Genomic DNA, 60,948 nt, shown 5'->3' on the forward strand with positions numbered 1-60,948 from the left:
AGACAACTAATTCAAGTTACAGACATATCTAAAGAAAAAAACATAAAATTATATGCAACTCGTTAAATCAAACAAAACATATCACATGAATTAAAGGCCAGATGAATCATTGGCTACCCTTAATCACAAACAAGAACAAGACTCATTACTAAATCAATCATTGTTATACTAAAATCACTGAAACTTATAGAATGCATTATGGCTTGCAAGTAATTTAAATCCTATAAACATGTCACTACAAAGACAAAAAACAAAAAAAAAACAAAAACAGATAGATTAGCACAACGGTTGAAGCTTCTCTACAACAAACCACAAGCAATTAGGATTCAGAAGTGGGAGTAAGAGAAACAAAATACCTAACACCAGCATCCCCAACAATGCCAATAGCCATGCCAGCAGAGAGACCAGCAAGGCCACAAGCCAAACCAGAAGAAAGGTGAGCGTAGCCATCAAAGAGATAGTAAGATTTGGCCTTAGGGTTAATCCCAGTACTGATGATAACCGCAATGATCAAACCATAGATACCCAACACACCAGCCATGACAACTGGCACAATTGATTTCATCACAAGCTCGGGTCTCATCACACCCATCGATGCAACCCCAACCCCACTTTTTGCAGTGCCATAAGCCGCACCCATACCTGCATATAATTGAACCTAAATCAAACAATTGAATCACACCACACCCCACACATCAAAATCACAACTTGGATCCATTTTTTTTGCCTGTTGGGCAATTGGGGCAAAGGGATCTATCTATGCAATGAAGAAAAATGAAAGGAAAGAGGGGCTTACAGGAAAAAACTAGGGCAGCGGCAGCGCCGAGGAATCCGAAGAAAGGAGCAGTTTCATCGCCGCTGAAACCAGCCATGTTTTGTTGATTAAAGTTGGGATCCGGCGATTGTGAGAAGAAAGAATGGATCAAGGAGAGGGAGGAGGAGAAGAAGGAGATCTATTAAGTGTGTGTTGAGATGCTGCGATTTTAGTTTTTGTTTGATTGAGTGGAAGTTTCTCGGTGGCCCCCTCTCTACGTTTATTGTTCCTCCCCCGCAAGTATCAAGCCATAAAAATATGGGCCTATTTATCTTGAATCAAGCCCAATAATATTTGTTTAGGTTAATTACCAATTCAATACCGAAAAGATTTTGTTGCTCACAAAAAGTCTTTTAAAAGATGTTATCGAAAAATTACTTCTTAATGATTTAAAAATACGATAAAAAAATTAATAAATATTATATTTTTTATAAGTAACAAAATATTTCATATTTAACAAATGGGTTGTCATTATATCTAAATTTATCGTAACATTTAAATAAATATTTAGAAAGTGCACAAAAAATACGTAACAAAATTGGATCATGAGATTTTTTTATTTTAAAAAAATGTTGTCATTCACAATAAAATTAAAAAAAAAATTAACAAAAAATTATCAAATTTTAAGAATAAAAAAATCTTATTTTTATAATTATGATTGCAAAAATTTGTATCAAAATTTGATCTTTAAAATTATCTTTTAGAATGTATATTTAATTTTTAATTTTTTTTATCGTCTTTTTAAAATTTTCAGAGACTTATTTGTCATTAACATCTTTTAGAGTTCATTTTGTCAACAATGCAAACTTTTCGGGTACCATTTTGAGAGATTACTCTATTTATTTTCGGGTCCTTAAAATTTTCAGCTCGCATCAATTAAATTTTTTACTTTTTAAAAGACCAAATGTACCCCTCACTCTTAGAAGCATGAGTTACCGTTAGTCCGAAAACCACCAACCATGTTAACATTACTGATGTGTGCAGTTGAGTGCCAACTTGACAGTTTGCCAAACGACGTCGTTGAGTGGTTAGGTTTCAATTACAGCAAAACGATGTCGTTGCACGTTATAATATGTCTTCTTCAAATAAAAAAAAAACTCTCAAAGAGATCCCCATTAACAAACATTTGTTTCTCCAAAAAGCCAAAGATGATCTTCTCGTGTTCATTGTCTCTTTGTCTCCATCAAGTCTCAATCGTTGTGGCTAGCCAATGCTCCTCTACAGCATCTGCTTATTTGGTTAATGAAACTCGTTATCTCTGTCAACATAATCGTACTTAAACATTAGCAAAAGTGCAAGATAAAGTTTAGGTTTATTGCCTATTACTTGTTTAAATTTTGTTGTTAGTTAGTTAGGTAATAATTATGGGAGGTTGTGGTCCTCATGCTTGCATTGTCCATTTTTTTTACATTTTCTGTCGTATTTTTTTTTGTCATTGTGTTCTAGAGTTGAAGGTTTCTATTTTAATCATTTTAATAATTTTTTGTAGTAAAATTCTATTTTGCAAAGATAAATGCATGTGTTAGTATAGTTAATGTTTTATTATTATGCTATGTATGCATTTTTTTTATTAAGTAATTGTTTAACATTTTCTGAAAATTCTTATTTCTATGATGATGAATTTTGATTTATTTTGTTGTATTTTTTTAGATGAGTGATCGACTAAAACTCATTTTTCATCATGGAAGAATATTTGAGACCCAAACTTCTGATGGTAGTATTGTGTATTACATCCAATCTCACTGATGAATGACTTAGAGTTAATGAAGATTATTTGGATGCTTTTGCTATTGTTGATTACTACAAGGAGTTAGACTATGATAAAGCTGATGCCTGCTAATATCGGGACCCTAAAAAAAGATTGAAATATGGTTTTAGGAGGTTGAAGAAGGATCAGAATTTAAGGGATATGATTAGCCTCTGCCACCAAAATGCCAATGTCATCCATTTCTATTTTGAGCATGTTCCTTTGTTCCTGAATTTATAAATAATGGAGTTTTCTGATGATGATGATGAAATTGTTAGTAGAAGAGGTGACAAGGATGGCAATGTGTCAGGCTTAGAGTAGGTTAAAAAAACCAACACAATTCTAATCCAATTGTGTGACCCCAATGAGTAAAAGACCCCAATACTTAGTGATCCAAATATCCAACCCAAGACTAAGACATGTGGACCTCAGTCCACCTCCCAACCTGACATGCCCACATCGAAGCCCACACCAAAATCCACAATAAAGTTCACTGTTAGCATGCCCTTATCACTAGGAGTATTTGTGGTGCAGTTTGGTTCATTTTTTTTTATCAAGATCATCCAAACCAAAACTAATCAATTAAAATCGATTTTGTTTGGTTTGATTTTTTCAATCAATTCACACAAAAATCCGCCGGACTATTTTACAAAGTCATAACATTAAAATCATAGAACACAAATATACAATAACTAACAAAATCTTGATCTAATAAAATTCAATGACCAAAGAAATTAAAATACGACAATTAAAGTCATTAAAAGTTAAATAGTCAATTCAACAAAAAATAAAGTAAATTTTCAGCAAAAGATAGCTACATTTTGGTGTTCTCTCTAACAAAATAGCAAAACTCTTTAAGCAAACCAACTTAAAATTAAAAGACAGTTATATAATAATAATAATAATAATAATAATATAGCACCAGTAAAAAAATTCTAATAAAACATTCTAATCTAATTATACATTCTAATATTAAAGAACATGATTCATACCATGACAAGATATACTCAATCAGACTTAATACCAGAATTTTCTTCATTAGGATCAGGAGTGCGTGCAACTTCTACAAAACATATAAAACAAGGAACAATCATAACAAATAATATATATATATATAAATAAAACTAGATTAAAAATTATTTAAAGGTAATAAAGAAATTTATCAATCGAAACTTGACCATACCTAATTCCAACTTCTCCAAATCCTCTCAGTACGACATGGTGATGCACGCACATGCCTAACAATATTTCTAATCTTTAAAATTGAATCATGTGTTTTTCTCAATCCATCATTCACAACAAGATTTAAAATATGAACACAATATCTAACATGCAAAAACTCTCCCTTCAATGGATGTGAGTTCCAATCCTCCATTCTACTTTTCAAGTAAGAAATATCAATATCATTTGAACTAGCATTATCAGCAGTTATAGAAAAATCCACAATATTTTCCATCCCAACAAACATATCTCAATCTTCCTACCAATTATTTTCTCCTTGTGATTCTTGATAGCACAAATATTTAGGATTCCTTTTTGCAGTTTCAATTAGCATCAATGTAATGAACAGTAAACAAAAATAGTTCAAGTTTTACACAGATGGCCAACAATCAGTTGTCAAACAAATATTTTGATTTGGTTGATTAAAAACAGACTTCAACTTAATTTTTTTCATTCAAATAAAGCTTCCAACAATCCCTAGAAACTGTAACCTTTCTAGGAAGTAGAAATGTGAGTTGCAAACAACTCATATAATAACGAAAATCCTCCCTTTCAATATGCGAAAAAGGCAATTCATCCATAATAATCATTCTAGCAATGGCTTGTCTATAAAGATCAATATCAAAAGAGGCAGCAGAAAGTGAACTACTTATCCCTTTCCCATCATCTTTTATCACATCTTGAAAATAAAGAATCTTTTGAGTAGGATTTAATGTCTCCTTAAGAAATTTTTTGCATTGTGACAGCAAGTGATTTTTCATATTACTGGTACTATTTTTATGTGTATTACAAGCATAACTAGCCCAACACAAATTGTATTTAGCTCTAGGGTACTGTAAATTACTAATTTCATCTTTAGTAAAGTGATCCCATGTCCAAAATCTAGGTCTACAAGGCTTTCCCTTACCTTTGTCAGTCTCAATTTCAGTGGTGTCATCAATAGGAGCTTCTTCAACAGCCCGCCTCTTCCCTCGGCCTCTATTAGCAAGCTACCTAGTGTTTTTACGAGGAGCTGATGCAACACACAATACAGTCAGAGATCTTATGCTTACAGACTCATTTGGAAGAGAAACACCAACTCCTATTGCTCCTCCAGTGTCGCCCATATTCTCACTTGAACTGATATCAAACTACATAAATAAATACATTAAACAACAAAATAAGATTACTAGAAATTTCAAAAAATCAACAACAAATACATTGACCAAATATAGTGAACAAATAATTAAAAAATCAGAGGCAGAAACACAACAAAATAAAATTACTAGCAATTTCAAAAATTAACAACAAATACATTGAACAATAAACAACAATCAGCAATAAATACATTGAACAATACACTGAACAAATAATTAGAAAAATAGAAGCAGAAATACAACAAAATAAAATTACTACCAATTTCAAAAAATCAACAACAAGTACAATGAACAACAATCAGCAACATATATTGAACAAATACACTGAATAAATAAATTGAACAGAAATTGAATACCTGACTCGGAGGCTCCATTTTTAACTTCACAGCTACTGTGCGTGAAGACAACGGTAGTTCCTGCCACCTGGTACGTCAAGAGAGATGGCATGGAGGAGACGATGAGGGAAGCGTGATGATCAAGGAGGAAGAGAAGGAGAGAGGACCACGCCGAGAAGAGGGAAGCGCGATGAGAAAATCGATGTTGTGGGTGCTGTCTAGCAACGGTGCTGTGGAGGATAACGGTGTTGGGAGAAACGGGTTCGGTGCTGGGACTTGAGGACTTGAGGTTTCTTCGTTAGAGAGTGAGTGGCGCTAAGTTTAGCTTATCTGTTTGGGGGTTGGTTTTGTTAGGAAATTTTATGTGAACGGTTTGGTTTTGTTAGGGTTTTCAGTATCAAAATTGAAAACCAAACTGAACTGCAGGAAAAATAGCAAAATGTTATTTTTTTGTTTTTGGTTTTTTCAGTTCGGTTAGTCGGTTTTATTCGGTCTGGATCGGTTTTGAACAACTCTACTTATCACAGTCCAATCTCATTGCTCCTAAACAAAAAATCCCACTACTACCAAACCATTGTCTCAACCAAACTTGATTACATCCACTCTTCCAACTCAGGAAAAAGCTACACAAAAATTTCACAAACTATTTAGAGGAATTACACAAAAAAAGCAACAAAAACATCTGGTGACTTCAAGTTTAACACTTCAACAAAGTTATCTAAAAATTTTTTGACAAAATCTCATGGCAAGAAGGCACCTTCTAGGCCAATCATTGGGGTTGATGATGACTCATCCGATTCATGTGAATCTATAAAAGATAGTTTGTATAAGCCATACCCGTAACCTGGGTTTTTAGAATCTAATAGTGAATTTGAGGCAGGGATATCTATGAAAAGAAAGAAGCAAGTTGTCAACACTTCAGACAAGAAAAAAAATTGGACATGAAGAAGACTTAAATCCTCTAACTAATGACTCAAATTTTGAGAAGGATAGAAGATATGAATCTGATGAACTGAATCTTGGTAAGTGGTTGATTTAGGATAATCTATTTTGTTTAATAGGTTATTTTATACTTATACACCATATAGTCTAACTTATACTTATGCATGCAAGAGTCTAGTTTGTACCTATTCATGTTCATGTTTACTTTTTGGTGACTCTTGAAAGTTAGATGAACTTAGGACTCCACCAAATTCTAATGATGCAGATGACCTGGTTGTAAATCTAATCTTTAATGATGTTGCCAAATTTGGTCATGTCAGATTAGAGTTGGGGATAAAATTTACAATTAGAAAAGTTTTCAAGAGGCCTATGATAAACTATACTCTAAAAGAAGGGAGAAAAGTTAGGTATTCAAAGAATGACACTACTAGAACTAGAGTTGTGTGTAAAGATAGAGAGTGTCTATAGCAGGTATATTGTTCTTATAACAAAATATATGCATGTTGAAAGATTAAGACATTTAATGATCACTACAATTGTGAGGGACAAATTAGGAATATGTGTGCAACTAGAAAGTGAGTTATTGAAATTCTCATAAAAAAAAAAGTTAGAAAACAACCTACTTTTAGGCATTGTGAGATTAAATATTTAAAAAAAAATTGGAGTACAATTATCTAGGACAAATATCACAAGATGATTGGAGATGTTAGAAAGATTTTGAAATATGATAAAGCAGGCCAAGATGCTAAGCTTAGAGAGTATGTAGAAGAGTTGCTGAAGGCAAATTTGAAATTAACTATTAAATTAAGTGTTACTCCACAATCTGCTGGAGATTCTATTTTTGAAAACTTCTATGCGTGTCTTGATGGTTATAGGAAAGGGTTTGTTAGAGGGTGTAGACCCTTAATTAGTTTGGATGGAGCATTTTTAAAGACTTTCTATGGAAGATGGTTGTTGTGTACCATAGGACAAGATCCAAACAACCATATTTACCCCATAACATGGGTTGTTGCTGTTGTTAAAAAGAAAGCAACTTGAAAGTAGTTTCCGAAACTATTGCAAGAAGATATTAGAGATTATTGAGAGCATTGTTGAAATTTCATGAGTGATAGCAAAAGGTATGTATGACATACTTTTTAGAAGCATAATATATGAATTGCTGCATTCTTTTAAATTAATGAATATTAAATACTTGAGGGACTATTTAGATTTTATTATTATTTGTGTTAACTGAATATTAGTGATCATGTTGTTTTCTTATAGGGCCTCATACCAGTGTTGCAGCAAAAACTTATACTTGGTGTACATCACAGGTTTTGTGTCTAGCATTCATGACATAACTTCCAAAAGCATTGGAAGGACAATCACATCAAACCCTTATTGTGGGTGTGTATCAGGGTATAGATAGTTTCAGAATTTAATAAAAATGTGCAGAATCTTAAAACACTCAATGTGAAGGCATGTGAGTATTTGGACAAAATTTTTAAAGAATTCTAGATCCGAGCCTAATACAAGGATACACTAAAGTACGACAACATATACAACAACATGTGTGAGGTCTTCAACTCTATAACAAAGTCTTTCAAATTGAAGCCAAGACTTACACTATTGGGGGAGGTTAGGAGGTGGGCTATGACAAGCATGTCCAAAAACAAACTAAAACTGGCCAGTATTAGAATAAATAATTTTATAATCCAGAAAAAGTGATAGAAGAGTTGTCTCAGTCTTTCTCAACCAAAACTTTCTGTATCTCTAGTAGGGTTAAATTGCAACCTCTCTGATGAAAAAAGAGTTACGGAGGCGGCTTTGGTATATTGGAGATCAAAATCCTGAAGCTACTATTTATATTTGAGTGTGACTCCCATTAAACCTTTAAACCCAAATAAAATAGTATATTTGGTTTTGTTCTCATTTAATTCCAAAGTAAAAATAATTATGACTTATTCAATTCAACATTTATGACAATAAATAAGATCACAAGGCGAAACAAATTTTTAATTGTCAAGCTATCTGTTATTACTGCAAGTTCACCAAAACCAAATGTTGTTGGTGTTAATGTAGTTTCTAAGAAGATAATTAAAGGAACAAGTGGAGACACTTCTAAAAAGATAGGTGTCTTGATGAAGTTTGTTTCAACACCTGGATTTAAAGCTCCAAGAAAAAAAAAATTTAATAATGTCATGAAGAATTTAGTAGTTAGTTTATGCTAGTAGGAACAATTTGGTGATGTTGATTTTGCTTTGTTTTGTGATGGATTAAGGCTAAACTTGTATTTTGTAAGTGCTTTTGAATGTTAGTATGGCCTAACTATGAACTTATGGCTTAACTTATATTTTTCATTTTGCATTATGTTGTTGCATAATAAACACTATTATGTGCTTTTGCACAAACAATACCATTGTAATGGTTATTATAATATTAATTAGAAGTTGTTCTATTTATAAGTCTATATTTGTTATTATAATACTTTATTTTTTTACTAGATTATCCTTTGACCAAGTTATTGAGATAGAAAGTTGACAGATAATTAACCAAACCTTATTTCATTATAATCATTATATAAGGATCATCATTCATCAACACACCCACTCTACCTATTTTTTAACTAAAATCCCAAACAAGCAAGACACATAAACCAAACTCAATAGTATTACAACATACAATAGCACCATCATCATCATTTTCAATATAACATTACTCTCTAAAATTTTCAGTCTCTAATTGAACTTATTCATAACTTGAAAATTTTGAACCACACCTTGTTATTCTTCATTCCATCAGCCTGCAAAAGAAATTATAGTGGACTCCAAACTGCAATAACACAAAAAAAACATTAAATCAACAATCACTAAATCATCCCATAAAATAAAAATTTTTACCTCATAATTAGAACACCCATAAAATGGTCTTCTAAAATTCTTTAACATGGCTAAATACTTAATCATAGTACGTGTTTCGGACCTGATCTCTGGGTCCTTCCTCGCAACGTCACAAAATCCAACAATCCCAAGATTTGGCCGTCCTCACGTCCCAAAGACAAATCAATAACTTCCAATATCCTGACCCAATATTCGAATTCAAATACCTCCTTTATCTTAGCCAGATAAGATAAGATGATGATGGCCCAAACCGACCCTACACTCTCTAACCAACATTCGAAACCAAATACCTCCCTTATCTTAGCCAGATAAGATAAGATGAGATAAGTATCACCAGCTATATAAAGGGGAGCTAAAGACCCCCTCAGCTACGTCATTCATTCTACACACCTTATACCTCTCAGATCCATTCTGACTTGAGCGTCGATGTGTGTTTGCATGTACCATCTCCCATTGCTCTAGTCAGATAATCTGACGACCGCCTCGACTCGCAAGTCCTTCATCCATCTCACAACCCATACTAGAGACTTCTAGTACATTGGCACTGTCTGTGGGGACTGTCAAATTATGGCGGTATAACAGAGAATTTTGAAGAGCAATGCTCAAGCCATCACCACGACTTAGACCCACAAATCCCAACATCTAAACTCTAGGATAGCATTCATCTCACCCACGGGAGGATAATAAGCACCGTGCACCACCAACCGACCCCGGTCCGACAGCAACCAAAGGAAGACAACCGGACGCCCAATGAAGCCCGAGTGCCCGACAGCCTAGGAGAAAAAGCAATCCAAATCTTCCAAGAGCTCTGCCTTAGAATGCAAAACCTCGAGGGTCGAGTTACTTCCAAGGAGCGATACCATCTCGAATACGCAAGCCAAGCAACCTCCAAGACCCGATCGTATTGCGAAACTAGGAATAACAGGTCACCTGAACAACGACACGATAAACAACACGATCACAACATTTCTAGAGATCCGTAGTGCCGATACAATGAGGACAACCGAAGTCACTGTCGGGAGGCCAAGAGAGCATGTGATAATGGGAGTTACCTTATTCATTGAGAAAATTCTGAAAGCCAAGCTTCCAAAAGGTTTTGACAAACTCACCGTCATGAAGTATGACGACACCAATGATCTCCAGGAACACCTAACGGCCTTCGAGACCAGTATGAACCTGGAAGGAGCCGTTGATGTGGTCCGATGCAGGGTCTTTTTGGTAACCTTGGTCAGCCCTGCGATCAAATGATTCAATACCCTTCCAAACGGCTCCACAGCCAGTTTTGACGACATCTTCAAGAAGTTTATGACCCAGTTCACCACCAATATCACCAAAGCTAAGCACCCGATCAGCCTACTCAGAATCACCCAAAGATAAGACGAATCCATGACAAAATACCTCGACAGGTTCAACGATGAGTGTCTGACGGTCGACGGATTCACGGACTTGGTTGCCAGTCTTTGTCTGACCAATGGCCTCATGCATGAAGACTTTCGAAAATGCCTCACGACTAAGCCAATTTGAACCATGCACGAAATTCAAAACATCACAAGGAATTACATAAATGACGAAGAGGTAAGCTAAGTCGTGGCTGCCAATAAACGACATCATGGCAACACGACACCTCGTAGTAACCCACCACCGAAAGATACCCCGAAAGAACACCTCAGATCCACTGCCCCCAACCGACCACCAAGGGTAGAAAAGTTCACAAACTACACCCTTTACCCGCTCCCATCACAGAAATCTACCACCAAATATCGGATTGAGGCATCCTTCTGAAGGCGTGACAACTGAAGGAATGGACAGGCGGCAACAAGAGCCTATACTGCGATTACTACCGAGGTTATGGACAAAAAACCAAGATTGCTTCGACCTAAAAGATGCCCTCAAACAAACCATCCGAGATGGAAAACTCCCCGAGTTCGCCAAAATCATCTGAGAACCTAGGAAACTGAAAGAGAAAGATCTCTAGAACACAAAGGAAACAACTCGAGGATGATACGACATACGCCCCAAAAAAGTTTAGAAACCGACCCCACCATAATCGTAAACGTCATCACCCAAAAGAGTGCGCCAAAAAAGTCAAAATCAGCACTAAAAAATGATCTCAAAGTCCTAGCTGTAAGAAACCAAGCACCAATCTCCTCGATTCCGGCAGAGATCACATTTTTTCTCGATCACTGCTAACACGGCACCTCGGCGGAAGACGCCCCATTCGTCATCTAGGCAAAATTCAGAATCGAACTTATGAAAAGAATATTGGTCGACACCGGAGATGATTCCAACATCCTTTTTAGAGGAGCCTTCGACAAGCTGAATCTCAGAAACAAAAATCTGTAAACCCACCACAACAAGGTGACCGGACTAGGAGACAACTTCCTCAAACCAAACGGCTCCATAGTGTTATCACTAACCATTGGAACTGAAAGCCAGAGGAAGACCATCCTCTCCGAGTTTGTGGCCCTCAAGGACTCCACTACCTACAACATCATCCTCAGAAGAAAGACGATCAACGACCTATCCGCTGTCATCTTCACCAAGTTCTGAATCATGAAGTTTTAGGCCGATAATGACACCATCAGGATGATATACGGGAACCGAAAAGTCGTAGTAGAGTGTGACAATACTAGCTTGGACCTCCGTAAGAGATCCCGAGATGCGGCATGTGTCTTCCTCAACAACCTTCTCGATGCACGCCAAGACCCTAGCCCACGCAGAACTGTGGAAAAAATGGCGAAGAAGTAGAACGAGACCTCGCAAATGAGGTCAGGAGCATAGCACACCTACAAAAGCTAGCCCTAAAATAGAGAATAAGTCTAAGGTACAATCGTAGCACGGTACGAAGAGACATCGGACCAAGAGACCTCGTCTTACAACGAAATAACATCGGTCCTCCCAGTCCCAGAGAAGGGAAACTCACGCCCAACTGGGAAGGTCCCTACCAAATCAAAGACGGTAATTGGAAAAGAAGCCGACAAGCTCGAAAGACTAGACGGGACCAAGCTCCCGAGATCCTAGAATGCCACTAACTTAGGCGCTATAATACGCAGAAACATCCTTCCAAAGCAACAAGATCGAGGTTGTTTAAGACAATCTCTTTGCCCTTTATTTTTTGCTTTTTTCACTGTCATTTATTGCTTAAGTTGTTTAATCGTATATTTTCTTACCAGGCACTCTTTCTTACCCACATCGGGAGGTTTTAACGAGGCCCAAATCTCAAATGAAATTCATTTTTTCAAAATCATTGCCCTGTCTGACGGCACGAACTAAATGCGGTTACCCCCGGGGATTGATCACCCCAAGGCCAAAAAAAGAATATCCAAATAACAAAACAGATATCTAAATAAATAAACGGCTATCCAGGAATCGATCACCCTGAGGCCAACAAAACAAATATCTAAATAACAAAACGAATATCCAAATAAGTAAACGGTTACCTGAAAATCTATCACCCCGAGACCAACAAAACAAATATCTAAATAACAAAAAGGATATCCAAATAAGTAAATGGCTACGCAGGGATCGATCACCCCAAGGCCAATAAAACGAAAATCAAAGGGCTACCCAAGGATTGATCACCCCGAGGCCAACAAAATGGATATCCAAATAACAAAACGGATACTCAACTAAGTAAACAGCTACCCAAGAATCGACTACCTCGAGGCTAACAAAACAAATATCCAAATAACAAAATGGATATCCAAATAAGTAAACGGATACCTGGGAATCAATCACCACGAGGCCAATAAAACGGATATCCAAATAACAAAATGGATATGCAAATAAGTAAATGGCTACCCAGGGATCGATCACCCTAAGGCCAACAAAACGAATATCCAAATAAGTAAACAACTACCCAGGAGTCGATCACCCCGAGACTAACAAAACGGATATCCAAATAATAAAAAATGGTGACCCGGAGATCGATCATCTCGAGGCCAATAAAGTAGATATCCAAATAACAAACGGATATTCAAATAACAAAAAACGTGTCCGGGGATCGATCACATTGAGGCTAACAGAACGAATATCCAAATAACAAAACGGATATCCAAATAACAAAAATAATGACCCAGGAATCGATCAACTGCGAAGCCAACAAAGCGGATATCCAAATAAGTTAAACAGCTACCCCCAGAAATTGATCACCTCCGAGACCAACAAAATGAATATCCAAATAATCTAAATAAGAAAAGTATTAAAATTGGCCTACCAAGAGTCCTAAAATAAGTTCACAAAAACGGCCCAAAAAGGCCACACAAAACAAGCATGAGCTGACAGTCTTCCAACTCGCGGAAAGCCTAACTCACCAACATCCCATCAATCGGTGCAGGATGACGTCACGCCCTTTCCAAGCCCCTCATGGCATCCCGATAATAGAAAACCAAACTCGTCAACAAAAGTAGCGATAAGGTCTAAGTTAATGACTTTCCAACTCGCAGAAAGCGAAACTCACCAACATCCCGCCAATTGGCGCAGGATAACATCACGTCCTTTCCAGGCCCCTCACAGTCTTCCGAACTACAGCGGGCCCTCCAATAACTCAGCATTAAGACCAAGCAAACATGCTCTCATGCGTCGGGACAACTGTTTCGAACCTGATTTCTGGGTCCTTCCTCAAAACGGTCACGGAACCCGACAATCCAAAGATTGAGCCGTCCTCACGACTCAAAGACAGATCAATAACTTATAATAGCCTGACCTAACATTCGAATTCAAATATCTCCTTTATCTTAACCAGATAAGATAAGATGATGACGGTCCAAACCGGTCCTACAATCTCTAACCAACATTCGAATTCAAATACATCTCTTATCTTAGCCAGATAAGATAAGATTAGATAACTACCACCAGCTATATAAAGGGAAGATAAAGGCCCCCTAAGGTACGTCAATTATTATACACACTTTATACCTCTTAGATCCATTCTGACTTGAGTGTCAGAGTGTCTTTGCAAGTACCACCCCCCATTGCTCCAGCCAGATAATCTGGCGACTGCTTCGACTCGCAAGCCCCTGATCCATCTCACAACTCGTACCAGATACTTCTAGTACAATATGCAACCCACAACTACATAATACAACGTTCTTACCCATGGTTCAAATGTCCTTGTTACTATAATTTTTTCCACTAGAATTATTTTTACTTGAGCTTCCTTAACTTCTATCACTACTGTCCATCATGACTCATACAAAAGAATAAATATTTAGAGCTTAAGAAAGGATACGAAAGACAATAGTAAATAGGAGAGAAGACAAAGAATATACGCCCGCCCCCAACTTCTCCCTCTTCTTCCGTAAGCCTTATAGATTCTTCATCTTCTTTCTTGTATTCAAATTTTAAAATTTGATAATTTTAAAATTCTTCATCTTCTTTCTTGTATTCTTCCTTCCTCTGTTTTCTTCACCATTATTTACTTTCCCTTCCTCTATACATGGAATACATGAATGAACTCCAATACGAAGTCCGGTCCGGTTTCATAACACTCTACGGGATAGCAGCACAAGTGCACAATCTTTCGCAAAACTTAATCTTCTTTTATTCAAATTTCAAAATTTGATATATCCCCCCGCCCCCAACTTCTCCCTCTTCTTCCGCAAATCTTATACATTCTTCATCTTCTTTCTTGTATTCTAATTTTAAAATTTGATGTATCTCCAATTTCTCCCTCTTCTTTCTTCCTCTGTTCTCTTCACCATTGTTTACTTTTCCTTCCTCTATGCGTGGAATACATGAATGAACTCCAATATAAAATTCGGTCCGGTTTCATAACACTCTACAGGACAGCAGCACAATGACAAACCCCAATTCGACGGTTTATCTTGTATTGAATTTAGGGGATTTTATCACCTTTTACCCACATTTATTCAATGAAATAGCATGGTTTTGTATATTTTCCTTTAATTGTGCTTAAGAGTGAAAACATGCTTTTTAGGACTTAAAATAGCTAAATTTAATTCTCCTTGATTCCATTAGATGCCTTGATATGTTTGCTAAGTGATTTCAGATTTAGAAGGCAAAGATTGGATCAAGGGAATGAAGAAAGAAGCATGAAAAGTTGGAGAACTCATGAAGAAATGAAAGAACCGGAAAGCTGTCAAGCCGACCTCTTCGCACTTAAACGACCATAACTTGAGCTACAGAGGTCCAAATGATGCGGTTCCAGTTGGGTTAGAAAGCTAACATCCGGGGCTTCGAAACGATATAAGATTTGCCATAGTTGCTACACGTATGGTGGCGCGCACGCGCAAAGTACGCGCACGCGCCGTTGCTGCCACCTAGTTCACTTAAAGCAACATGTGGCCAGCGATTTTAGAAGCCTTGTGGGCCCAATCCAACTCATTTCTGATGCTATTTAAGCCAAGGATTGAAGGGGAATCAACATACTTTTCATACTTTCCATACTTTAGAAGTTAGTTACCATTAGTTTAGTTTAGCTTTGTAGTTAGTTTCTAGAGAGAGAAGCTCTCACTTCTCTCTAGAATTAGGATTAGGATTAGGTTTAATTCTTAGATCTAGGTTTTAATCTTTGCTTTCTTCTACTTCTACCTTTCAATTCTTTGTTGTTAGATTCATCTTCTTCTACTCTTTTATTGTAATTTCCTTTATATTGTTCTTGTACTTTGTTGTAGATCTAGTATTGTTCCCTCTACATTCTTTCAATTCAATAAGAGGTAATTCATAATAATTGTTCTTCTTTGCTTTTCCATTGTTAATCTCTTGCCTTTGTAGTTAGATCTCTCTTTAATTCTTGCAATTTATGTTGTTTACTTTTATTGCACTCTATGTGTTTGTTAAAATGTCTCTTTTAGTTTTAGTGTAGATTTTGTTCCTCTTGGCCTAGGTAGAGTAATTAGTGACACTTGAGTTATCTAATTCCTTTGTTGATTGATAATTGGAGAGATTGCTAATTGGTTTGGAGTGCACTAAAGCTAGTCTTTCCTTGGGAGTTGGCTAGGACTTGTGGCTCAAGTCAATTCATCCACTTGACTTTCCTTTCTTTAGTAAGGGTTAACTAAGTGGTAGCAATGAACAATTCTCATCACAATTGAGAAGGATAACTAGGATAGGACTTCTAGTTCTCATATCTTGCCAAGAGCTTTGTTAGTTGTTAGTTTATTTTCTTTGCCATTTACATTTCTTGTCCAAAAGCTTAAAAACCCCAAATATAATTCACAACCAATAACAAGACACTTCATTACAATTCCTAGGGAGAACGACCCGAGGTTCAATACTTCGGTTTATAAATTTAGGGGTTTGTTACTTGTGACAAACAATCTTTTGTATGAAAGGATTATTGTTGGTTTAGAAACTATACTTGCAACGAGACTTCATTTGTGAAATTTTAAACCATCAAAAATCCAATCGTCACACAAGTGCACCAACTTCCGTAAACCTTAATCTTCTTTGATTCAAATTTCAAAATTTGATATATCCCCTCGCCCCCCAACTTCTCCCTCTTCTTCCGCAAACTTTATACATTCTTCATCTTCTTTCTTGTATTTAAATTTTAAAATTTGATATATCTCCAACTTCTCCCTCTTCTTCCTTCCTCTGTTCTCTTCACCATTGTTTACTTTCCCTTCCTCTATATATGGAATACATGAATAAACTCCAATACGAAGTCCGGTCCGGTTTCATAATACTCTACGGGACAGTAGCACAAGTGCACAACCTTCTGCAAACTTTAATCTTCTTTTATTCAAATTTCAAAATTTGATATATCCCTCCGCCCCCAACTTCTCCCTCTTCTTCCGCAAACCTTATACATTCTTCATCTTCATTTTTGTATTTAAAATTTAAAATTTGATATATCTCCAACTTCTCCCTCTTCTTCCTTCCTCTGTTCTCTTCAACATTGTTTATTTTCTCTTCCTCTATACATGGAATACGTGAATGAACTCTAATACGAAGTCTGGTCCGGTTTCATAACACTCTACGGGACAGCAGCACAAGAGTACATCCTTCCGCAAACCTTAATCTTCTTTTATTCAAATTTCAAAATTTGATATATCCCCCCGCCCCCAACTTCTCCCTCTTCTTTCGCAAACCTTATACATTCTTCATCTTCTTTCTTGTATTCAAATTTTAAAATTTGATATATCTCCAATTTTTTCCTCTTCTTTCTTACTCTGTTCTCTTCACCATTGTTTACTTTCCCTTCCTCTATACATGGAATACATGAATGAACTCCAATACGAAGTTCGGTCCGGTTTCATAACACTCTACGGGACAGCAGCACAAGTGCACAACCTTCCACAAACCTTAATCTTCTTTTATTCAAATTTCAAAATTTGATATATCTCCCCGCCCCCAACTTCTCCCTCTTCTTTCGCAAACCTTATACATTCTTCATCTTCTTTCTTGTATTCAATTTCATTTTGAGTTGAGTTTATTGTGTGTTCACATCACCATGTAGTTAAGTGCTAAAAAGTACCAAGTTGGTATTTAACTGCACATGTCAACAACGTTAATATGACTGGTGACTTTTGGACTAACAGTGACTCACATTTTTTAGACTAAGAGATATATTTGGTCATTTTAAAAAATAAAAGCCTTAACTCATGCAAGCTTAAAATTTCAGGGACCATATTGGACATCACCTCTATCTACTAATATTTCTTTTTTTCATGTCATAGTCATATTGCGTAGTACATAATTTAGGAAGAGTAAGAGTGTAATTATTAAGGTTAAAAATATCATGTAAGAAAGAAAAACTAGGTGAAAAATAGAAAAAATAATGAGCATATTAAGTGTACATCAAAATCAACAATTAAAATTAGTTATTAGTATAAAATATATTTATGGACAAATTACATAAATAAAACAAGTAGATCTTAAAATTACATGAATATAATCATTGAAAATTCATTACATACGTGTGCAATTATGTATCTAAGTAAATTATTACACCCCTACCGCTATTTTCTCGTTTTCACGTAATCTACCATATTTTGTCACGGTTTACGTTCAAGTTCTCTCAAAGCATAAACTACTACACTCCTATCACAGTTTACACTCAACAAAATCCAACCTCTTGAATCCGCTTATGGCTGCGATTTATAAACAGATAAAGCTAATATGTATGTTAGTTGAACGTGATTGTCAAGTAAAGTGATAAATTCACAATGTCAAACCAAAAAATTAAATATAATGATAAAAATTTTTTATAATTATTTTTTTTTTACTTTTTGGTGATATTGTACAATTTTTATTATTTTTATTCTTGTATATCATGTTTATTATTCTTATAATATGAATTATTAATTCTATTAGATGGAGTAAATTAAACAAAAAAAACTAACCATAAATAATAATAATAGTGAAAAATTATTGCGTACTAACAAAGAATGCTAAAAGAAATACTTTATTGTTATTGAACTAATAGTTTAACATATTGCATAAATAAATATTAAATTAAATTATAAAATTTTAATAAAGTATATAAATGCTATACAAAATCAATACATAAAGACACCATTATTATTATTGAAAAAAATATAAATTTTAGTTAGGTTTAGTTACTCTTTTGGTTTCTATAATTTTGTAAAATTTTTAATTAGGTTCCTATACTTTTTTTTCTTTTTAATTGGGTATCTGTACCAATTTTTTTTTTAATTAAGTCCCTCTTAACAGTAATTGGCTTAATTTTTTAGAGACATAACTAAAAAAAAATTGGTACAAGGACCCAAATAAAAGGAACAAAAAGTGTAGGGACCCAATTAAAAAAAATTAGTGCAAGGACTCAATTAAAAAGAAAAAAAATATAGGAACCTAATTAAAAATTTCGCGAAACTATAAGGACCAACAGAGTAATTAAACCTTTTAGTTATATACATAAAAATATTTCATCAAACATGTTATCTTTTTAAGTATATTTAATTTTTTTTTAATTTTTTCTATTATTCCTTTTATATAGTATTTTTTCTAGTATTCTTTTTTAGTATGTCATAAATTTTTACTATTATTATTACTTATGGTTAGTTTCTTTTGTTTAATTTATTCTGCCTAATGAAATTAATAATTTATATTATAAAAAAATAACAACAAATAAATACGATATATAAGAACAACAAAATTGTATAATATCAACAAAAAATTATTAAAAAATAAAAAATAATCATAAAAATTTTTTATCTTCATATTTATTTATTTATTTTTTGTTATTTTTTTTTAGTTTGTCATTGTGAATTTACCACTCTACTTTACAATTACGTTCAATTAATATACATATTAACTCTTCATAAATCGCAGCAATCAGCAACGGATTTAAGAGACTAAATTTTGTTAAATGTAAATCGCGGTAAGAGTAATAATTTATGCTTTGAAAGAGTTTAAAAATAATAGGATATAATATATTACGTAAAAACGAGTAAATTAATAAATTTTCAATTATTGTATTTATGTAAGTTTGATATATACTTGTTTTATTTATATAAATTATCCTATATTTATATATAAATATATAATTGTTTATTTTAGTATATAAATAATATTTTTAAAAAATTAAATATATGATTATAGACTCATAGTTCATAAACAATAAAAACAATTGTTTCTAAAGGGACAAAGAATGGGTTATATTATAATAAATTAAATGTATTATCAAATTACCTAAAATAAGAGAGTTAGTAAAATAATAAATAAAAAATTAATTACTCTTAAATTATAATCATAAAATACATATATAATAAAAATTATAAATTTAATAATAATTAATCCTTCACTTCATCAATCTTTTTAAGTTAAAAGATCTAAATTCCAATATGAATACTCATGAATTTCTGAATTTTAAATTTTATTAACGTCTTTTTTTTCTTTTGAAATGTAATAAAAAGAACGGAAAGAATATTTGCCCCCAAAACCCCTGGGGAAAAGGGGTATTGGGTTTCATCCTCTGCTAGAATAGGACCCACGAATACATTTATCCTTTCAGTGCATCAATATTTTGGGCTTCAGATTATTTGCTGCTACACTGATGGGCTCTCATGAGTAAGGGAGTGGGAAAACACACACAAAAAAGGTCTCATTCAAGGTTATACATTTAATTAACCAACAAATAATTAGCTGAAACGATAAATAGTTAAATACTCATTCAAGGTTATAATTGGAATTATGGGTAAAGTCCTCAATATTCAAATAAAATTTCCTTTAAAAATAAAATCCAGGTATTTCCAAAAAAAAAAAAGTATTCCTATATTTATTATTTAATATGCACAAACCATATTGATTTCATATTTAAGATATCCTTTTAAAATATAAGTCCAACTAAATATCTTTTAAAAATTATTTTGTATTCAATTTTTTAATATTAATTAAAAAAAACTAAAAAAATACATCTAAACAGATTTATTATCTTTTTTTTAATTTAAAAACAAATATAAAAAAATAGAATAACTAAATTAAAATTCAAAATTTTAAATTTAAATTTTCTTAACACTAACACATCCTAAATAAAATCCTAAATATTTCTTTAGACACATATTTTAATTAGTTACCTCTCCTCTAGAATAACCAAAAAAAAATCTTTCCTCCAGAAAAATTAAAAACTAAAAACCCAGATCTGCAATGCCTTTCCTCCTTGCTGTGTTCGTCTTCTCCCACGCGCCCACAACCGGTACCATAAAAATAGGTATTTAAATTAATTAAATAATAATAAATTTTTAAAAATAAAAAAATAATTAATTAAAAAATTAAAATAATATATTATTAAATTTAAAGGTCGAGTAAAAACTGAATTTCATAACTTCTTATATAATCCTTTGCTTTTCCACACCTTACTTTCACATATTTCAAAGAAAAAAAAAGCTAAGAATTTTAAATAAAAGGAATATTATATAATTATTAAAATTTATTATTTTTTACTATCAGTTAGTCATTAATATTTAAAAATAAAAAATAAAATATATTGTTAGATTATTAAATTAAATAAATTATATTTAAAATTATTGAGTTTTTTTGTGACTATTTAAAAATATTGAATTAATTACTAAGTAATGACAAAAAATAATAAATTCTAATGTCTCTAATATTTTTCTTTAAATAAAGGAAAAAGATAAGAGAGCCTACCCTTTAATTATTTGGAGTTTAGAAAAAAGTAGCATACGGCTTAACAATTATTAACAACGAACCAAATGGACTGAGACAACAAGTGTACATTCGAATGCTTTACACAGATGTTGCCTAATCTAATCTTTGTTTCATACAAACTTGTTATAAAGAGATGTCACGTTTAAATTTTGCTTTAATCATTGAATTTATCCAAGCTTGTAGTGGACCAATTAGTCGCTTACACACCTTAGGCTAAAATAAAATCAATCATATATATTTTTCTTACTAAGATCAAAATTGGTATCATTCCCTTTAGGTCTAAATAATACCCAATGGAATTGTTACTGACATCACTTATTTAATTACCACGTAGTATTTAATTGGAACCTTCACATACACTGAAGAACAAGTACTGGCCACACGTTTATTTCAGATATGATAATGGGCCCCGAAATTTTGAAGGATAAAAGTCCAATCAAAACATCACCGAAATAATTATAAGAGCATTGAAAGTGAAACTATTCTCCAAGCTTTCGTATAACTTTTCTTATAGTTCTCCAATTTCCATATCAAACTGCAAATCTTCAATTGGAATCCATACTAATGCATCATCATTTATAATCCTTTTGGAGCATGAATTTCTGCTCATGAAGTTTATTAATAGAACTTTTAATTTATGATGTGCGCACGGTTTGTTTTGACATAATACCATGCATTATTGGTTGATGTGCCATTGCTAAATGGATATTTTAAAGTAAACTACAAAAGCTTTGGTCCATTTGGCTCAATGAACATTTTCATGTATGTTAAAATAGTGAGGCCATGAACCTTAGGTTGTGCGCTGCTAGGGTTTGCTTTCTCTTCCACTTAGGGGATAGGAGCATCAGTTTTCTACCAGAAGAGTGGCAATTTCAGCTAGAAGGAATGAGATCGAAAGCGTTGATCTGGCTAATGGGTAGGGTGACAACATGTACCCTACCCGCGGCTATCTAACCCGACTCCACCCAATCGGGTAAAGTTATCAACCCGATTCGCAACAGGTAGGGTAGGGTGTGGGTTGAGCATCAACTCTACTTGACCAACCCACACCCTATATATGTATATATTATATATTTATATAAAAATATGTTTCAAGTGGATGTTGAACCAAAAATCTCTGCTAAATATAAAAGATCCTTAGCCACTAAAAGAAGATCATTAATTGATAATTTAATTTTTTTTACATAAAAGTCAGTTCTATTTTAAATTATCATAAAATTATATAATAATTTTGCATCTTTTTTGTAACCCACACGTAGGGTCGGGTACCCGTAGATTGAGAACGGATAGGGTTAGGGTTGAGATATTCTCAACTCGCAAATAGGGTTAGGGTTAGTTTCAAACCCTACCATATCCTATCCATTGTCATCCCTACTAATGGGTTGCTGTATGTACAAGACAGAATTCAAACCCCCACACTTACTTGCTTAAGCAGCAGACGAATAAACTGACTACTCGACCAACCCAAATTAGTTATAAGACATTTCTCAAATGAGCTAGTTTTTTAGAATTGAACTTAATTAATCTCAATTTCCATATGATATCAAAAATTATCCGATCCAATATTGTTGAACCATTTATCTACAAATGTTCACATTCCAAATAGTTTATAAGCATGAGACATTACTCATTCTATGAGCTAGGGCTGCACACGAATCGGATCGGATTGGATATAGCCAAAAATTCTATCCGATCTGTACTGCATTCATCGGATCAGATCAGATATAATATCCGCATTTTTTTTAAGTCAGATCTGATCCATCGGATCGAATCGGATATCAGGTATATCCGCATAATTAAAAAAAATTAATTTAAGATTTTGTTTGATTGTTTTTACAAAAAAATTATCGAAAAAATTTATTTTCTATCTGTTTAAGCTTATTTACTCCTAAAATATTATCAATAATAGTTCTTTTGAATAACAAAAACAAAATAATAACACAAGATTTAAGTTTAATTATTCTAAGTTGAAGTACAACATAAAAAATTAAAAATAAAATATCATAAAATTCATAAAATAACACACTAAAATTTATATCACATTAGGGTTTACTGTCTTAAACTATACTATTTATATGTGATGTGCGGATATGCGGATTTGCGGATCGGATCCGCAGATATCACTGCCGAATCCACAATCCGATCCGACCATAGTGCGAATCAGATAATATCCAGAAAATTCAAATCAGATGCGAATAATTACTGCGGATATACAAATATTATCTTATCCATGTGCAGTCCTACCATGAGCTAGCTTTGCGTAATCAAAAGCTAGGGAAAAAAAAGTGAGGTACGGCAAAGTAATTAAATTGCTGCGAGTTAAGGATGGACGAGTGTGTTTTGTACGTATGAGAAAGATCGTAAGAAATGAAATCGTTAAATAAAAAATGAAAGTGGATCTCAGTGCATGCTTGTGTTGTAAGAGAGTAAAAGGTTAAGATGAACATAAAGAAGAGGTCGTCATCATTAGTATTCCATGTTTCATATATTCCTGATTTAACATGGGAATGTCCAATATCAACAATTTAAAGGAAACTTTAATTTGGATAAAAATTAAACAAAAAAAATGACCACCCCTTTGAGTGCATTGGATGTGAACTTTCTGAATTAACAACTAGGATTTAACTCTAAAGGTTGTAATTAATTAAGAACATTTCATATGTTTTGTTTAGAGAAAAATTAGCTTAGCTAGTACAATATTAATTAGAAGTTTGTATTGATTAAAAACATTTCAGTTTGGATTGATTTTAAAATAAAAAAATATTTATTTTTTTTTTTTTGAAAAGATCTTTTTTAATAGATAAAAATTATTTTATATTTGAATAAATTTTTTAAAAAAAATTTTAATTATTAAAAACGTTTTTTACTTCTATAAAATAAAATATTGATAGTTTTTTAAAAAAATAAATAATTTATTTTTTAATAAAAATAATTTTTAAAAAATATATTTAAATAAATTTAAAATTGAAAAAAAGTACTTTTATAGTCTACATTGGAATTAGACTAGCTAGAGAAAAAAGATTTATTTTTTTGGAGGTGAAATGTGACTCCCTCTGTGTAGTTAATTTACTTGAAAATCGATTTCTGAAACATCATATTATAATTCGAATAAAAAACGATCTTTTTGAACATTATAAGTCAATAATTATAAAATCATTAACTCATTACGAATATTTATTTTAAAGTTAATTATCAACCAACTCACATAATAGTGATTCATCACTTATAAAAGAAAATCTCAATTTTGGAGATACATTTATATTTATTTGAGTGTCGAATTACTTCTTGTAAATATCTTCATGTTGTCAATTATTTATCAAATATGAAACAAATTTAATTTCATCCAAACAATAATTGAGAAGCAAAATCACACAAGAACAATATATGTATATAAATATTGAGAAAGCGAAATAGCTAGACATAGAAGATTTAATATTTAAATTGGATTTGAATCCTAATTATTCTATAATTTATATTAATTTTTTAAATAATTTTTATTAATATTATGCTAACAAAAACGCCACGTGTTAGAATAACATTCGATTATATAAAATAAAAAAAATAATATATTTGTTAATGACACGTGATATATTAATATGGATAATAATATCATATTTTATAATATAATTTGTCCACGTATCACAATATGATTCAAAAATAATTTGAATCACTTAAAATAATAATATAGCAGGATACATGGACAAATTATATGATAATACGTAACACATAAATAAATTATATTATAACACGTTGATAAATTATGCTATGAGATGTGACACTGTTATCTATATTAATATGTCAAGTATTACTAGTTTACATCAACATATTATGTCAACATAGTGTTAACAAAAATTATTTAAAAAATTAATATAAATTATAAAGTAAAAATTTAGAATATAAATTGAAATAATTAAAATTTTAAAAATTAATTTAAGATTCAAAAATAGATTATAGATATTAGTAATAACTGCACTACGAGGCAGTTAGTGAGTGATTGAGAATTTAACGAGGATTATAATTATAATTTGTAGTATATGCATATGGTAGCTAGATATGTAGCACCATTGTATTAAGGCCAATAATGTATGTGTTATGCAAAGGAAACATACACATCTATTGTCGGCTTAAGATGTAAACCTCAGGAAGTAGTAGCGAATAATATTATCTTTCGTTAATTAGGAGTGCCATGTCTCAGTCACATTAAGGAATTTCATTGACTACAACTACTTGCAATATGCGATCCAAGCAGAATCATAGCTTTTTGACAAAACTACCACTAAATTAAAGTAAATTCCTTATCAATCACAATTTTTGTGAGCGTGTTATAATTATATCCTCCTAATCATACATACTATTATATCAATCCCAAACTCTCAATTTTCCATACTTATACTTAATTATATATTATTTATTATAATTTGCATAACTAATTAATTATTTAACATCTTTATGTGAATAAAAGTTCCTTCTGATACTCATTACGATTCAAATTAAGTTATAAGATTTCAAACATAGCAACTTAAAGTCTAAAAAAATATATAAGAATTAATAATTTTTACTTAAGACAAGCAAGTAGTCAATTCGGTAAACGCGGTTGTGATTGATTTGAATTGGACCCTCCACTTATAAACATTAGAAAACTCTACTCAACACGAGGCAGTGCAGGAGCCTCACCATTGAAATTAAATTAGGATCCTTCAATTCAGCTCCATCTATTTTTCTTTCCTTATTCTTTATTTCTCTGTCAGACGCCCATCATATATGTTCCATCCCTCAATAAGAGTTTGTATTCAAATGTGTTACTTACTTATATATCTAACCATCACTTTCAATTCTTATATTATATCATATTTCCCCGAGATTCATTTTGTTGTACATATATATTACTTGATAATAAATAAAAATATGATATAGTATATTCTCACTAGAACATAGCTTGAGAATAGAATACGATATAATACTGAAAATAAGATATAAAAAATAAAAATATAAAAATTAATATTTTTATATTTTATTTAATAATAAATTAAATATAAAAAGAATAAATTATTAAAGTTTAATTTATTTTTATTTTTTTATACAAAACATAAAAAAATTATAAAAATTAATAAAAATAATAAAAAATTATGTCTTTTATTACTATTTTTGTATTTTTTTGTTTAAAAAATACAAAAAAAAAATATTAATTTAATATTTTTTAATATAATATTTATATTTATATTTTGTCTGTTAAATATAATTTTATATTTTTATATTTTCGTCTTAGTATCGTGTCACATGTACATATACATTTTTTATGTTTCCTAGTTCCTAGTTGAATTTAATTTCTAGCAAATGGTTTATTAATTGTGTCACTAAGAATGAATAGTCACTACTGTTCTCGCCGTGACACATTCAATTTCCTAAGACAATCATGAAAGTGTATATTATCGCATCATATTTTTTTTTATACCAAAGATAAAAGTGATATTTGAATTTGTGATTTTTAAGTGAATATAAAAAAACTATGTTATTTGAATTATAACTCGGTTGATATATTATCGCATCATATTGAGTCATACGATATATATTCATCGATAAAACTGGGTGCAAAAGCTAATTAATAAGTTCACATCCTCCCCTTTTACTTTGATTCTATTTCGTCCTATATATAATCATTCTAATTATCCAGAATAACCCTCCCTAGCTAGCTTAATTGGCACAGTACTATGCCGTTTGATTGATACAAATTCAATTCAATCAATTCATATACTTTTTCTAAGGCCTTCTATTCACAGAAATAATTAATAAGCACAGTCATGTCCACTCTAGATAAGCATAATAATCAATCATCAACTCATAGAATGAAAAAAAAAAATACAAGTTGATTATAGTGCTTATAATTTCACTACCTAAGTATCGGAGAGAGATAATAATAATAATAATAATAATAAGTTACCAATATAAAACAATTTTACTAGTACATCTAATTAAGCAATATTAATTGAAAAAAATAATTTTTTTATATTAATTATATAAATAATTATTAAAAAAATAAATACGATTAAATAATTGTGTAAAATATTTTACATTTTGAATGTATATCAAAATTAAAATCTAATAATAATCATAATGATAGTGTATTGAGTGAGATGCTGGTAGGGTTGTGAGCTCTAGCTAGAAAGTGATGAACACACATACTCTTTGAATGAAATGTAAGAATTAGCACCTATGAGGAGTGCAATGATAATTGTTGTCCCCTTTGAAAGAAGCTTCACATTCACACCTAGATATACAAATTGTGAGTGAAGTACAAGACTTTGGCAAACCCCATTTGATTCCTTTTATATTTAATTTAATTCAAATACATAATCCTCTTTTTCATCTGAAGAAGGGGTTGAATAATTTGATTTAACTCCACCAACCACCGTCAACCATAAATTAAGTTCGCATAACTAACATTAAAAATGATATATTAGAAGGGTAAGGTGTAATTGAGAGAGAGGGAAAGGGGGTTTGGAGCAAAGTCCATGTCAAAAAAGGGCTAAGATCCTTATAGGACCCCGCAAGGATCTCCACCTTTAGCTGGTTACGCTAACCCTCACTGTTTTTTCTCCAACTTTTTCCTATCTTGTGCATAACAAACTTAGATTATACTATATACGCCTGGATATTTATTTTTACTAGGTCTAATAATGTTTTATACACCATAAATTTTATCAATTTATTTTATTGAATTATAAGATACCGTAGTTTGATAAGTTTATTAAAATTAAGAAAATTCAAGTATTGATAAATACGAAATAATTAAAAATTAATATTTAACTTATTTCTTAAAAAATTATACATGAGTTATTTTAATTACTAAAAGATTTAACACTTTAATTTAGTCTTTTAAAAACACAAATATTTGGGAATCAAATTTGTTATTCTGTTGATGTGTTACTATTAAGTAGAATTGGAAGTTAGTCGAGTCGAGTCGAGTCAGATCAAGTTTAAGTTTGGTTTTAAAAAATTAAACTTGGCTCATAGCTCGATTCATTAACAAACGAACCTATATTTTAAGTTTAAGTTCGATTCAACAAAAACTCATGGATTGACTTGAATTTACGAGCTGACTCAAATAATACGAACATAATTTATTAATTTATATGTGAAAAATTATTAATTTTATATATTGTCTATTTATCAATAAGTATAATTTTATGTCTTCTATCAAAATTATATTTAAAAAATGACTATTATTATTATATTAAAGGTATATATATATATATATATATATATATATATATATATATATATATATATATATATATATTCGAACTAATGGTTGAGTTTATTTTAAATTTAAGCTTAGCTAGTTTAATGTATAAACCCAAATGTATAAATATTTGTTTACCATCAGTTCAAATAATTAATATTCACTTGTATTTTAAATATGATGAGTGTAAAAAAACCTATTTGAGTATTTGTAGATATGGAAAACAGTGTGGTAATGATTAATAATAAATAGATATAGTAGATAGGAAGAATGGGTGTGTAAAGATAAAAGAGAGAGAGTGAAAGATAGGGATAGTTCATTCCTATTGTTGCTCACCGCCACAGGCTCTGAGAGAGAAAGGTGGAAAGATAGGGAAGGTTGTTGGTGGGGTCCACCCAAGAAACCTCTTTATTTATCAGTTTTAATTATGCACTCCGCCGCATGATTGAAGACCCACGGCCGACCACCACCACCGTCCTACGTGGATATTCTTCATCACAATTGACATGGATGTAGAATGTATTTCAAATTCAATTACCCGTTTTAAAATTTGGTTAACAAACTACACAACATATTTAGTTGAGAATGTTTTTTAAAAGATTTCGAGATTTTTAACCCAAAAAAATATATTTTTTTATCTTTGTTATTTAATTTTATAGGATTTATTAGTTTTTTATCAATAAATTTTTTTTAAATTATACTTATGTGATATATTAATTAATAATATATCTTTTTAATTTAAAAATAATTTAAAAATTATTAATTTTTCTTAATTTTACACTATAAATTTAGCTAATGTAGTTTAAAAAAATAACAAAAAATATAAAAAAAACCCTAAATAGCCTTGATAATTATTTTTAAAAGATAATGAGACTTCTAATAAAAAAAATTTGTCAATCTTTTAATAAATGAATCAACCGTTTAACATACAATATAGACTTATTCTATTAACATAGAGAGAAAATATTGATAAAAAGACTAATTATTTTTGTAGAAGTAAAGATTAGAAACAAAAACAAAAAATTTATATGTTGAAGACCTTGTTGTCTTTTAAGAGAATTGTCATTTGTCACAAACAGTTTAGGAGTTTTTCTCTTTATTTTATTATTAAATTCGACCAATTCATGAAAAATTGACCGATTATATTTATCCAGTTTAATAAAAGAATATAATTTTAATGCACTATCAGTGTAAGATAGTTTTGCACACATATTTAATTACGTAACGCCATATTCGTAAAAATAATTATCTTTTATAGACTGAATAAATAATCATAAAAAAAAATCAAACGTAATTAAATAACTATGTAAAATACTTTACACTATTATTACATTAAAATTAAATTCTTAATAAAAAACTGACAATAATTTGAATAACTATATTAAGTGTAACTAAAATTAATCATTAAAATTTATAATCAATATAAAATATATATTAAAATATAAAATATATAATAAAAATAAATTAAATTATACATATATTTATATATAAATACATGATAGCTAATTTTAGTGATTAATTTTAAATAAAAATTTATATGCAGTTATTTTTATATAAAATTAATTATTAAAAATTATTAAATAATAATTTTATCAAATATATTATATTATTTAATAATTTTTAATTATTAATTTTACATAAAAAATAATTATAGGACGTAAATATTTACCTCTAAATTATAAATATCTAATTAGCGGTCTAGTTCGAGTTTAATAATTGTGCAACAAAGAAAAAGAATTCAGGTCTAGAGAATGGACATTGTCAATCATGTTTTGATAATGTATTTGTTTCATAAATTTATATAAATATGCAATACAAAAAAAATGATGTATGAAATGACAAAATCATCCTTCAGAATATACTATACGTAAGTAGTAAAGTTAAAAAAAGAAAAGAAAAGAAAATTGGGAGGATTGCGCAGGATGAATGATTACAAAATCAGCAGCAATGACTAATGACTGAAGAATGAAGATTTAGCGTGAAAGAGAATAAGGCATTAAGCATATCTCCTTTTAAAACAAACGATACATTGCTAAACGCGTCACTCCTTTCACTTTCCCTCACTCATTCACGCCTAAGCTTAACCAATATATGCTGCTGCTATTCTTTCATCTCCTCACCAATATAATTGGACCACCTCACACTATATTCTAATAACACCCCTGCGATACTCTCAACTTTTTTTTTTTTTGTTAATTTTTACATGGTTTTAAAGAACATATATGATAAATTTCTCTTAATGTCTTCTGTTTTAGAAATTATTCAAACCTCAACTTTACTTAATTACTTGTATAGGCCATACTTTTCTTTAGCTCTCATCAATTGTTGATTTTAATTCAACTAGTATGTTATCCACCGTTTCAAAATAAGTGTCATTTTTACTTTTTAGATTTATTGAAAAATTTATATATCTAAACAATATAAAAAAAAGATATAGTATAGAAAAAATTCACATACACCTTTATATTTGTATCAATTTTCTTAACATTGAAAATAATAAATTTTTTATATTTTTTATTTAATAAATTTTTTAATCCATATCCTTATAATTTTTTAGGAGTTTGTTTTAATGTTGGAATTTGAAAAAGTGACATTTGAAGTCTTATTTTAAAAAAAAAATTAAAAAGTTATTTATAAGATTTTAAACTGCCACAAAAATAACCAAAATCTGTCACATAAAATTCTTTTACAAGAGACATAAAATACCACCTCTAAATAATGTCGTGGCGATTTTATAAAACCGAGTTCATGGCCTCAAATTTTGGAAATTTACAAAATTATCACAAATTTTGTTTAGAAGTTTTAAATTTGCTACAATTTAAAAAATACAATAGCAAGAATTTTGTAGGATATTATAAGTTAATTTTTTAAGAATAAATTTTTTAAATAATTTATAAATATAAAATATTATTTTTTATCTTATAAGTTGCTTTTTGAAATTGAGTAAGATTTATTCAATTTTAATTTTAATATAATATTATTAAAATTTATATATCTGACTTAATGTTCATGGATTATTCACTTATAAATATTGGGAGCCACTTAGATAAAGATGTTAAAAATGTCTTTTTTTTTAAGATTAAAATTGACATATATAATCAATTAAACTGTGCTATTTTTATTAAAATTAAACTGGATAAATCAATTTAGTAAAAAAATTAATAAATTAAATTTTGAACTGGTTTAAATATTTTTTTATAAAAAATAACTATAATATTCATATTATAAAAAATAACTAAAATATCCCTATTATATATATATATATATATATATATATATATATATATATATATATATATTGAAAATTATAAATCCTAACTCTATGATGATGGAGAAGAAAAAGGTTGGAATTTAGCATTCTCAAAATTAATATATATAATAAGAGTATTTTAGTCATTTTCTATAATAAGAATATAGTAGTCATTTTTTATAAAAAATAATATTAATTTAAACTAAATCAAAATTTGATTCATTATTTTTTAGTTAAATTAATTTGTCTGATCTAATTTTAACAAGAATAATACGATTTAATTAATTATATATATTAAATTTTAATTATTAAAAAATATTTTAAAAAAAAGACATTTTAGATTTTTTTTTTTATTGGAGTAGCTCCCATAAATATTTACGTTAAAGATGATAATATGCATTATTAAACTTGTTTAAAGTTCGTTTACCAGTCTAAACACGGCGACTAGTGAATTAAACAGTTTATGTAATTAAGGTAACCAATAACGGAGTAGTATAGTATACAAAAAGTATGAAGTAGCACATAAATTTCTCATCATCATCATCACCGAGTTTGAAGGTAGCTAGCTAGCTCAGCTGAAATTAAACCAAACTGATAATGATTAGTCGATTACTGATTACTGCACTCTACTGTGTGCAGATCGAAGATTGTGTGGTTTGAAATTCCATACCACAATAACATGCAATGCATGTGCATATGTCATCAATTCATCAACTGTTCAGATTCACTCTAGTTTCTCTAAGCGTGCGTGCGCCTCCGTCGTCTCTCATCTCTCTTCAATTTGAATCGATAATAATTCAGTACGCATTTCTATTCTTCAAAACTTTCCTTTTTTTATTGAATATTAACTTCATTTTAATATATTACTTTACACTCTACTTTCTTTATTTCTTACTGATCATTGTTCCACTAAAATTATGATAGAAATGTTTAGAAAGCACACTTTTTTAAAAGGATTTATTTTCTTTATATAGATCACTTGTCAAAATGACTATCACATTATATTGAATTCATTTTCTTATAGAATACAATATCGTTTTCTAATAAGCTGTATGTATCAACTGTTTTTTGCTTAATTAACCCACACCAATTAATTAGTAATGCAATTATTTGAGTAGTAATTTGCTTAAACTATGTAGTGATTAATTACATTAATTTGGGATTATTGTCGCCAAACGCAATTAATAATGATTAGAAGATGTTGGATCTTGTTGAAGATTATGGCATGGTGGACACCACTTTGAATAAACATGCCTCACTGGTCACTACTAGTTCAATATCAACGTCTAGCATGTCACTTTCTGTTAATTCCTCTCTAGAAGGCCTCATTGGCGTTATGCATATGCAAATGAAAAGACCAATAATAATTATTATTGCAACTTAATTACATTTGAAGCTATCAACACCTCTCAACTACACACCCGTCTCTGTTCTGGAGGTTCAACTGAACAAGCCTATGATAAAAAAGATCTTCCTCTTCTTGCATTCGCCCAAATGGTCCATTCATCTTTGCCTCTCACCAAAACGTATATAGAATATCATCATCATAATAATATCAATAATTATGCATTTATATATAAACCAATACAATAGTAGTGTATATATATTACCAAAAAGTGCCACTACTGCTTCTATAGTATGACGTTGCCGACAATACATCTATTTTCTTTCTTTAATTATTCCTCGTTCTTATTCTTAGGGGTATATGTGTTATTAGTTAGTTTAATTCCTTGAGTTGTTTAAGTAGCAAGAGGTGCCAATTGATCATGGTGCAACCACTAATTTCCATGCATATCAAATGCTCTCTGGCTAGTTAATTAGTCTCTCAAGCACTAATTAACACGTTCCTATGTTGTGACTGATAAATTAATCACAAATAATATTAATATATTTTAAGAGCGGAAAAGAATTATGATTTGAAGTAGAATTCCGTTGGAGGACCAAAGAAAGTGGGGTAATGAATGGCATGGCCTAAGTAGGAAAACAATGTTTACATATAAGTTATGTATGTTTTTGTCTTTTTCTTTGTTTATCTTCTACGTAAAGTTGAGAGACAAATGCACCAACTCGTGACTTACACGTTGATTGATCGCACTGTTGTTGCTCAACTTACGTTTTCTCTACCTCCTTTTCTCATAGTTCCTTCCCCAAAATACTTGTCTACGAATCATTCCCACACCGTAGTTTATACTTTCATATAGGGTATTAAGCATAATCTCATTTTGTTATCCTACCATTAAGCCCATAATTAACATAAAGTGTTAGCTATGAGCCTATGTTTGAGAAATTTAATTAACAAATTACATAACTATGTTATCCTAATTAACATGCCACGGACACCTTAGCTTACTGGACAACCTTAATTAGCTGCTTCCACATAAGAAGAAAATGTATTTGTGATGAAACATTAAAAAAAAAAAAAAGAAAGAAAGAAAACTAACCCTAACCTATTTCTCACGTGGAAAATTATTTTTTCTGACAAATGACAATAATATTGTTTCTTCAATTCATTGTGAAGTTATGAAGCTGCTTATTATTAAGATAAAGCATCGTCACTCGAACTCCAAATACCAGATGTTGAAATATCTTTGAGTATTTTTACAGTATATTTAAATTGACATTAATTAATATGAAATATACCAAGTTGGATTAATCAAATTTTTAATAATATTCGTTTACATATTTGTTCAACTATATAATTGTGTAATTATTCTTTATTGTTTGTGAATCCCTCATTATTTCTTAGATATTTGAGATGTTTAAAACTTATAATCAATTCGATTCTTGAATCTTTAAATTCTCACTATTATTATGTATGCTGAAATTTTCATTATTAGTAAAGAACTAATTTTTATCTGTACTAGCCAGGATTAGTAAAAAATAGATTAAAATATTTCATTGTTAATAAAGAATTTTTATTATTTTTGGTTAATATTTGATGAATCTTAAATTTTAAGACCTAAATTATAATAATATAAAAATAAAATATTGATAAAAAAATATTGACTAACATTAATAAAAATATTAAATTTTTAATATTTTTCTTATAAATATAACAATAAGTACAAAATATTGTGATTGTTTTCGTCTAACAAATGCACCATTTTTAATAAATGGTATAAATAATTTGTGCAGCAAATTTGATTATTGTAGAAAATATTTAAATAATAAGTAATGCTATATATTAAAGTCATTTTATGAATTAAGTTTAATTAAATTAAATAATAAAATTTAAAATAATATTATTAGTCATAATTAATTTTTATTATATTAGATCAATTTGATTGGATTTAGTTAACAAAAATATTTGAATAATGTGTAGTATTATTACTTAAAAAATATATTTAAAAAACTAGATATAAAATTTGAATGATAGAAAATTATTTTTTCATTTTGTAACTTTTAGTCATCATTCACCTAAATTGAAAGTAACGGAAAAAATTAATTTAACATAAAATTACTAAATTCAAAAATAAAAAAGTCTCATTCTTCAAAACATCTCGTAAAACAAAATTGTACCCAAATCTGATTATTTCTAACCTTTTTTTTTTAATATTTCTTTAGATATTTGGTATACTTTATGAAGCAAAAATAATGTTTCAGAAAATTGATGAAAAATGGGATTTATTTTATGAAAGATTGATTGTTGTGGGAGGATAAAAGACACAAGGTTGGGAAATAGAGAAAGGAGAGAGGAAAAAGGTAGAAAGAAGGGAAGGGAAAGGGAAGGAGAAAAGAAACAAAAAGAAAAGAAAAAGGAATGTTAAGTGGGTGGTATAGGCAATGACGTCACCTACTGGGGGGACAACCATCAACCCATGCGCATTTCAGCGGTCCTTCTTTCTTCTTTCTTTTATTTATATTCTCCATTCTCTCACTCCTAACTGAATCTCTCTCTCTTCCTCTTCCATTTCCATCTCCTTCTTCTTCAACCCTACTTACATACATTCAGGTGAGCTTATATTCTTACTATTATTCTTCTATCTGCATCTATCTCTAATTAACTATTCATATGTAGCTTACAATGGCGCCATCTTATCTTAGCTTCCATGCATAGATACATGTTCCCACGCAACACCATGAATGTAGTATATATCATTCGTCATAATACAATTGCAGCTCCAAAACTACCACTAGTACGCAGTTTTCATCGTACGATCATGAATGGATCCGATTATCTTTCTTTCCAGAAACTTCCTTCTTCGCTCCAATTTCACCTAATAACTAATCACGAGGGTTTTGTAATAGAAATAGAAGTACTGGAAATTAGAAAGTAGAAGAAAGAGTGAAGGTGCAAAACATAGGGCACAGGCACATACATACATTCCCCTTAAAGTTGTGTATTTTTGGGGTGAGCACCACACCACATTCTCAAAGTCAGATATGTGCCATGAAAATTCTCGACAAGCAGACAATAAAGTCAGAGTCCCCAGTTTCCCCATTCAGAACACTCTCTACTCTTCATTCTTTAATTTCTCTCCTTCAAACGTCTTTTTCTTCTTTATATTATCTCCTCCTACAAACTACGGCAGGCAGGCAGGCCTTGATCCAATACAACGGTAAACGCCCGCGCGTGCCCCCATTCCTCATAACGTCACTCATATACTATACTCTTTTCTTTAATTTAACTATACCTAGCTACTATATACTAATCACTAGTAATCAGATGCCTCTACAGCTCTATTACTATTTGTTTTTCCCTTGCTTAAGCTTCAAATTAGAACTCTTATTATATTGTTTCCTAAAAAAGTTGGTTTTGTTTGCTTATGGTTTAGTTTGGTTTGGTTTACCCATATTATTAGTTATTTTAATAAGGTGAAGTGATTATAAGTGAAAATAGATACATAATTATTAATAGTAATGTGGGAATGGGGAACCCCGTTCTTGAAGAATGATTCCCTCCATTCACTAACACAAGACAACATCATTAGCACAAGCCTCTACCTGTCCGTTTCTCACCCTCTCTTGCATAACACATACACTAGTAGTGCCTAAGCCCTCAACTCCTTCTTCTCATGGTTTTTATCAAAATACATTTATACCAAACCCTCATCATTTGCTTCTCTCTCAACCGGGGCCAGCAGCGAACAAAAATCATTATTGTTTTCTGAATTTATGGACTATTGTTAAATAACACGCGCTTATATTTTATTTATCCCTTTTGGTATGACTAGTGTTGCTCACCACCAAATGACCCTATCATTATCTCTCATAACACTTGTCACCTTCTTCTATTAATTACCTCATTCCTTATTATTTTTTTAACTTTTTAGTCTCACTTCATCACTATTCATTCGTCTTTGGTTATTATTTATACATGATGATGAACAAGTTATGTGGTGTGTGGTGAATTTGATGCAGAAGTAGTACAAGTAGATGGAATCATCGTGTGTCCCACCTGGGTTTCGGTTCCACCCAACGGATGAAGAGCTTGTTGGTTATTATCTGAGGAAGAAAGTGGCATCTCAGAAGATAGACCTTGACGTTATCAGAGAGATCGATCTCTATCGTATTGAACCCTGGGATCTCCAAGGTACACATACATATACATGCATATGATATGACAGTGAAAATTGATGACATGATTAACTAGATCTGAACGTGTAAGTGCAGAGAGATGTAGGATCGGGTATGAAGAGCAGAACGAGTGGTACTTCTTCAGCCACAAAGACAAGAAGTATCCGACGGGGACTCGAACGAACAGGGCCACCATGGCGGGGTTCTGGAAGGCCACGGGAAGAGACAAGGCGGTGTACGACAAGGCGAAGCTGATCGGGATGAGGAAGACTCTGGTCTTCTACAAAGGGAGAGCCCCTAACGGCCAGAAAACAGACTGGATCATGCACGAGTACAGACTTGAATCCGATGAAAACGGACCCCCTCAGGCAAGCCTTCTAGATTGTTCTATTAGATCTAATTAATAACTAGTTTGTTGTTATGTTACTCATTAATTTTGCTTTTTTGAGTAGATTTGTATTATGTGTATGTATGTTGAGGAAGCTAAGGGACGTACAAGCTTTCTTGGCACACTACTTTCTCATCTCCCAACAACAAGTCAAAAGTCTCACTTCTTTCAACACCGATATAATTGAACGTTTTCTCTTTTCCTTTTCTGCTACACCCTTTTTCTTACCATTTTTCATTGTCAAACGTTAACAAATTAAAGCTAAAGGAGAACCACTACCAACATTCATAACATCATCATCATCTTTAACTTGGTCAACTCAAAGTCTCCAACATAACAACAAAAAGGAAAAACAAAGTCCACAATTCTTTTATATATTAATAACTTTGGAGCTTTGAATTGAAATCTCAAATTTGTTGTTGCATGCATGCATATATATGCAGGAGGAAGGGTGGGTTGTTTGTAGAGCATTCAAGAAAAGGACGACAAACGGGCAAACGAAGACTATGGAAGGATGGGATTCAAGCTACTTGTACGAGGAAACAAGCGGCGGCGGTGGCGGCACGGTTGTTGAGTCAATTGAGCAGCTGCTCTCAAGGCAGAGTCATCATCATCATCATCATCAAAGCAGCTTCATGTGCAAGCAAGAAATAGAGAACATGCATGCAAATATAGCAGCAGAGCAATTTGTACAGCTTCCACAGCTTGAGAGCCCAAGTTTGCCGCTAGTTAAGAGGCCAACAACAACAACAAGCACAATGGCACTAGTCTCAGAAAGCAACGAAGAGCATAACATGTTATCTTCCAATAGCACGAAAAAAGTAGTGACTGATTGGAGGGATCTTGATAAGTTTGTGGCATCTCAACTGAGTCATGGAGGAGACAATAGTAGGCACGAAACTGAAACCGATGATGCAGCAGTGCTGCCAAGCTTTATGGATAATAACAACCATGACAACAATGGTAGCATCTCGGACATGTCATTGCTGCAGCTTCTGCAGAGTAGTAGTAGTAGTAATAGTAGGGTCAACAATGAAGGGAACAGGTTGATGATGAGCATGAGCCCCTTTCTAAACACAAGCTCTGACTGTGATATTGGGATATGCGTCTTCGAAAATTAAATTATTAATCATGTCTTGCTTTGCGTGCATGGAGAACAATATATATATAGCTAGCTCTTAGTTTCTTACAATTTCAATTCCATCACTGCTGATGGATGCTTACACATACTACATGCTACTCCTATATTTTTGCATAAATATCTCAATGTGTGGAAGCTAAGAATGAAGAACAATGCGTGTGCGTGTATGTGTTTGTGTGCAAATAGAGATGCATGCGTCAACCTGGCTCTACAATCTAGATAATGGGCCTTTAATTTTAATTTCCCTTTTTAATATATATATTACTTATTATTATTATTATGATAAGAGATCAGACAGAGAGAGATGTATGTGTGGCACACTCTACAATCTCTTCTACCAAAATTTGAATGCATGTATTCTTTAATTTCTGCCTCAAAACAAACCTTACTTGTTATATGCTCCTCTCTCTTTTATATCTCTGTAAAATTATTTTCTACATACATAACATTTTCAATTTCTTTGACTAGGTCTTTGCCCGGCCCGCAGTAGTGAATTAATAACACAGACTGGTTACTGTTAATTACTTACTAATTGAACTATTAATATAAATAGGTTATTAGGTTATAATTAAGAACTGTGTTGTTTAAATAAGTATACATAGAGTTGAGTATAAAAAGCAGAAGAGCTTTCTTTAAAAGCTTTTTATTCAATGAAATGTGGGATAGGTTACATCATATAATATTTTTTCGGTTTTTATTCAATGTATTTTGCTTCTTCTACTTAATTATTCTAATAAAAAGAACTAAAAAAAAGTATTTCTAAATTGACATTTACCTAACTACTTGATTAGAGGAAGGAAAAACTAGACAAGATTATCCTATAAAATTTGAAATTGGTCAAATATTTCTCCACCTCTGATGATGATCACATCAGTCTAACTCCTTAATGCATGAAACTGAACGTGATCATGAAAAATTACTTCAAATAAATTAGTAAATTAAACCATCATTTTGTCCCAAGAAGTTTACTTGTCAAACAAAATGTTTTTTTTTTTTGGAAAGAAATAAATGATAATGTGGTCCTTTAAGATAAAGATTAACTTCTTTTTGACAAAATAAACATTTTTTTGTTTTTGTAATTGACAACTAATTTGTGTATATATTTAATTTAATTCTACAAAAACAAAATTATATTTACAAAATATCGTATAAAAATTTTATCCCTAGAATTTACAAAATATTTGTACTTTGTATATCTAAAATTCTTCATTTCATATACGTGTATTTCTTATTAGCTCTAGCTTTAATATTTATATCTCCTTAATTTTATATTGTTTTTATATAGTAAAAAGTTAACATGCAGATATTTTTATGATTAGTTAAAAATTATTAATTAAATGATAATTTAATTAAATATTAAATTATTTAATAATTTTTAACGATTAATTTTAGATGAAAATAAATATATGTGAATCTCTACTTTTTGGCACAGTATTAACTTAAAATTTTTTATATAAAGCATGTCTACCTTATGTAAGAACTTGTTAAGTTGGTATCTATAACTAAAAAAAAAAATATTTGCACAGGCTAAACTAAGGCAAGTAATAATCAACATTCATCATATTTCATACTTTTTTTTTTATTCCGTTCCGTAAGGAGAGCAGACACTCATAAAGTGTTTTACCTAAGAGAGCCGATTAATCGATATGTATGTTTGGCATGCAATGAAATTATGTAGGCATTTAAAACCCTTCCATTTGTGTGTAAAATTCTTATGAAATAAATTACTTCATACTTTAGTTGATGATAGAATAACACATGCATGTAGTTATACTTTTACTTGAAGGGTTGCTGTGCCCATATATACTAGAGTAATTATTTCATGAGCAAAGCCAACGACAACAACAAACCATAGGCTGAGGATGGATGCGTGCGTTGTTATTATTTATTTATTGGGAGGCATTTTGATAAAGATGTTTAAAACATCTTTTTTTAAATATATTTTTTAATAATTAAAATTTAACACATATAATTAATTAAATTGTATTATTTTTGTTAAAATTAAATTAAATAAATTAATTTGATCGAAAAAATGGTGAATCAAATATTGAATTTGTCTAAATTAATATTATTTTTATAAAAAATAACTATAATATTCCTATTATAAAAAATAATTAAAATACTCTTATTATATATTAATTTTAAAAATTTTAAATTATAGCATTTTTCTTCTCTGCCATTATATAGTTAGGATTTAGAATTTTTAAAAAGAATATATATATATATATATATATATATATATATATATATAATAGAGGTATTTTAGTTATTTTTTATAATAAAAATATTATACTTATTTTTTATAAAAAATATTAATTTAAATTAATTTAAAATTTAATTTATTAATTTTTTAGTTAAATTAATTTATTCAATTTAATTTTAATAAAAAATAATATAATTTAATCGATTATATATGTTAAATTTTAATTGTTAAAAAATATTTTTAAAAAAAATATTTTTGACATTTTTAACTAACTAGCTCTCTTATTTATTTATTTGAACAGGATGTTTTTCTATTTCAATTCTTAGTGATGTCAATTCAAGTATTATTTTAGCAATGTGTTGCTAATGGTTAGCGGCTCAAAATCATATTTATACAGAAATTACTTACCAACATAAATATAATTAAAATCATTTTATTTAAAGATAATAATAAAAAATTATTACATAAGTTAACATATTTAATTAAATTGCATGATATAACAATTATTTATATATATTAATCATTATTTGTTATAAAAGTTGTTTTAATAATTTTTATCTAAATAGCCACCTATTTATATTGTTACCACTATATATTATTTCTATACTATATATGAGTAGCACTAAAAACCACGCTGTTGTTGGCCTACAGCCATTATTATTCCTCATTATTAACTACATTTTTGGGAGGTGTGCACTTCTTTTATTTTTATTTCATATATTTATCGTGCATTTTCTTTCCATTCGTATTTTAATTTTTTATTTTAATCTTGACTCATTAGAACATTACATTGTTTGGCATAATTATTGGAAGGCTCGAAGCTAAAGCCTATGCTCCTGCCGCCGTTAGCGGTGATGACCTTGTGTTAGTATAGGCTATTATTCTTTTGAATTTATCATGGTTTCATATATTGATCATCACCATAGGTACGTATAGGATGAATTTAGAGAAAAGATTTCTAAACAATTAAACTCTTGTAATGTGCATGACGAGTTAATACTTAGTTTTGTTCATGAATTTACACGTAAGTTTCAATTTAATTTTTGAAATTTTAATTATTTTTATTTAATTTTTAAACTTTATAAATATATTTTATATTAGTTTTTGAATGATTTTTAATATAAAAATATTAATAAAATATTAATATTGTCACATTAAAACTTAAAAAATAATAAAGTTTTGGTTTTGACATTTAAATAATTTAAAAATGATATCATATCACTTATTTTATTAGGTAAAATTTTAATAAACACTACTTATAATATTATTTTTAGATTATTTGATTGTTAAAATTAAAATGATATCATTTTATAAAATTTAATGTGGCATCCAACTGTTCACGATATTGTTTCGTTAAGGTTTGTACGTTAAAAATTATTTCAAAAACTAACATGAGTTATGTTCGTAAAATTTGAGAACTAAATAAAAGTAATTAAAATTTTAAAGACTAAATTAAAATTCGTATACAAATTTAGAAACCAAATTGAATATTATATGATGTATGACACCTATAAACACTTTTAAGTATTTAAACATCATATATATCTCGTTGACGTAGAGTTAGACATTATTAGACGAAAGATTTGGAACCATTCTGTCCTCCAACTAATATTGAGAGTTATTTTATTAGTGGTTAATACTTTCATAAAAATGTTTTTATTTAAAAATGATAATTTAGACATTGATCCGTATTACAGATAATAATTTCTAACTATTATTTTTAAATGAAAATATTTCATGTTAATAATCATCTTATTCGTTACCCACAGATAAAGGAAAAATAAACTAAAAGTTGTTTCTCCCATTAAATAACTGAAAAGGCATCTATATCGCACTTTTGTTAATCAGATGGGAGTTTAAAAAAAAAAAAAAACTTAATTAGGTTGAGAAATAATAAGAATTGGTAGGTTAGTGTCTATTAGAGAGTAATTCTGTCTTTGTCTGAAAGCATCTATGTTGATTATATTCAAGATCAGGTTGGATTGGTTATTAAAAAATGTATTTAAAAAAAAAAGATATTCTTTAATAAATAAAAATTATTTTATATTTAAATAAGTTTTTTAAAAAAAATTTCAAATATTAAAAATGTCTTTTATTTTTATCTTTTTAAAAGTAAAGTATTATTAGTTTTTAAAAAATTAAATAATTTACCTTTTTAATACAAATATTTTTTAAAAAAACATTTAAATAAATTTTAAATTGAATAAAAATATTTTATTTTTTTAAATATTTTTTTAACTCAAAAATCAATCCAAACTAGTACTAAATTTGCTAGGATTGCTTATTTGTCTACCAAGATTGCTTAAAATGATGCTACGACGTGACAAGCTGTTTGCTTAATTTGATTTTAATGTGTATTTATTTTGCATTACAAATTAAGAGAGTTACTAATGACATGAATATCTCTCTCTCAATATAATAGGTTTAATATGTCTCTCTCTCTCTCCGTATGAATATAACAAGTAAAAATTATTTAATAATTTAATATGTTTAATTAAATTATTATTTAATTTTTTTATTACTTTTATACAAAAATAATTTTATATGAATAGTCACTTATATATTATAACATTTTAACTTATTTTTCTCAAAAGTCAAGAGTTACTGCTTATTTATCCAAAAAAAGGGGAGAAAATTGGTGGCAAGAAAATCAATTATTAATAAATTATGATAATATTTTATGCTACAAGAATGCTACAAAATTACAAAATCTAAGTATTGGGTGTTATTATCCACATTTCATTGCATTTAAATAATTTTTGAGCTATATATCTATTCCATCCTCTCCCAAAAACAACTTTTATGCTACTTTTATTTTAATTTTGATGTGACTTAATTATGAAAATTGAATTACGCTTGTATTACAATGGTAACTAAATGGAGAAACAAAAAAGGAAAGAGTAATGTGAGTTGCATATAGGCATGGTATTGTTGGCTAGAGAGAATGGAGAGGCTGTGATTGTGAATGGCTTTACCCGACAGCTCTCCCTAAAGTCCCACTTTGGCCAACTACCACTTTGCCAACGGAAAAGGACTCATTATAATCCCCCACATTTATCAACCATCACTTCTACAATGAAATCAACATATACATTTTTATTTAACAAGTCTCATGTCTTCAACACATTATTAATAAATTAATTAGGCAGTTTAATTAGCCTTTATGGGTCTTCTTATAATCATCATCATCAATATAAATTAAAAAAAAAAAAAAAGAGAAGAATGGACCATCTACTACTACTCCAAGTTCTCGTAGAACAACACATATAGTTGATAACCAAAAGAGAAACCTAAAGGGAGGGAGGAAAAAGCACCCAAATGAATGTGGGGGAAAAAAAAGTTAAAATTCAAGTCAAGAAGTAGAGGTGAAAAGTAGGACCAATGACACAATAGCAACTAAAAAGCATAAACATAACATAACATAAGATAACATAAGGAATTGAAGGTTCATGAATTAGAAATTGACGGTGGTCATTGGTCAGCATGGAGAGTTTTGGTGGGTCCTTATGTTGTCTAGCATGCGTTATCCGCCATTGCTTCTCTTCAGCATGCTTTGTCTTACCATGCACAAACCTTCTAGTCCCATGCAATTTATATTTCCTTTTTTTTCTCCCTCTATCTTTTTACCTTTCTAGATACCTATACTTCCAAAAGTCTCACTTCTTTATTGTTAAAACCTTCTAATATTTGGATTAAGAAATATGAGAAACCAACATTAATTCAGTCAATTAATTTCAAAATTAACTAATAATTAAAAAAATCCGAAAGCAAAATAGACTAAAACCTACCTTTAATTAGGCAATTTAGTTAAATTGATTTATTATAAAATTGTTTTTTTAAATTGTGGGATTAAGAGGAAGATGGAGAAAGAAGTAAAAAGAATAAAAAAAAATCGATCCTTTGTTAGCTCCTTAATGGAGTTGCAAAATAATAATTGATGTGCAAATAAATTTATAATAGAATCTCTTAGTTTCTTATGTAATAAATAAGCTTGTGGGCAAAATGATTCTTTGATTGTAAAAGACAGATTGTTATTTTGTTTTTGTGCTAACGATATACATCATCTCTGATTTGGAACAGAGATTCATGATCTTTATTCATAAGATTATGATATGATAACAAATATATAGGAGTAGCGGCTACTAGGCTACAACTACAAGGTGGACCAAATGGTCCAATGACCCCATCCATCACTCAGTTTATTCCAACATTTTGCATTTTTCTCTCAACTCTCAATTAAGCTAGTAAGCTACCATCCAGAAAATGAAATAAAAATAAATCGGTATTTGTGTAGTGTGTCGTATTTATCTACCCCACCCTCTTATTAGAGCGGGCACAAATGACAAACCAATTGTCACTTGTCTCTTGTTATCAATTTATTCCCAACCAAAAGATTCATTGTTTCTTTTCTCATTGTCATTATAATATTTATCGTGCATTATTATTGTATATTGTTGATTTTTTTATAATAATTCGTATTTTAAGAATAAGTGAAAACTCAGGTGAAGTGAACCTCACGTGAAGTTGATATTTGAGAATCATTAAATAAAAATTTAGTCAAATTAGTCAAATCATCTAACGGCTCTCAAGTATCAACTTCACGTGAAGTCGACTGCACCTGATCAGTTTCCTGTTAGGAAATTATTTTAATTCCTAACTTGTTTGTGTGCAATACATATATTAATTATAATCACAAATTACGCTATTTCAAATTAAATGACTTATAATAGTGATCTCATTTATTATTATAAATGCTAAATTGAATAAGTCGTTATTACTTTTGGTTTGGAATTAAATGAGAATAAAACCAGATATTATCTTTTGTTCCTTAGATAATTATCTTTTGGATTTTAGATATATTATCTTTTGGACTTTATATATTATTTTATTTGGGCTTAAGGATTTAATGGGTTTCATACTCAAATATAAATAGGCCTTCAGGGTTTTGGTCCCCAATATACCAAAGCCGCCTTTGTTGTTCTTTCCCCATCAAAAGAGTTGCAGTTCAGTCACCTAAGAATACAGAAAGCTTTGGTTGAGGAAGATCGAAAAAACCACAAGATCTAAACTCTTCCGATCATGATTCATGTTTTATGAATTCAGTACGCTTCCGCATCCAGTATTTCCTTTCTTAATAATTTAACATGAATAATCTTTGGGCTAAAGAATTATGAAAAAATTCCAACATTTCCACCTTAAAAATATTATATATATATAAAAAAAATAGTTACTAAATTAATTATTATATATTCACAAATATCATATGTATTATTATTTCAAAAAAATATATATTTCGTATATTTTATACAAATAATTAATTTTTTGTTTGCATCTAGATCAGTTGATATATATATAAAACTAAAGCAGTAGTGTATGTAGAAGCTAACATATAAATATACTAGGTTGGACCAAATGGTCCAATTGAATTAGTATTATGAAATTAACAAAGGACCACTCCCAGAATCAGTTCATTCTACTAGTCGCATTATGGTTGTGATCTTATGTATGTCTTCAGCCACGCACTAATGTATATAAGCCTTGCATATGCAGCATTATATACTTAAAGTTGTTATCTTCTTATTAGCTTGTCTTTGCTGCTGGCTCTATTTGTGTCAGAAATAATTTCAGTGTAAAATAATATACATTTTCATTTCTATATATTCGTTTTTTAAAAGTTAACTTGGAATATTGCTTTATAATTTGGTTCACCTTTTTCTACAAGTAAACAACTAAAATATGATTCATTCTCATAAGTAGATATATTAACATTCATTTTTAATTTAACTTGAGTTTTAATAATTTAATCAATTAAATAATAATTTTTTAAAATGATAGAATTATTAGAAAACTCATCTTTTATAATTTTTATTTATTTTCAAATCACCTATTTAATGATCAGTTCGAACACAGAAAAAAAAAATCTCATGCTGCAGAAATTTTACTTTAAAAAAAATCTTTTTTTTTTATTGAAACAAAACTGCAATAGTTGTGCGACTAGTCTGCCTATTTTTATCAGAACATTTTAAATGATAAATATTCTGGATTAACCTAAGACAAAATGAAAGAACATATATGTTTAGTAGTTACGTACAGATCAAATATTTGTGTCATATACAAATTATAAAATTTTACTACAAGAAATTTAAAAACTGAAAAAGGAATCAGTTAATTTGGCTATAGTAAACTTACTTAAAATACTGTTCGAAAGTATAACATAATGTTATATACCATTGTGGTTTTTCTTCAATGAAAAAACAAAATTTTTTTGAAAATTTTTTTGCATCAATTTAGTTTCAATGGAAGAATTACTGTTGTCTTTTTTTTTTATACCTCTTAGCATTTGATTTTTTCTTTTTTTTTTGGAATTGATTAATAAATCGATGGTTTGGAAAAAAAATAAAAAATTATAAAATAGGAATGTTTTAGAACTCTTGTAATTTAAAAAAAATATTATAGTTAATTAGTTAAATGATCAAAATTTAAGTCAAATTAAGAATTAGTATGTACATTAACTATGATTATACAATTCATTTTATCCAATAGGTCATAGAGAGTAACTAACTCTTTATTTGAGAGAGAATTAGATAAAATTTACCTATATAAAATTTTTTTGGGACTATTAACTTTTAATATTTTTGGTTATCATTTGGCCAACACAAATATTAAATTATTTTTAATAAATAAATTTTACTAATTTATGTATGCAAATGTTAAAAAATTTGGGTGTAAACTTTATTGATTTATATGTGCAAAATTCTAATAAATATAAGTGAAAATTATATGTTTGTTGTATGCAAAATATTTGTAAATATAGGTGTTGTTCCGTTCTGAGTGAACCGAGATGTATGGCCTCTGAGGGGTCACTCGAGTCCTGGGTCGAGCTATACGTCGTCCAGGGGCAGTGCCAGAGGTAGTCCTCAGTCCTTTGAAGCACGGCGGCGGGAGCACTTGCACAAAGTACTCCGACGCTCAAGTAAGTACGTGAGTAATATCAGAATAAGAGAGATAATTTAGAGAGAGTTATGTAACATGTCCCTTATGGGTTGTATGGCATGAGCCTTTATAGGCGAGTGGTTTGTTAGTGAGGGTCTTGTTTGTTCCGATGTATCTAGTAGGAGCCGTTATTAGTATCTTCAACTTGTGCAGAGTCGTGATCTAGTTTGAGTAGTGGATTCTGTTATTGTGGATAGCGGTTAGGAGATAAGAATGACTTAGTCAGGGGTTTTTGTTGTGGTTTGTTTATTTCCGGGCTTTGAGCTCGGTTTCAGTTACAACCTTGCTTCCGAGTATAGCGGGGTACACGTCATAGCCCCCAAGCTCAGTTAGTGTTGTGTAAAGAACGGTGGGCGAGCTTTAATGGACTTGTGTTTGACTTTCCTCTTATGTTGCTAATGTTGTTGGGCCTTTCTTTGTTTGTTTGAAGGAATTTTGAAAGGGTTTTTAATAGACTTTTCTCTTTTGTCTTGGTGAGTCGTGTCACGTTTATTGCGTTTTATTACCGTTTGGGTTTTCCACGTTTTTAGTGGGTGTGAGTTAAGTTATCCACTAAGATAGTGCGCTTGCAATAATCGTTTCCCCTTATTTTGGAATTTATGGTTCGTTGCTTCGTCTTTTTACCGTTTTATCCCTCTCTATGTCTTCGAAAGGTTAGTGCTTCTTCTTCCATTTTTTACTGTTACTGCTGTTGTTTATTCATGGTGGGAGAGAGGGTGAAAGAGAAATTGAAAGTTGTTGAGGTTAAGGAAGATGATCCCTATTACTGGGTTCATGATGATGTTAAAACCCGTTCCTCTTCTTTCACTAGTGTTGAGTCCATTTCCGAGTTGAGGGGTCTGAACCTCGTAAGAGGTGGTTCTGGTGTTACCGTCGAACTCCTTCCTTGTTCCAGCAATGATAGGGTCTGTGAGATGAGAGGTAATTCGGGGTATTTCTTCATGTATACCCCATGCATGATTGAACTTGGTGTGAGGTTTCCCTTTTCTTCTTTCGAGTGTGACGTTCTTACTCAACTTAACTGTGTGCCATCGTAGCTACATCCAAATTCCTGGGCGTTTCTTTGCGCCTTTCAATGTCTAATGGATTACCTTTCGTTCCCTTGCTCATTGTCGTTGTTCTTCTCGCTGTTCCAAGCAAAGGGCGTTCGGAAGGGTTTGTGGGTTTGTCGTAGTAGTTTTCCTGGTCGTTCCCTCTTCCTTCTTTATAAATCTTCTTTTAAAAACTTCAAGTCTCTTTTCGTTAAAGTTCGATCGATTGAGGCTGAGTACCTATTTTATTTAGATGACGAGCTTTTAAAAAGGTTTCCTCTTTTTTGGTGTTCTGAGCGGAGCCAAATCTTTGAGGCTAATGAGCGAAGTGAAGAGGAGGACTCTATTTTAGATTTTCTTGTGAAGAGTTTTGCTGACGAAAAATGTTTGTCGATTTCTGAACATTTGCGTTTGTACGATTCTGGTGATAGTGAGGGCTTAAATGTGTATATAGGTAATGTTTTGTTTTGTTATTGTTTGTGTTGATGTTGTTATACCTTCTAATGGTTTGTCCTGTAGGTGGCCGAGTTCCCCTCTTGGATCCTTCTCGATTTCAATCCTTTATGAATAAGAAAAAGGACAATGTTGCTGATGCCTTGGGAGCTCGGCAGGAAGGTGGCGAGCAGGCTGCCCAGTCTATGGTTCAGCCGGCGTCTTCTTATAAGCAGAGGAGGGATGATACTGATAGGTCTTTGGAGGTTATCTCAGAGGGCGACCAAGAGGCCGTTGGTGGGGGTAGGCTTGCCTTTGATCAGCAAAAGAAGCTGCATGTGTTTATTCCAGGGACTAGCTCTCATTCATTATGGAGTGATCAGTTCAATTTTGCCGAGCTTTCTGATAAGGCGTCTCAGTACCCTGGGGATATGCTGATGACTCGTCGGGTTGGGGTGGAGGCTCTGGGGAAGTTTGTTCAGGTTGATTTTATCTCCTTTTTGGCCTCTTTACCTTTTCTCCTTTTTGTTGTTTTTTTTTTGTTCTTTGCCCTTATGTGGTGTGTTTTCCGCAGATTGTTGCTTCTCGTCTTATGTGTGTTGGCCACACTACCGAGGTTATTGGTGCTGAGCAACAAGAGGCTATGGATAAGGTCTCTGATCTGGAGAAGTTGTACAAGGCGAGGGTTACCGAGTTGGAGAAGTCATTGAACGAAAAAGACGATGCAGTGGTTAGTGCTATAGCAACGACGAAGGAATCCGAGGAGGATGTTGATCGTTTGAGGGATCAAGTTCGGTTGCTACAAGCTGACATTAAGGCCAGTGACATTTCTAAGGAAAAGTTAACTGCGAGGGTTCATGAGCTGGAGGAGGCAGGGATGGAGATGTTCTCTTCTGGTTTTGATTGTGCTGTTAGCCAAATCTCCTTATTGGCCCTTGACTTTGATTGTGATCGTTTGGATGTGACTAATATCGTGATTGATGGGAAGCTGGTTGTGGATGGCACTGTTGAAGAGCATGATGAGAATGCTCCTTCTTCTTGATTTGCTTATTTTGGATATGCTTTTTTATTGACAACTCTTTACTTTTGTTTGACCGGGGTTTGGTCGATTTGACTGTGCTTATGTTTGTTTTATTATTGCTTTTGGATTCGGATAGTATTTGTTTTGGCCAAGTTTGGGCCGAGTTAGCTATATTATATCTTGTGGCTTGGTAGCGTACGCTTTGATGTGTTTGTATTTGGTTATTAGAATTCGAATTTTGTTAGAAAGAAACAATCACGTTTGTTTGAATATATTGGGCGTCCGGCCTCGTTAAAATCCTCCTTAGGCAAAAACCTTTTTCGTTTCGGGGAAAAAGCTCTAAGGGGGGAAAAGAGTACCTTCACTCGCCGATTTGTACAAGTCATGATCTATACATTTTTAATGAAGAAACATTTCAATTTCCTGATATTGCGTTGTCTTGCAATGTTTGAAGTTGGTAGGCCCCCGTTCTGAGTACTTTCGCTATTCAGAACGGGCCTTCCCAATTTGCGGCGAGCTTGCCGTGTGTTGGAGGTCATCTGGCTTCCTCTGTTCGTCTGTGTACAAGGTCACCTTTGGTGAATGTCCTCGAAAATACTCTTTTGTTGTGCTTTATCTCGGCTAATTGCTTTTTGGCTCTTTGTTTGATGGCAGTGATCTCCCTGTCTTCTTCGGTTAGATCAAGCTCAGCGTTTCTCATATTCTCATTGTGTTGTTCGTCATATAGCTCGGTTCTCAATGTAGGGATGCCGACCTCAACAGGAATTAATGCTTTTGTCCCGTAGACTAGTTTGAAGGGCGTTTCGCCTGTTGTGGTTTGTATTGTTTTGTTGTAACTCCACAATATTTCTGGAACTAGCTCCGCCCATTCTCCTTTTGCGTTATTAAGTTTTTTCTTTATTGCCTGCACTATAACTCGGTTAGCAGCTTCGGCCTGCCCATTGGTTTGTGGGTGTTCGACCGAGCTAAAATGATGCTGTATGTTAAAATTTTTTAGAAATGATTCGAGCTTGTTGTCTGTAAATTGTCTACCATTATCAGATACTATTTCTCTTGGTATTACGAATCGGCATATAATGTTTTTTCATATGAAAGATCGTACCTTTTCGGCTGTTATCCTTGCTAATGGCTGTGCTTCTATCCATTTTGAGAAATAATCTATTGATACTAAAAGAAACTTTACTTGGTCTAGCGGTACTAGAAACGGGCCGAGGATATCGAGCCCCCATCTATGGAACGGCCAGCTTACCTCCATGCTGTGCATCACTTCGGCTGGCTTCGTAGATATAGCTGCATGCTTCTGACAGTTGTCGCAGGTCTTGACTTTTGTTATACAATCTCTCTTCATGGTCGGCCAATAGTAACATGTTCGGATGATCTTAGCGGCATGAGCTCGTCCTACTATGTGGTTTCCACATACGCCTTCGTGAATTTCATCCATCACCTCTTTTGCTTCTTCTTTGTTTAGACATTTCAGCAATGATTGTGAGAAACCGCACCTGTATAGTTCTCCTGCTATGCTTGTGTAAAGACTCGCTTTTCGTCTGAAGTGTTGTGGATTAGGTTTGTCTCTGGGTGTGGTGCATGCATTGATATACTCAAGAAAAGGTGCTCTCCAGTCATGGAGGTGGTTAATGCTTGTTACAGATAATGGTTCAATGCTGGGTTTTTTAAGTGTGAGTTGTGATAATGTTGATGTTTGTGTGTCCGCCCTAGTGGCGCAAATTTGGATAGTATGTCTGCTCTAACATTCTTTTCTCTATGCACATGTAGTATAATGAATGAGCTGAACTTTGAAATGAGATCCTTTGCTATGAGCCAATATCGCTCTAGCCATGGATCTTTTACCTGAAATTCTCCTCAGATTTGTTGAACAACCAAGAGGGAATCGCAATGTGCTGTTAGGCTTTGTACTTGGAGGTTCAGGGCGAGCTTAAGTCCTGCTATGAGGGCCTCATACTCGGCCTGGTTGTTGCTTACCGGGAAGTGGAACTGGAGGGATTGCTCGGCTACGACTTTGTTCGCTTCTTTCAGGATTATACCAGCCCCGCTCCCTCCTCGGTTGGACGCCCCATCAACGTGTAACTCCCAGGGTTTGTTGTGCTCGTCTGGGGTCAGTTCTAAGACGAAGTCTGCGAGGATTTGTGCTTTCAGTGCCGACCTTGGTTGAAATTGGATATCGAATTCTGAGAGCTCGATGGACCATTTGGTCAGACGTCCGGCCAGTTCTGGTTTTGTTAGTATTTGTCTTAATGGTTGGCTCATCCTTACTATTATTGTGTGGCTTTGGAAGTAGTGTCTGAGTCTTCTTGCTGTTATTACTAGTGCTAAAGCTAGCTGTTCTATTCTCGGATACCTTTGTTCCGTTGATTGCATGACTCTACTGACGAAGTATACTGGTTGTTGTATTTTTCCTGTCTCAATGACAAGAGCCGAGCTTATAGAATAATTAGAAACAGACAAATACAAGTATAAAGGTTTATCGACTTTTGGTCTTTGCAACATGGGTGGTGATGGTAGAATAGTTTTGAGCTCGGCAAACGCTTTCTCCCACTCTTCTGTCCAATGAAATTTCTTATTCTTTGATATTGTTTGGAAGAAATGGTATGATCGGCTTGACGCTGCTGGTAAGAATCGAGATAGTGCTGCTACCTTTCCTGCCAATTGTTGTACTTCTTTTATTGTTTTAGGGCTCACCATGTTAAGTATTGCCTCACATTTTTCAGAGTTCGCTTCAATTCCTCGTGAGGTCAGCATGAATCCAAGGAATTTGCCTCCTTGTACCCCAAAGGCACATTTCTCTGGGTTGAGTCTCATATTGTATCCTCAGATCTGTTCAAATATCTCCCTGAGGTCGTCGCAGTGTGACTTTTCCTGAGTGGTCTTGGCGACCATATCATCTACATAGATTTCCATGTTCCGACCTATTTATTGATGGAACACTTTGTCCATCAGTCGTTGGTAGATTGCACCTGCGTTCTTTAGACCAAATGGCATTACCTTATTATAAAAATTTCCATGCTCAGTTATAAATGCTGTCTTGCTTTGGTCTTCTGGATGCATGAGGATCCGGTTGTAGCCAGAGTATGTATCCATGAAGCTCAAGTATTTAAAACCTGATGCATTGTCTACGAGTTTATCAATGCAGGGTAAAGGATAAGCATCTTTAGGGCATGCCTTATTTAAATCTGTAAAGTCGACGCACATGCGCCATTTACCTGAGTTTTTCCTTACCATTATCATGTTTGAGAGCCATGTGGTGAATCGGATTTCTTTGATGAAGTTAGCTTTAAGGAGCTTTCCGGTTTCTTCCAGGGCTGCCTTTGATTTTTCTGCCCCGAGATTCCTTTTCTTTTGAGCTATAGGTCGGCTTGTTCTATCGGTGGCGAGCTTGTGGCAGATAATGTTTGGGTCTATACCTGGCATGTCTACTGGGGTCTAGGCAAATAAGTCGGCATTGTCTTGCAGCACTTTTACGAGCTCCGATCTTTCATTTCCTTGTAGTGCTTGACCAATGTATGTGACTAGTTCTGGTTTTGACGTCAGCGGGACTTCCTTAAGCTCGTCTGCTGGTTGAGGCCTTTCTTGGGTGTCCCCTCGAAGGTCAAGCTCTGCTAAGGACAGTACCTCATTTGTGTTGTGAATTGCTTGAACTTCTTGTTGGAATTCTTTTCCTGGAGCCGACTTCTTTAGGCTTGCATTGTAGCATTGCCAAGCTTGTTGGCGATCTGAGTGAAGTGTTGCTATCTTTCCGTCATGTGCCTGAAATTTGACACATAGATAAAAAGTTGAAACTACTGCCCTGAACATGTTCTGAGCAGGTCTTCCGAGGATAATATTATAAGGACTAGGGCAATCAACTATAAGATACTTTCTCCAGAGAATCCGACTAATTCTCCGGATGAGGGTTGTATAAGTCTTTAAGATATTTTCATTTTTAGAAAAGTAGTGTAAAAAAGAACATCGGCGCTGCTACCTAGGTCCAGAAGGACTTTTCTTACCAATAGTTCACCTATCTGGATGGAAATTACCACTGGGTCGTCTGAGTGAGGTGGGGCCGAGCATACGTCTGCCTGGTTGAAAGTGATTTCTAGGTCGGGTGCATTCTTGTTGCCATGTGGTGTCGTCCCTTCGATTGCCAGCATTGTGCGGTAGCTACGCTTTCTCGCCGATGTTGTTTCGCTTCCCCCAGCGAATCCTCCGGATATGCAGTTTATAACCCCTTTAGGTGGGGTGTTGTTTGACCATTTATTGGCTTCCTTGCTTTCCGAGTTTTATTGGCATTCTTCTTTGTCCCTATTGCTCTCTTTACGTTTCCTTCCTTCGATGTATTTATCTAGGAGGCCTTGCCGCGCTAATCTTTCCAAGAGATCTTTGGCTATCACGCACTCATCGGTTGTGTGTCTGTACTTCTGGTGGAAGGCACAGTGCTTGCTTTTGTCAACAAATCGCTGGTCTTGATAGCTCCCAGCTCTTGCTAGTGGCTTTATGATTTTGGTGTTGAGTATTTCTTTGATTATCTTTTCCCTCCTTGTGTTGAATCTGGTGTAGTTGTCGAATTTGGGGGTGAGCTTGAATGGTTTGCCGAGCTCTTTGTTGTTCGCCGACCTTGGCATTCTGTCACCCTCCTTTCTAGGTTTTCTTTATGTTCTGTTGGCCTCACGGAGCTCTTCAATCTCCATCTGCCCAGCTGCTCTTTCCCGGAGCTCTTCTAATGTTTTCAGCATAGTGACTGCGATTGTCTCTCTGAACTTTCCGGGTCAGAGGCCGGCCTTGAGGGCATGTAGGTGGACAGCGGGGTTCAGGTCCGGTATTTCCATGGTTGCTTCTGTGAATCTGGTTATATAGTCTTTCAAACTTTCTTGTGGACCTTGGCGGATGGTGCTTAGGTAATCCGATCTGTGCACGTAAATCTGTGCTGCTGCAAAGTAGTCTATGAAGGACCTTGCTAGCTCTTCAAAGGAAGAGATTGATCCTGCCAATAATTTTGAAAACCAAAGTAGAGCAGCTCCGTCAAGGTAAGTAGGGAAAGCTCTGCAAAGCACAGGTTCATTATTAGATCTGTTAAAAAACATCATAGACTGAAATTTCTTAATATGAGCCCGGGGGTCACCAATCCCCTTAGATGGCTCGAGTGAGGAAGGTAGTATAAAATGTTTTGGCATCTGGTAATTTATGATTTCTTCAGAGAACGGGTTGTCTAAGGTCAGCCTTTCCTTTGGGGGGTTGACACTCAGTAGGTCGGTGCTGCCTTGGGTTGGGCCTTCGGAGTTACCCTCTTATCGTTTGTTGGCGCTGTTCTGGGTTGATAGCTCGGCGAGTCTCTTGACTTCTGCCTGTAGCACAGCCATCTGGGCCATAAGTTCAGCCTAAGCGAGCTGATGAACTCCGTTATCGGCCATGTTTGAAGGTCGAGAAACCCTACGTAAAAGAAAAACACAAAGTGCAGTATGGAAAAAGGGTGGGGTTAGTGTGACTTTCGGGCCCTGATGATTGGATTTTTGACGGTTTAGAATTTCACTAATAAAATCTCGTTGTAAAGTATAGTTTCTAAACCAAACAATAATCCTTTCATACAAAAAGTTGTTTGTCACTAGTACAAATCCCTAAAATTTATAAACCGAAGTATTCAAACCTCGGGTCGTTCTCCCTAGGAATTACAATAAAGTGTCTTGTTATTGATTATGAGTTATTTTGGTGTTTTGGATAAGAAGCATGAAAAGTAAATGGCAATGAAAATAAACTAACAACTAACAAAGCTCTTGGCGAGATGTGAGAACTAGAAGTCCTATCCTAGTTACCTTTCTCAATTGTGATGAGAATTGTTCATTGCTACCACTTAGTTAACCTCTAACTATGGAGGGAAGTCAAGTGGATGAATCAATTTGATTCCTCAAGCCCTAATCATCTCCTAAAGGAATGACTAGCTTTAGAGGTATTCAAATTAATTAGCAACTTCTAATTATCAATCAACAAAGGAATTAGATAACTCAAGAGTCACTAATTACTCTACCTAGGACAAGAGGAACAAAACCTACACTATATCTAGAAGAGACATTTCATCAAACACATAGAGTGCAATACAAGTAAACATTATTAAATGCAAGAATTAAAGGAATCTATAACTACAAAAACAAGAGATCAACAATAGAAAAGCAATGAAGAACAATTATCATGAATTACCTCTTATTGAATTGAAAGAAAATGGAAGTAGCAATAGTAGATCTACAACAAAGTATAAGAACAATATAAAAGAAATTACAACAAAGGAGTAGAAGAATGATGAATGTAACAACAATGAATTGGGAAGTAGAAGTAGAAGGAAACTAAGATAAAACCTAGATCTAAGAACTAAACCTAATCCTAATTCTAGAGAGAAGTGAGAGCTTCTCTCTCTAAAACTCTAAACTAATCCTAAGTATATTCTCTATGCTTCATTAACTAATTCATGACTTCCCCTTAATCCTTCATCCTTTTATTCCTTTTCCTTTGCAATTGGCGCCGAAAATGGGTTCAGAAACCCTCTCAAATCGCCAGGCACGCGTTGCCTTAATGAGGTCATGTGCTGTCATCGACGCGTGCGCGCACGGTACGCGGGCGCGTCCCTGGCTTATTTCGCAATGTGCGCGCGAGCGCCTTGTGCGCGTGCGCGTGCATGGCCTAGATCAATTCTTTGGCTTTTTATGCTTCTCTCCACTTGCATGCTTTCTTCCTTGCTCCCTTGATCCATGCCTAACCTATTTCATCCTGAGATTACTAGCAAACACATCAAGGCATCTTATGGAATCAAAGAGGAACTAGAATTCATCAAAATAAGGCTTAAAAAGCATGTTTTTACAATTAAGCACAAATACGGGAGAGATTACAAAACCATGCCAATTCATAGGTTAAATGCGAGAAAAGGTTATCAAAATACCCTAAATTCAATACAAGATAAACCCTAAAAATGGGGTTTATCAGGCCCCACGGTGGGCGCCAAATATTCCGTGCTGAGTGAACCGAGATGTATGGCCTCTGAGGGGTCACTCGAGTCCTGGGTCGAGCTATACGTCGTCTAGGGGCAGTGCCAGAGGTAGTCCTCGGTCCTTTGAAACACGGCGGCGGGAGCACCTGCACAAAGCACTCTGACGCTCAAGTAAGTACGTGAGTAATATCAGAATAAGAGAGATAACTTAGAGAGAGTTATGTAACCTGTCCCTTATAAGTTGTGTGGCATGAGCCTTTATAGGCGAGTGGTTTGTTAGTGAGGGTCTTGTTTGTTCCGATGTATCTGATAGGAGTTGTTATTAGTATCTTCAACTTATGCAGAGTCGTGATCTACTTTGAGTAGTGGATTCTGTTATTGTGGATAGCGGTTAGGAGATAAGAATGACTTAGTCAGAAATTTCTGTTGTGGTTTGTTTATTTCCGGGCTTTGAGCTCGGTTTCAGTTACAACCTTGCTTCCGAGTATCGCGGGGTACGTCAGGTGTAAATTATTGCTGAATTGGAGTTTCATTTAAAATTTGTCAGTGACTAAAGAATTACTGTATATACAAATACGATATTTGAATTTCCAACACTTATACAGAAAAATAATCTAACTACTAAAAAAATCTGAATTGATTATCAAAAATATTATTTGTACACTAAAGTCAGTCACTAAAATTAGCCATCATATATTTATGTATAAATACATATATTATTTAATTTATTTTTAAGAGTAAAGTATACTTTTTATTTCTGAAGTTTGACAAAAATTTAAAAATACCCCTAAATTTTATTTTGTTTCAATTTTGTTCCAAATTTTTTTTATTTGCATCAAATATACTCCTAATGACTAATTTTTCAAAAAATTTAAAACCAATTCAACAACAATTTCATAAGAACAACTCTCAATACAAACAAATCAAACATAATTTTCATGCATTATTATTAGATTGGTTTTAATTTTTTTGAAAATTTAGCCATCGAAGATATATTTGATGCAAATAAAAAATATTTGGGACAAAATTGAAACGAAATAAAATTTAAAAATATTTTTAATATATATTTTATATTATTCTAACATATATTTTATACAATAACAAATTTTGATAGTTAATTTTATGGTGAAAACTCAGGTAAAGTTGACTTTACGTGAAGTTGATATCTGAAAACTGTTAGATGAAAATTTAGTCAAATCAATCAAATAATCTAACGACTTTCAAATATCAACTTCACATAAAATCAACTATACTTAAGTTTCCACCTTAATTTTAATATATAGGTAGTATAATTGATTAGTTATGTTCCGATTCCAATTTGGAATTGGACTCCGAAGTATAATTCGTCCACATTAGAAAGAGTGTTGAAAATGTCCTTTTTCGATGCATTATGCTACTGGCTCTTCTTTCGTCCGAGTAATGTGGAGAATTTATAAAAAGAACTCCAACACTCAACTCACTATATAATCTAAAAATATCAAACTTAGAATCGAGAAGCTTTCTGATTTGTTGTATATCTTGTTCTTTTTTCCCTGCCCTCCATAGGTCGCCTGCATCAGTATTTATTGTGAACTTGCGTCAACCGTCTTTTGTTTGTAGTCTGAAATTTGCGTGAAATGTATAACAGTTTTTAATTTAAATTAGTTGCACCGAGTTTGACTTGATAGTTTTAAGGCATAATGTCGTCTCCAAGATATTTAAATATGGATCAAATTTATATTAATTTATTTATTTAAATAAATAAATAATTTAATTATTAAACCAACTCAAATTAGTTACGTATTAGTTTACTTATATATATATATAAAGTAAAAACTCAAATACAATTGACTTCATGTAAAGTTGATAGTTGAGAGTCGTTAGATAAAAATTTAGTTAAATCAGTCAAATTATCTAACGACTTTCAAATATCAACTTTACATAAAATCAATTGCACCTGACTTTCTCCCATAAAACGATTACATCTTAGCTAATATATGACCTAGATGTTTTAAATCATTATAAAAATGTGAACTTTCGAGTTTGATTATCATGTACTATTTAAGCCCATATATAATTTCTAATCCCTTAATTTGGATTTGGTGATAATTAATGTGGGGGTGTGATGGTTAAAAAGACAGATTTCAAAGCCGCATTGGTCCACATATGTAGTGAACAAGTAGGACCCATCAAAAGGGCACAAAGAGTGTGTATGTGCTTATCAACTTTAAGCACTAAAGGATAATGTGTCATCTTCCTGTCGAGACTCAATAGTGTTGAAACTACACAAATTCTCACCATTATCATCATGGTACCGAGTTTTTGGAAACCATTATTCACATACACCTTCTCTAACTCTAATTATATACATACACAAAAATGTAATCTTGTTTTTCCAATTACTTTGAGCCACGACAGCACCATCTACCTCCAATAATTTTGTACCATTTTTCGTGACAATCATTGCTAGGCTTTGATGACATATGTCGATTAATTGGATTTTCATTACTCTATAAAGTGATACACATTTTTGTATCTGCTCGACATAATGTTCGATAAATAATTTATATTATATATATATATATATATATATATATATATATATATATATATATATATATATATATATATATATATATATATATATATATATATATAGTGATATCTGATACCCCTTTTTCTTTTTTGATTCAAGCTAGTGATGAATGACTTGCTGCTACTTTATTGCTACTTCATATGAAGTTTAATCTAAATAAAATAAACGGTTATTATGGGCAAGAGATTAGCTTAAATTAGATTAGATAGTTAATTATGATTAAAAGATGTGAGTCACATCGTGTCGGGGTTCAATGGAGCATTATTATAGTGGTTAATTTTGCCTACTAGCTTTAATTTGTTACTTAGACTGGGCTATATGGCTAATTAATTGCTTTAATTGTATCTGCATGTCTCGCCATTGGTAAAAGAAAGGCATCAATAATCATCAACTTCTTTCTAGCAACTAGCAACTGCACCTTCTTCACAAATATAAACTGCTTTACATACTAATGTATGTATCAATAACTACTGAGATGATAAATAATTTATAACTTAATAATAGATTTTGGGTTGGGTTCAAATATTCGAAATCGCAAAAAATAAATATTCTTTTTGGGATTTTAACGAAAGGTATTTTGGAAAAAAAAAATAATCCCATTAGGTGTATATTAAAATGAACTACTAATACAAAATACAAACATAATTTTAATAACTGATTTTAGTGTATAAATAATATTTTTAAAAAAAATTTGTGCACCATTACTTTGTGTATGCAATTTAAATTTGCTTGAATTCATTACAAGTGATCAATAACCTCTACAGAGAAATACTCAAAAATAGTTTGTCAAATTTGATAACGAGAGTAAAGTGATAAATAAATTCTTGAAAATTTATATTTCGAACAGATTAGTCTCTAAAAAAGATATCAATAAAGTTTTTTAAAATAGCAGATACGTAGACACATTACTTTCAAATTAACTTCTATAATTAGGATAAAAAGTCTTAATAATTTGAATCAACTTGTCCACGTTTTTTAAGAGACTAATCTATATGAAATGTAAATTTTTAGGGTTTATTTAATTTG

At 31.9% G+C, this 60,948-nt stretch overlaps 2 protein-coding genes across 2 annotated transcripts in view; one reads left to right on the top strand and one right to left on the bottom strand.

The window, feature by feature from the left end:
• The window catches only part of LOC130982285 (V-type proton ATPase 16 kDa proteolipid subunit), a 2,077-nt gene extending 1,037 nt beyond the window's left edge, over nucleotides 1-1,040 (bottom strand). The window contains exons 1-2 of the mRNA XM_057906233.1: nucleotides 797-1,040; nucleotides 357-642 (exon numbers count right to left, since the gene is read on the bottom strand). Of these exons, the coding sequence (XP_057762216.1) occupies nucleotides 357-642; nucleotides 797-872 (362 nt within the window). The 5' untranslated portion in view covers nucleotides 873-1,040. The remainder of the gene's footprint in view (nucleotides 1-356; nucleotides 643-796) is intronic.
• A 34,521-nt stretch (nucleotides 1,041-35,561) lies between these two features.
• LOC130982668 (NAC domain-containing protein 37-like) lies at nucleotides 35,562-39,019 on the top strand. Its single transcript, XM_057906716.1, has 4 exons — nucleotides 35,562-35,609; nucleotides 37,019-37,190; nucleotides 37,271-37,542; nucleotides 38,006-39,019. The coding sequence occupies exons 2-4, from the start codon at nucleotides 37,034-37,036 to the stop codon at nucleotides 38,681-38,683; spliced, it is 1,107 nt and encodes a 368-aa protein (XP_057762699.1). The 5' UTR covers nucleotides 35,562-35,609; nucleotides 37,019-37,033; the 3' UTR covers nucleotides 38,684-39,019.
• The last annotated feature ends 21,929 nt before the right edge of the window (nucleotides 39,020-60,948 follow it).

This window comes from Arachis stenosperma, chromosome 5, assembly GCF_014773155.1.
Source record: "Arachis stenosperma cultivar V10309 chromosome 5, arast.V10309.gnm1.PFL2, whole genome shotgun sequence".
Classification (NCBI taxonomy): domain Eukaryota; kingdom Viridiplantae; phylum Streptophyta; class Magnoliopsida; order Fabales; family Fabaceae; genus Arachis; species Arachis stenosperma.

Excerpts from the sequence above, each read along its gene's own strand:
- LOC130982668 (XM_057906716.1), top strand. The coding sequence starts at position 37,034 with ATGGAATCATCGTGTGTCCCACCTGGGTTTCGGTTCCACCCAACGGAT. Across the intron at positions 37,191-37,270 it reads TGAACCCTGGGATCTCCAAG|AGAGATGTAGGATCGGGTAT; the intron begins GTACACATACAT and ends GTGTAAGTGCAG. Across the intron at positions 37,543-38,005 it reads ATGAAAACGGACCCCCTCAG|GAGGAAGGGTGGGTTGTTTG; the intron begins GCAAGCCTTCTA and ends ATATATATGCAG.